The 70806-nt window shown below is 33.6% G+C and overlaps 7 protein-coding genes across 7 annotated transcripts; 4 read left to right on the top strand and 3 right to left on the bottom strand.

Moving 5' to 3' along the window:
• Positions 1–26353: 26353 nt before the first annotated feature.
• Positions 26354–34690, bottom strand: NCS54_01199000 (Carrier domain-containing protein; the record flags this gene model as incomplete). Its single annotated transcript, XM_053157243.1, has 10 exons — positions 26354–27496; positions 27554–31117; positions 31176–32972; positions 33024–33109; positions 33169–33239; positions 33319–33409; positions 33475–33817; positions 33875–34143; positions 34217–34427; positions 34499–34690. 10 exons carry the CDS (start codon positions 34688–34690, stop codon positions 26354–26356), a joined length of 7767 nt encoding a protein of 2588 aa, XP_053013218.1.
• A 2595-nt stretch (positions 34691–37285) lies between these two features.
• Positions 37286–37559, bottom strand: NCS54_01198900 (Hypothetical protein; the record flags this gene model as incomplete). The annotated part of the gene is made up of 2 exons (XM_053157242.1): positions 37286–37414; positions 37458–37559. The coding sequence occupies 2 exons, from the start codon at positions 37557–37559 to the stop codon at positions 37286–37288; spliced, it is 231 nt and encodes a 76-aa protein (XP_053013217.1).
• A 114-nt stretch (positions 37560–37673) lies between these two features.
• On the bottom strand, positions 37674–38520 carry NCS54_01198800 (FSH1 domain-containing protein; the record flags this gene model as incomplete). The annotated part of the gene is made up of 3 exons (XM_053157241.1): positions 37674–38242; positions 38299–38382; positions 38502–38520. 3 exons carry the CDS (start codon positions 38518–38520, stop codon positions 37674–37676), a joined length of 672 nt encoding a protein of 223 aa, XP_053013216.1.
• A 1120-nt stretch (positions 38521–39640) lies between these two features.
• Positions 39641–41023, top strand: NCS54_01198700 (Hypothetical protein; the record flags this gene model as incomplete). The annotated part of the gene is made up of 4 exons (XM_053157240.1): positions 39641–39889; positions 39943–40050; positions 40110–40495; positions 40561–41023. 4 exons carry the CDS (start codon positions 39641–39643, stop codon positions 41021–41023), a joined length of 1206 nt encoding a protein of 401 aa, XP_053013215.1.
• Positions 41024–41812: 789 nt separating this feature from the next.
• NCS54_01198600 (Hypothetical protein) lies at positions 41813–43289 on the top strand (the record flags this gene model as incomplete). Its single annotated transcript, XM_053157239.1, has 2 exons — positions 41813–41964; positions 42014–43289. The coding sequence occupies 2 exons, from the start codon at positions 41813–41815 to the stop codon at positions 43287–43289; spliced, it is 1428 nt and encodes a 475-aa protein (XP_053013214.1).
• Positions 43290–61385: 18096 nt separating this feature from the next.
• Positions 61386–62184, top strand: NCS54_01198500 (Hypothetical protein; the record flags this gene model as incomplete). Its single annotated transcript, XM_053157238.1, has 2 exons — positions 61386–61525; positions 61581–62184. 2 exons carry the CDS (start codon positions 61386–61388, stop codon positions 62182–62184), a joined length of 744 nt encoding a protein of 247 aa, XP_053013213.1.
• Positions 62185–64224: 2040 nt separating this feature from the next.
• Positions 64225–68737, top strand: NCS54_01198400 (Hypothetical protein; the record flags this gene model as incomplete). Its single annotated transcript, XM_053157237.1, has 2 exons — positions 64225–67584; positions 67742–68737. The coding sequence occupies 2 exons, from the start codon at positions 64225–64227 to the stop codon at positions 68735–68737; spliced, it is 4356 nt and encodes a 1451-aa protein (XP_053013212.1).
• Positions 68738–70806: the final 2069 nt, after the last annotated feature.

Raw genomic sequence — 70806 nt, 5'->3', positions numbered from 1 at the left:
AGGGCCTAAAATATATAAAATAAATAAGGTAATATATAAAACTTAATAATTTTATTTTTCTTATAATATCTCTTAAATTTAATTAAATAATAATTTTTATAGCTATTAAGAATTAAAAAATAATAATAATTATTTAATTACTTAGTTATATATTAATTAAAATACTTTAGTTACTTAAGACTAGTTTTAATATTAGTCTAGCTATTTTAGGTTATTATAATAGCTTAATTGCCTAGGAGGTTATTATCTTAATATTAATTAATAAGGTAATATTAGCTTATATTAATAATAAATAATAAGATTACTTAGTTATTTATATTAATTACTTAAATAATTATAATCTATTTTTAGTTTCTAAGCTATATTAATTTTAGCTTTTTATATTTATCTATGCCTATAATAATTATTTTACTTTAAATTATACCTATTATAAAGCTAATCTTATTAATATTATAAAAATTATCTAATTAAATATTATATTTTATAATTATATTTATAAAAAAAATATATCTTAAGATCTAAGTATTACTTAATAAAATTTAAAGCCTAATATATATTAATTAGTAATATATTATAGTTAATAAGTAATTAATTAGTTATTTCCTTTATATTATAAAGCTAAGGGGGAAATCCTTATAAATCTAGGTTAAAAATAAAATAAATAAAGATTTATTCCTTTAGATCTAATAATTTATATAAATTAGGGATAAAATTATATTAAGATTAAATACTATTCTAGCGGCGATATAAGGCCTAATAGTTAACTTAGTATAGCCTTATAATTAATTAGAGCTTTAAACTTAGGTTATTTTAAAGGGCCTAATGTATAAAAAGTAATCTAGCCTTATAATTACTAGAAAATATATTAGATAGTTAGGAATTAATTAATTAAATAAAGAAAATAGAGGTTAAGGGATTTTTAGTATACTCACTTGTCTAGTATACTCGCTATATATATATATTATTTATAATATATATTATTAGATAAGAGTTATAAAAAAGGATTAATAAAAAATAGCCTTTGCTATAAGATATAAGTAATTTTAATATATAGTTATATTATTTAGATATATTAATACTCTTATTATATTTTAAATATATATTTATTAATTACTTATTAATATATTAAATATATATTATATATCTTATATAGATAATATCTTAGTTTATTTATAAATAAGAGAAGAATATACTAAGTATCTTAAAGAGGTCTTATAATAACTTACTAAAATATAGCTATATAGTAAGCTATCTAAGTATAATTTTTATTAATAAAGTATTAAGTTCCTTAGGTATATTATTACCTAAGAAAAAATAAAAATAAATTCTATTTAAATTAAATTAATATCTAAGTAAAAGGCCATAATTAGGTTTAAAGATATATTAATCTTCTTAGGCTTTTATAACTTTTATAAAAAAATTTATTATATATTACTTAATAATTATAAGCCTAATTATATTTTTATTAAAAAAAAATAAAAATAAAAAAAAAATTAATAAATTTACTTAAATAATTAATATAAAATAAGCGTTTTAATAGCTTAAATAAGTTATTTATTTTATAATAATTTTTTATTATTAAGATTTATTACTTTTAATTAAGGTAAAAATAAATACCTTAATAAAAGCTATCTTTAATATCTTAACCTAATTAATTAATACCTAATAATAAGTAATTATTTATTCATTATAAAAACTATAAGACTAAGATTTATAATAAGCTTTAAGATAATAAGAGCTATTAATCATTATTCAGAGCTTAAAATATTAATTTTATTACTTATAAGGGCTCTTAGAAAGGTTTTTAATCTTAATAGACTATTAGGTACTTATAGGTATTATTAAGGTATTAGCTAAGGATTTATAAGGTATACTTATTTATTAAGTCTATTAAATATTTATTTTTAACTTTAATATTAAATATAAGCTAAAAATAAAAAATCCTATAAATAATCTTTTAATAAGACTTAATTATATAAAAAGAGAGATCTCTTATAAAGATATCTTACTTATATTAACTAAGAAGCTAGAACTTATATATAAGTTATTAAAACCTACTTAGTAATATATTACTATACTTAAGGGTAAAATAAGTATTTTAGCTATATATATCTATATAGTATAAGCTATAATAAGAGGTCTTTTTCCCTTTTATAAATATAAGTAAAAAAGTAATACTTATTATATAATATTTATTATTATAATTTAATATTAATAAGTAAAAATAAAGAAAGTAAATACTTTATAAATTACTAAGTAAATAAAAGACTCTTAGTAAGCTTTTAGGGATTTAATTATAGCTAGGGTTATTATTTTAAAGTAATATATCTTATACCTAATTATAAAAAAGCTTATAAAAAGTAAAATAATATTATTTTTTTAGCCCTTTAAGAAATTTAAGGTATTAATTAAGGAACTAAAGAGCTAAGACTAATAATACTAAGAGTTTAAGGTAAAGACTTAGAGAATTACTAATAAATATAGGAGATATATAATAAACTCCTAAGATTTATTATACTATAAAGAAAGACTAATTATCTTAGATTAAAGCACTATAAGGATAGAGATCTTTTATTAATATTATAATAATCTAAGAGTAAGCTATATAGGATTATAAAAGATACTTAATCTTATCTCGAGGAAGTTTTATTAATAAGGTATTATACAAAATATCTAAGAGTATATTAAGAGTTATCTAATCTACCAAGGTATTAAAGTCCCTAGGTATAAGCCTTATAAGAAATTCTAATCTTTATTATTATTCTTATACTTATTTTAAGAAATTAGCCTTAATTTTATTATTAAGTTATTACTAAATACTTAAAGTAATAATAATAATTATAATATAATATTTATTATTATTTATAAGATAACTAAGTTTATATTATTTATTTTAATTAAGAAGAAACTTAGGGCTATAAACCTTATAGCTCTCTTATATAAGTATATTAAAAGCTATTTTAATATACTAAAAGGGATTATTAATAACTAAAATAAGCTAATTACTAATAAGTTCTAAGTAAACCTTATAAAGAAATAAGTAATCTATTACTAATTATTAATTATATATTACCCTTAGATAAATAATTAGATAAAATATATATAATAAATACTTAAAAAGTATCTAAGAGTATATATAAGAGAATTACCTAAAAGGTAAATAAATAACTCCTAGATATTACTTTTATTTATAATAATAATAAGTATTTAATTATTAAGGTCTCCTTAATAGAGGTATTATTTAGTTATTACTTATAATATATAAAATATATCTTAATAAAAATAGAAATAAATATATAAGATATTATTAAATACTTAATAATACTTAGTTATATATAGGCCTAAGTATATAAATACTAAAAAAGAGCTTTAAAGTTATAAATAAAATATTATAACTTTAGGTATAAACTATAAACTTATTATTAGGGATAAATTATTAGAGTATTAATATAAAACTAAAGGTTTAAATACCTTAAATTAGCTTTATAATTTATAAGAGCTAAGATTCTTAATAAGTATAAGAAATAAGTCTATGCCTTAGAGTTATTAAAGAAATACTAATATATATATAATATATTTTATATATTACTTATTAAATTATAAAGTAATTATAAAAAGATTAATAAAACTATATAAAATTAATTAAAGCTTAAAAATAAGTCTAATAAGTAAGAGATAAAGGAAATAATTTTATATAAAGAGGTAAAAAATAAAACCTTTTACCTTATTAAATAAAAAAAGTAATTAATAAAATATAATATATAAAAACCTAAAAAATACTTATAAAATATATAAGTAATAATAAAAAAATATCTTAAGATTATAAAAAAAGATTATAAAAAGTAATATAAGATATAACTAAACTTATAGTAAAAGTATAATAAAAAGGAATTTTATTAATCTAAGTATAAAAAATAAGAACTTAAATATAGAAATATAAATAAAGTTAGATTATATTAGGTTATAAACTAGAGCTAAAAATTACTTATTAAAGTATTATAATATAAGCATAGAATAATTAATATAAGGGCTAGGCCTAAAAGAATAAAACTATAAAAAGTAAAAAACTAAGGGAAATAATAACTAAGACTTTAGCGATAAAATAAAGAAGCCTTATTATAACTTAAGGGTTATTATAGGTAGAATAATAGCTATTAGTAGGCTTAATAGCCTTAATAGCCTTAGGCTTCTAGGCCTTATAATACTTATTCTAAGTAGTATTTAATAAGTTATTAGGCTTTTTTTTTTTTTATTATTAGTATTTTTATTTTTATTTTTATTAAAAGGATAAATATATTTATAGCTATTAGGGGTTAATAAAGGATTAATAAGGCCTTAGAGATAAAAGTACTAGCTAATAAAAAAAATAAAATAAATTAAACCTAGGTTATTATTAAAAAAGGCCTAATTAATATAATTATAAAAGGCATTAAGAATATTAATAATTTTATAAGTATTACCCTTAACCTTAATATTAATTCTTAGTATATTCTTATAGTTCTTAAGGTAATTAACTACCTTAAGTAATAATTAAGTAAGAGTATTATTATAAATATAAAAAGAAATAATAATAATAATAAAATTAATTATCTTAAGTGTTACGGCTTGGTTCCCCGTAACAGCGCTATAAGCCTCTATAGGCAGCTGAAGCACCACTATGATTGCTACAATAGCGATTATAGCCCAATCTTTTGCCCTGTGGCGTGACGGCTAAGGTGCACCGTTACATTAAGTAAAGTTATTTTAGCTTTAGCCTATATATAAAAGATTAATTAATACCTAAATAAAATAAAAAAAAAGAGATATATATTTTAGAGGTAAAAAAGAGATAATATCTCTTAGTTAGATATAAGCTCTTATATTTAGATATAAGATATTTAAAGAGATATCTTAATACCTTATAATATAGGCTTATAAAGATAATTAATAAGCTTTTATTAGGTATATATTATATTCTTAATAGTATAATTAATATATTAGATCTAGGTATAGGGATAAGAAATAGGATTATTAAGAACCTTATTAATAAGAGAGTAAATATTATTCTAAGAATCCTAAGTAATACCTTAGAGCTTATAAGGAATCTATAAAATATAAGTAATAACTTAGAGGAAATAAATAAAAAAAAGGAAAATAACTTATAAAGCTATATTTCTTCTTATTATATGTATAGAAAAAGTAATAATTTAGTAAATTATTAGTAATATAAGGAATATAAGGATTCTTATTAATATATTCTAAGTAATATATATAGGGAATTTTATTAATATTTATTTTTTAAAAGTATATATTAGGATTATACTTATACTTAGAGAGCATAGAGGCATAGGTAAAAAAGAGAGATATTATTAAAAGCTTTATAATAATGAGATAAAAGAATAAAGTATTAAGAAGGGGAAAATTAAAGAATCTTATATAATATATAAGAAATAAGATAAAAGATAATTATAGAGGCTATAGTAATAATATTATAATAAGTAAAAAAATTATTATTATAAAAAAAAAATAATAAAAAACAATTATTATAAAAAAGAAAAATTCTAATTATACTAATAATAATTATATTTAAGTTATTAATATTAAATAATTAATAGCGCAAAGTAATTATTAACCTAATAATAACTAACTAATTATAAAAGAAAATAATATAATTTATAATAAAGACTATAAATATTATAATAAAAAATATAAAAAAAGTAATAAATAATTAATAAGGTATTATAAAGGAATATTAAAGCCTAAGATTACTAAAGAATAACTAAATTTAAATATTTATTAATATTAAATATAAAAGAAATATAATTAACTAAATAAGCTTATAAGACTAAGCTCCCTAGAGAGGGGGTAATTATAAGAGCATTTAAGTTATACTAGCTATTACTAATAGTTTAAGAAATCCTTAGATAGTTATATAGGCCTTATGCTATATAAAACTCTTTTCGCTAAAGCATTATAAAAGCTTTAATAAGTTAAAGTTAAATTAATAAATTAAACCTATCTTATGTCTCTAATATTACCCTAATTATACTAATTAGGCCTATACCTTTATAATTATACTTATAGCTATATAGCTAGATCCTAGCTAGCTATAATAAGACTTTTTTTATTATTTTATTTAGTAATATAAAAGGTCTTTATAATTATTATAAGTATAATAACTTATACTTTATACTAATTATAATTTATTAAGTGCTTAAACAATGCAATATTTATATTAATAAAATATTTCTCTTTTTATAGCTTTGCTTTAAAAACCTCTAATAAAAAAAGCTTTTTTCTAAGAAAGCTAATCCTTTTCTTAATATTATTACTAAATAAAACAAAGCTATATAAATAAAAAATATAATAGCTAAAGATTATAAGTTTAATTTATAATAAACTACTATATCTTATACTTATATTAATACTCTTAAGGCCTTTATTTAGTATTAGAACTTATAGCGTATCACAAGTATTTTTAATATCTTTATAAAGCTTATAGACCTCCTTATTAAGGTTATCTTAATTATATTAAAGGGAATATTAATAGGTATTAGCTAAGTTATTTTAATTATTTAATTAAAGGTCTTTATAAAAAGCTATTACAATTTTCTAAATATATTATTTTTTAATAAATTACTTATTAATTAACTAATTAGCTAATTATACTTATTATTTATTAATTAATTATAACATATATAATAAGCAACCATCACAGTTAAGCAAGTATCGCACCATACTGTATAGTAATAAATAGCTAATTTCTATTTTTCTAAAACGCGCTATAAAATATATAAAAATCTAAAAAAAATATTTATTATTATCTAATTAGTAAGGAAACTATATTATATTTTCTATAGAATTTTAATAAAATACCTTTATATATATATTACTAATTATATAGTATAAATAGGTTTTTTAAAACTAGCTTATTAAGGAGGTTTTAAAAAATATAAGAAAATTTTTAATAATAGCTAATTATATTATTTACTAAACCTTTAAATTATAGCTATTTTAAGACTAAATTAGATTTTTAAGAATTTTTTAAAATATACTTTATAAGTTAAAATCTAAGTGCGACGCTCGCTTATTATATATATTAATTATTATTAATTATAATTAAATTTCCTCTTATAAGAATAATAAAAGTAATTTTAATCTCTTTAAGGAATTAAAAATTAAAATAGTAATTAAAAGGTTAAATTAAAGAGGAAAGTTATTATATAAAGGGATTTTATTTTAATCTCTTTAATTAATTAAGATATAAGCTATTTATTATAAATAAAGCTAGCTTTAGCTTATTATTAAAGCTATTAATAAGTATATAAATAAATCATATTAATTTAAGCTTATTAAGACCTTTAGCTTAAGGTATAGGTATAAAGGTATAGGCCTAGTTGGCACGATCAGGGTGATATTAGAGATATAAGGTAGGTTCAATCTATTAATTCGACTTCAACTTGCCGAAGCTTCAGCGAGCCTTCGGCGGGAAAGATCTTACGTGGCCTAGGACCTATGTGACTATCCGAGGATTTCCTAATCCGCCGGCGATATCTGGCTTTAACCTAGATACTCTTATAATTGCCCCCTCTCTAAGAAGCTTAGTCCTATAAGCTCATCTAGCTAATTAATTCCTTCCTTTATTTAATACTAAAAAACATCTAAATTTAGCTACTTTTTAATAATCTTAGGCTTTAATACTCCTTTATAAGGTCTTACTAATTATTTATTATTTCTTTTGTGTTTTTTATTATAATATTTATAGTCTTTATTATCGATTATGTTATTTATCTTTATAATTAGTTAGTTATTATTGGGTTAGTAATCGCTTTACGCTGCTAGCTGTCTAATATTAGTAGCTTAAATATAGCTATTACTACTATAACTAGAGTTCTTCTTATCTATAATAATCTTCCCTCTTTTATTTTCTTTTCCCTTTATATTATAATTCTTATACCTATTATAATAATATTACCGCTACTTCTATAATTATTTCTAGATTTCTTTTCCCTTATATTATATATAATTCTTTAGTCTTTCTTTTCTTAATTATCTCCTAGTTATCTTATTATTATATAGCTTTTAGTAATATCTCTCCTTTCTACCTATGCCTCTGCGCTCTCTAAGTTTAAATATAATCCTAATACTTATTTCTAGAAGATAGATATTAGCGAGGTTCCCTATATATACTACTTAGAGTATATTAATAAGGATTCTTAGATCCCTTATATTACTAATAGCTCGCTAAATTATTATCTTCTTTATGCCTATAATAAAAAGAAATATAGCTCTATAAGTTATTTTTTCTTCTTTTTTTTTCTTTCTTTAAGCTATTATTTATACTTTATAGATTCCCTATAAGCTCTAAGGTATTACCTAGGATTCCTAGAATAATATTTATGCCCTTATTAATAAGGTTCTTAATAATCCTACTTCTTATACCTATACTTAGATCTAATATATTAATTATACTATTAAGGATATAATATATACTTAATAAAAGCTCGCCGATTATCTTTGCGAGCCTACTCTATAGGGTATTAAGATGCCTCTCTAGATATCTCGCATCTAGATATAGGAGCTTATATCTAACTAAGAGATATTATCTCTTTTTTGCCTTTAAAATATATATCTCCTCTCCTTTGTTTCGCCTAGGTATTGGCTAACCTTTTATATATAGGCTAGAGCTAAGATAACTCTGCTTAAGATAATTAACTATATTATCGCCGCCGCTCCCTTTTATATCTATAATAAAATTCTTACCTAGCTACTACTTAAGGCAATTAATTACCTTAAGGATTATAAGAATATACTAAGATCTAATATTAAGGTTAAGGGTAATACTTATAAGATTATTAGTATTCTTAGTGCCTTATATAACTATACTAATTAGGCCTTCTCTAATAATAACCCTAGTCTTATCTATCTTATCTCTTTTATTAGCTAGCGCCCCTATCTCTAAGGCCCTATTAATCCTTTATTAACCCCTAGTAGTTATAAGTATACTTATCCCTCTAGTAATAATAATAATAATAATAATATTAATAATAATAGTTTGCTAAATATTACTTAAAATAAGCGCTATAAGGCTAAGAAGACTAAGGTAGCTAAGCTAGCTAGGACTAGTAGCTATTATTTTACTTATAATAACCCTTAAGTTATAATAAAACTTCTCTATCTAATCGCCGAGGTTTTAGCTATTATCCCTTTTTATTTTTTATTATCTTATCTATCTAGGCTTTAGCCTATATATTAATCTTTTATATCCCTCTTATAATACTTTAGCGAGGGGTTTTTGGTTTTCTTATTTAGTAGCCCGGCATAGCCTAATTTTACTTAAGTTTTATATTTAAGTTTTTATTTTTTTATACCTAGAATAATAAAGTATTTATTATTAAGCTTTTAGTATAAGCTTAGCTATATTTTATCTTACTTCTTATAATCTCTTCTTATAGTCTTAAGGTATTTCTTTATTATTACTTATATATTTTATAAGTATTCCTTAGGTTCTTATATATTATATTCTATTAGCTAACCCTTTTATTTAATAAGGTAAAAGGTTTTATCTTTTACTTCTTTATATAAGACTATTTCTTTTACCTCTTACTTATTAGGCTTATCTTCGAGCTCTAATTAATCTTATATAGTATTACTAATTCTTTTATAATTGCTTTATAGCTTAATAAGTAATATATAAAACATATTATATATATATTAGTATTTCTCTAGTAGCTCTAAGGCATAGGCTTATTCTCTATACTTATTAAGAACCTTAGCTTTTATAAATCATAGGGCTAGCTTAAGGTATTTAAATCTCTAGTTCTTTATTAATACTCTAATAATCTATCCCTAATAGTAGGTCTATAGCTTATGCCTAGAGTTATAATGTTTTACCTATAACTCTAAAGCTTTCTTCTAGTATTTATATACCTAGGCCTATATATAGCTAAGCATTATTAAGTATTTAGTAATGCCTTATATATTTATCTCCCTTTTTATTAGGATATATTTTATATATTATAGGTAATAACTAAATAGTACCTTTATTAGAGAGATCCTAATAGTTAAGTATTTATTATTATTATAGGCAAAGGCGGTATCTAGGAGTTATATTACCTACCTTTTAGGTAATTCTCCTATATATGCTCTTAGATACTTCTTAAGTATTTAATATATATACTTTATCTAATTATTTATCTAAGGGTAATATATAATTAATAGTTAGTAATAGATTGCCTACTCCTTTATAAGGTCTACCTAGAACTTACTAATAATTAGCTTATCTCGGTTACTAATAATCCCTTTTAGTATATTAAAATAGCTTTTAATATACTTATATAAGAGAGCTATAAGCTTAGTAGCCCTAAGTTTCTTCTTAGTTAGGATAAATAGTATAAACTTAGTTATTTTATAGATAATAATAAGGATTATATTATAGTTATTATTATTACTCTAAGTACTTAGTGGTAGCCTAGTAATAAAATTAAGGCTAATTTCTTAAAATAGGTATAATAGTAGTAATAAGGACTAGAGTTTCTTATAAGGCTTATATCTAAGAACTCTAATGCCTTAGTAGGTTAGGCAGCTCTTAATATACTCTTAGATATTTTCTATAATGCCTTATTAGTAGAATTTCCTTAAGATAAGATTAAGTATCTTTTATAATCCTATATCGCCTACTCTTAGATCATTATAATATTAATAAAGGATCTCTATTTTTATAGTACCTTAATCTAGGATAACTAGTCTTTCTTTATAATACAATAAGTCTTAGGAGTCTATTATATATCCCTTATATTTACTAGCAGCTCTTTAGGCCTTTGCCTTAAACTCTTAATATTATTAGTCTTAGCTCTATAGTTCCTTAATTAATACCTTAAATTTCTTAGAAGGCTAAGAGAGAAATGCTATTTTGCCTTTTATAAGCTCTTTTATAACTAGGCGTGGGATATATTACTCTAGAATAGTAACCCTAGCTATAGTTAGGTCCTTAGAGGCTTGCCGAGAGTCCTTTACTTACTTAGTGATCTATAGAGTATTTATTCCCTTTGTTCTTACTTGTTAATATCGGGTCATAATAGTAGATATAGTATAATAAGTATTGCTCTTTGGCTCGTGCTTATAGGAGGGGGGGGGACCCCTTATTATAGCCTATACTGCGTAGATATATATAGGTAAAACGCTAGCTTTGCCTTTAAGCATAGTAATATATCGCTAAGTAGGTTTTAGTAACTTATATATAAGCTCTAGCTTCTTAGCTAATATAAGTAAGATATCTTTATAAGAGATCTCTCTCTTTATATAGTTAGGTCTCCTTAAAAGACTATCTATAGGGTTCTTTATCCCTAGCCTATATTTAATATTAAAGTTAAAGGCAGATAGTTAGTAGACCTAGCGGGTAAGTCTACCTTATAGGTCCTTAGCTAATACCTTAATAATACCTATAAATACCTAATAATCTATTAAGATTAGAAACTTTTTAAAGAGCCCTTATAGGTAATAAGATTAGTATTCTAGGCTCTTAATAATTATTAATAGCTTTTATTATTCTATGGCTTATTATTACTCTTAGTCTTATAGTTTCTATAATTAATAAGTAATTAGTTATTATTAGGTATTAATTAGTTAGGTTAGGATACTAGAGATAGCCTTTGCTAAGGTATTTATTTTTACCTTAGTTAGGAGTAATAGGTCTTAGTAATAGAGAATTATCATAAAGTAAAAGGCCTACTTAAGCTATTAGAAGGCTTATTCCGCGTTAGTTATCTAAGTAAACTTATTGCTTTTTTTTTTATTTTTATTTCTTTTTAATAAAGATATAATTAGGCTTATAATCACTAAGTAATATATAATAAATTTCTAATAGAAGTTATAAAAGCCTAAAAAGACTTATATATCTTTAAAGCTAGTTAGGGCCTCTTACTTAGATATTAACTTAACTTAAATAAGGTCTATTTTTACTTCTTCTTAGGTAATAATATACCTAAGAAACTTAATACTTTATTAATAAAAGTTATATTTAGATAGTTTATTATATAGCTATGCTTTAGTGAGCTATTATAAGACCTCTCTAAGGTACTTAGTATATTCTTTTCTTATCTATAAGTAGACTAGGATATTATCTATATAGGATATATAATATATATCTAGTATATTAGCAAGTAATTAATAAATATATGCTTAGAATATAGCAGGGGCATTAATAAGCCCAAATAGCATAACTATATATTAGAAGTGCTTATATCTTATATAGAAGGCTATTTTCTAATAATCTTCTTTTATAACCCTTATTTAATAGTATATATTATAGATATTAATCTTAGAGATCTATTTTGCTCTAGCGAGCTAATCTAAGAGGTCTCTAATAAGGGGGAGAGGGTATTAGTTCTTAATTATAACCTTATTTAACCTATAATAGTCTATACATAAGCGTATTCCTCTATCCTTCTTAGGCATAAATAATATTAGGGCACCTACTTTGCTTACTAAGTATTTAATATATCTATTCGCTAGGTTCTCCGGGAGGTATTCCTAAAGGGTAGCATACTAGGCCTTATTTATAGGGTATAATAGCCCATAAGGTGGCTTATTTCCTTAAATAAGATTAATCCTATAGGTTACTTCTAGTAAGAGCGATATCCCTTTAGCTACTTCCTTATTAAAGAACCCTTCTAAGCCTTTAAGTTTTAATAAGAGCCCCTTAGTATCCTTAGTCTCTATATCTAATAGTTCGCTAAGTATAGCTATATTCTTTTCCTAAGGCATAAGGGTAGCTACTATATATAATATATAAGTAGCCTCTTAGTTCTTAATAATATCTTAGAGAAGGGACTCTAGGTCTACGAGAGAAATCTCTTAGTAATACTATAAGTTAATAGCATAGTTAATAATAATACCCTCTTAGCCTATAGAGTAATAGGATAGGATTATATTATGCTTCTTAGAGCTAGTATTAGAACCTATGAATACTTGCTATACCTTTTATAGCTTTTTATTATTACTAAGGAGGAAGAAGGTAAGCTAGTAGGTATTCCCTAGGTTTATTTTATTTCCTTTAAATAATTCTAGCCCTAAGGCAGCATAATTTATTATAGGCTTAAGTCTAAGCCTCCTAATAAGATCTATATTAATTAGGTTAATCTTAGATTTTATATTAAGAAATATATTAAGTTTTTTTTTAATAAGCCCTTAGAGAGCTAGTCTTTTTACCTAGGCTATCTTCCCTATAGGTACCTATCTAATAGGAGTTATAAATAAAGGATTAGGTTTTTTTTCTATTTACTCTAGTTTTCTAAGTTATCTAGCTCCTTAGCTTAGATATAGTTAACCTTTGCTAAGGGGCTGCTTTTCCTTAGAGGGGTTTAGTTTATACTACTATGCTTTTTTAGCGGGTAGTCTAGGGCTTTATGACCTAATTAATTATAACTATAATATTTAATTATTACTAGCCGCTTATTAGTCTATATATAATGCATTATTATTATAGGTATACTTAAGTAGCTCTAGGTTCCTCGGTAGTATTCTAAGCCTATTCTTAAGGGTAGCCTTAATAAAGAGCTTCCTCTATAGGTTCCCTTATATCCTCCTTAATAAGGGGAATAATATTTCTTTACTAAAGGCTTAGAAATATCTAGCTTATACTTCTACTTAGCTTTATTATTAGCTTAGGATTAGTTCTAAATATATTTTGCCTTATTAGTAATATCCCTAGCCTTCTCTAGGGGCTATTTAATTTACTTAAGCTCTTTCTTAACCCTAGGGGTAAGGTAATAGAAGTAATAATAGGCTATGCCTTTATCTTTTTCTTACTTTATTAGTAATATATTATAGAGGGTATATTATTACGTAAAATACTAAAGGGGAGTCTCTTTTTTCCCTTATATAATAATTATAAGCTAGTCTCTTACTTATTATTCTTATAGTTTTAGATTAATATATTATCTTTATATAAATATAAGGTACTCTTCCTAAGAAGGAGGGTTTATTACTAAGCTAGCGGTATATATTTTTTATTTTATCTAGAAAGTATAACTAAGCTTAGTTATAGATTATTTAATCTACTATTTAGCTATAGTGCTAGGCCTTAGTTAGTTATTTATTTTAATAGCCTTAATCTAATTATTAGTCTTAACTATATTAGTATACTTAGCTAGGAGCTTATAGTTATACTATAGTAGCTTCTTATAGTCCTTACAAAGAATAAGCGCTAATTATTTAATAAGTTATATTAGTATCTAGTTTTATTATAATAAGTAATCTAAGATTGCTTATTATTATTCTTATTTATCTCGCTAATAGTATTATTACTCTCGCCTTTATAATCTCCTTAGCCTTCCTAAGGATAAGGAGCCCGAGGAGGATATTAATAATAAGCTCGCTCTTTTTTGCTATCGCCTTAGTAAGGTTATTCTTTAGTATAGCATCGCAACCAGGGTATAGCCCCTTTGCTATTACTATTCCTCACTGAGTAGGTAAGTGATTTCTTCTAACTATATCAATAAATAGCCTCTATACTTATGCGGAGATATTAAGAGAGTCTCTAGGATAGGAGTCTCTTATTATCCCTTATTCTCTTAGATTAGCTATTTAAGGTCTTCTATGTCTATATGACCTAGGATCCTTAATCTTATAGTTAAGCTAGCAAGTGGCGTTATTATTTGTCTCTCTTATTATAACTCTATTAAGTTACTTCTATTGATATGGCGCTAAGCTGTCAGCTGCTGATTAGTAGGGGTGCTCCCGCGTAACCTATCTATCTTGATAACGCGCTGATCTTCCGTGAGGGTAGAAGTTGAAGAATTATAAAGGTATAGGCCTAGTTGGCACGATCAGGGTGATATCAGAGATGTAAGGTAGGTTCGATCTATTAATTCGACTTTAACTTGCCGAAGCTTTAGCGAGCCTTCGGCGGGAAAGATCTTACGTGGCCTAGGACCTATATGACTATCCGAGGATTTCCTAATCCGCCGGCGATATCCGGCTTTAACCCGGATACTCTTACAATAGGGTTTTTATTATTAAAATTACTAAGATATAAATTAAGATACTTTGATCCCTATTTTAAGTTATATAAAATAATATATTAATTATTAATATTTATAAGGGCCTTATATATATATGTAACGGTGCACCTTAGCCGTCACGCCACAGGGCAAAAGATTGGGCTATAATCGCTATCGTAGCAATCATAGTGGTGCTTTAGCTGCCTATATAGAGGCTTATAGCGCCGTTACGGGTAACCAAGCCGTAACAATATATATATAATATCCTAAGGTTATTTATTATTCCTTTCTTATTAAATTAAAATTATTTATATCTATTACTTATAGCTTATTTTACTATTTTATAACTTCATACTTATAAATACCTCTTTAAATATATTAAAGTAAATATTCTTATTATTTCTTTAGAAAATTATATAATTTATTAATACTAAAGACCTTAATTAATAGATAATAATAAAAAAGTCTAAGAAATTATTTACTTATATAAGTATTTCTTATTATTTCCCTATATTAAGCCCTGGGGAATTATATACTAATCCGTCTCGTAGTTTATGCCTCCCTAAGCTTATATATTAATATAGGTATTAGGGTTAGGGAACTAATAGCTATGTTTAAGATATATTTTTCTTAAAATACTTAATTAAAATAGTATAACTATTTGATAAGAGTTATTTTATATCTATGTAAGGTTTTCTAAGCCTTCTAGCTATTTTATAAAATTACTTATAGAATTTTAAAGAAATAAAAAACAGAAATAAGTTAAGTAAGAGTATTAACTTATATTAAAGTCTTAGCTTATATTTAATTTAATTAAGTATAATATAATAACTACTATAAAATAAAGATATTATATAGAAAATTACTAACTCTATATATAGCTAAATATAATTACTAAGTAAAGGATCTCTTTTATTAATTATTTTCTTTATATTCTTATTTTAAGTTTTATTTATTACCATATATCTTAGTTACTAATAATAAAGCACGGAGTAATATATTAAAATAAAATTAAGGTTAGTTTAAGTATAGATATACAATCTAATATAAATATAATAATTCCTTAGTATTTTTTTAAAAAAAAAAAACTTAAATTCAAATTATAAAACTATATATAATAAATAAGTAAAATTTAAAACTTAAAAATATTATTATTTTTATATATAATATAATATAATAATACTTTATCTAATTAATATAAAATACTTTATTAAGTTATAATCTTATAAATAATAATTATTAAAAAAGTAATATTTTATATATTATATAAGCTATAATAATTAGCCCTTTAATATATAGTAAGAGAAATATAAATACCTCGCATAGCTAATATTAAAAAAATACGTTAAAATATTATTATATTAGTTTTTTAAAAGATAATATCTATCACGGCCTAAGAAACCTCCAGGCCACGTGACCAGAAGGATCCATATTATCACACTAATCAGGAACGGATCAGAACAGATCACGCCCTGCAGGCTATAATCCCCTCTAATCCAATAAGTAAGATCATAATAGCTTAGGCCCTACAAGTTATAATCTATTATAATCCACCTCATCGCATAAAGTATATAAAATATATTTATTGCACTTTCTTATATAATAGCTACCTTAGCTATTAATACAACTTAATTATACTTAATACCTTAAGCATATTACTAGATATAATACTTCCTATTTAAGCATAGCGCGACTATTCTATCTACTAATATAAACCCAGCATGACCGGTTTATTCCTTAGGAATATACACAATTATCACATATTAATAGCTCTTATTTAATAAAATACTTATATTACCTTAAATAATATCAAATATAATAACTACCTAGGCAACTCTTATAAATAATTACTAATAAGTCCTACCTATTAACTACCCACCTACCATACTAGCCCTAGCTAACTAAGACAAAGATATAAACGACGCAAATAGCTCCGACGATAAAGAAATTAAATAGCTTTAGGCTTAGATTACCGCTATAAGCGCTAAAATAGATAGCATATGCGACCTAATTAAGAGAATAAGCAAAACATAATAAATATAAAACGCCTAATATATAAATAGCATCTAAGAAGTTAATAACATAATAACTACTATTATAAGGGGCAAAGATATAAGAGAAATCCTAAAGCTAGACCCCCTAGAGAAGTTTAATAGGACCATATATAAGCTACCTATATTCCTTACGCAGCTATATGCCTTTATAATATACTATCTAATATAGTTTAACTTAGCGTCTAATAAAGTCTAATATGCTATAAGATAACTCACTAAGCATACCATAGCCTAGTTTAAACCTATTATAAAAGAATACCTTATTACCCTATTTATTAAACTTTTACCTAGGACTACTAATCTCTACTTTAGCTTTAAGACCTTTAAGGCTATACTCTAATAAGCATTTAAAATAATTAATAAAAAGGTATAAACTAAAAAAGAGATTAAGGCACTTAGGTAAACCTACTTAGCCTTAGAATATAAGATAAAATATCTCTAACTTGCCTTAAAGCTTAATTAAGATTAAAAACCCCTAATATTATTTTTCTTTAATAAACTTAAAAAGGAAGTCTAAGTAAAACTTTATAAAAAGAATTAACCTAATAACCTAATTAACTATATTAATAAGGCAATTAAGATTAATAATTAATAGTTTTTATAAAAGAAATTATAAAACCCTAAGTTTAATAATAATAAGGCTAATAATCTATAATTTAATACTAATTAAAGTAAGAAAAAAAGTAATAATACCTCCTATAGCACTAAAGCTAGCCCTATAGTACTTAGAGCTATATAAAAAAGCAAATAAGATTACTATAGCTTAGAATACTAATATTACTATAAAATAAACCATATTAAAAAGGTTTACTATAAAAAATAGCGAGATATTAAGAAGAGATATTACTAATTAAACTAATAATAATCCCTCCTAGAAGGTAAGAAATATATAAACATAGCATAATAAGTCTAATAAGAAAATAAGGAACCCTAAATAGCAATTTAAATAACTAAACTTATTATAATATTATAAAGTAAATATAATATACTAATAAAAAAAGACTAAGATAAGCATAAATAAAAACCAGATACTAAAGTGGCCTATAGTTAAGTAAGATAAATAAAAAAGTAACTAAAGAAAACCCAAGATATATAATAATAACCACTCTTAGAACTAATAAAGTAAGAAAACCCTATACTAGACATAATAGATAGCAAAAGGGTTATTATCGCGGTAACTAAGAAACTTAAATAAAAGGAAGAAGCAGCATTAATAAGGCAAAAGCAATAAGCACCCCTAGCGATAAGTAAATAAACTAACTTCTAGGAAGCCACTATAAAAGGCTTCCCTCATAAGAAGTAGGTTATAAGATATAAAAAAAAAAAACAAGTTCTAATACCCGCCATAGTCTACTAAAGGGACTATAGATAAAATAATCCCATATAATATAACTATACTCTATGCCCCGAATACTAGGTCAAGGCATCACGAGAATATAATAAGATCTATAAATAATAAAAAGCAAACTAATATAATAGGCTACTATATAATAACTAGACCGCTAAAGTAAATAATAATAATATAAACTAAACTAAGTTTAAATAAGATGCCTAGAGGCTATAAAAAGAACTATATAAAGGATACTCTTAATAATAAAAATGCTAAAAAAGTAATAAAAAACTATAAATAAAAGAAAACTACTTATAGCTATATAATAGAAATAGCAACTAATACTAGAATAACCTATAGGAAAGGTATATCTAGATAGCATAAGAATATATAGATACTATATATAAGTAAGAAATCTATATTAAAGCCTACTATAAGGAACTAGCTAAAAACCTGCGATACTAAGAAGCACCCTTTAACCTATAAGATAATATGCAGATATACCTAATACATAGGAAATACCCTAGTATCTTATAGATATCTTATTAATACCACTAGTATAAAGAACATTAAGAGAAAAAATAAGAATAAAACTATTTCCTTATTGCCCTATTAGTATAACCTAGTAATAAACCCTATATATAATATAAAATAAAAGAATACTAGGTATTCTACTAGTATGACGCTATTGGCATTATATACGCTAAGTATAAGAAAGAACTATACAGGGCTATCTAGGAGCATAAGTAGACTATTTATAAGGTTAAAGACTAGTAGAAGCGGGTTAGCTAAGAGGAATAAGAAGAATTAAAAGACTAGTAACTAATAACCTAGTTAAAAGATAAAAAAAACCCGGGATAGGAATAAAAACGATAATACTAGGACTAGCTATATAGCTAGGATAATACGCATAATTACAAAGCATGTAATAATAATAACTACAAGCATAACTATATTAGCTATGCACTATTAGAAAACTAAGAAACCTACCTATAAGAGGGCTATAGGTAGAAGAATAGCTAATAATGCCACGAAGGGCCCTATGCACTATAAAAAGAGGTATTAACCTAAGACATTTTAAAAATACTAGTATAAGTCAAAGGAAAATAACTACGCGCTTTAGTAAATAATAGAGCTAAGTAGAATTTATTTAACCTAAGGATAGTAAACTAGCTTAAGCTACTATAGAGATATAAGGCAAAGCCCTATATAATAATTAACCTTAAAGGGAAATAATTTAACTATAATAATAGAGTTATTAATAGTGAGATTAATTATCTTAAAGTTTTTATTAAAAGAAAAAATTAAGGAATATTATTTAATATTATACCTATAAAAGGCTATAACCTAATACTTAGGTACTTATAATTATGCCACTTTAACCTATATTTTAACTAAAGGACTAGCTAAGTGCTCTCCTTTAATAAGGAAGCACCCTCTATAATAAATAATAACTTAAAGAATAATATAAAATCTTAAACTTCTATTAAAGACGCTAGAGAAGCTAGGCAAAGATAAATATAAGACACCTCTCTACCTAAAGAAACATAATATAAATACTATAATAGATAGAAATAATAAAATTAGTAAATAATTATATACATTATATAATAATTCTATAGGCTAAAAAAAGACCTTAAGTATATTAAGAAAATACTAGAAAAAAAATAACTTAAAAACATTCTATTATAATATTATATCTATAAGAAACTCTTTATAAAAAAACTTAAAATAGGTCTACTAGAATATATATACTATAACCTTAAAATTAAGTTTATTAATAAAAAGTAACCTAGCTTTAGTAAACTTTACCTACTTAATAAAGCATAGCTACTAATATTAAAGGAATATATTAAAGATATATTATAAAAAGGATATATTAAGGAAAGTAAGTTATTTATTAGATACCTTATTATATTTATCTTAAAGAAAAACAAAAAGCTCTAATTTTATATTAATTTTAAAATACTTAATGCTATTATAGTTAAAGATTATATATTATTACCCCTTATTAATAAGTTAAAGGATTAACTTTTTAATATAAAGTATTTTACTATATTTAACCTTAAAGGAGCCTATAACCTTATTTAAATTAAAAAAGAATATAAATAGAAAACTGCTTTTTATATTAAATATAAACTATTTAAGTACCTTATTATATCTTTTAGACTTATAAATATACCTATTATATTTTAATAAATAATTAATAATATACTATAAGAATATCTAGATATATTTATTATATATTACTTAGATAATATCTTTATTTTCTTTAAAATAAAAAAAAATATATAAAATATATCTATAAAATACTATAAATACTATAAGATACTAAATTACTAATAAAGCCTAAGAAAAGTAAATTCTATGCCTTAGAGGTAGAATTTCTTAGATATATTATCTCTTATAATAAGATATATATAGACCCTAAGAAGGTCTTAGTAGTTAAGGACTAAAAGGAACTAACTAATATTAAGGAAATATAAGCCTTTTTTAGTTTCATTAATTACTACTATAGATTCCTTAAATAATTTAGGAAAATCATAGTATTACTAACTAACCTTATAAAGAAAGATAAAATATTTATATTTAGGAATAAGGCATAAAAAGCCTTCTATGCAATTAAGGAACTTATCCTAAGTAAACTAATACTTAAGATATTTAATTTATCCTAACTAATAGAACTTAAAACAAATGCCTTAGACTTTATACTAAGAGCCTAGATTAGGCAATAAGATAATAAAAGACTTCTATACCCTATCGTATTTTACTCTTATAAGCTATATAAAGTAAAACTTAATTACCCTATCTATAATAAAGAATTCCTTATAATTATTAATACTTTTAAGGAATTCTAATATTACCTCCTTAGAAGCAAATATTAAATTAAGGTATATATAAATTATAAAAATATTACTTATTTTATAAAAACCTAAGAACTTAGTAAATAATAATTATAATATATTAAATACCTCTTAGAATTTAATTATATTATTATTTATATTAAAGGAACTAAGAATAGCTAAGCTAATACTATTAGCTAATAACCTAACCTAGATACTAGAAAGATTAAAGCCAAAGAGCAATTACTATACTTTACCCTAGAGGGATACCTTAAGTAGAAGTTTATTAGGCAAACATAGAAGCTAGTACCCCTATTAGAATACCTAGTACTTATTAGGAAATATAAATAACTAATTATAGATTTTATTAATTATATATTAAGATACTAATAATAAAGCAATAAAGTTTAGACTTATAAAGGAAAGATCTCTATCCCTAATAAAGTACTTTAACCTATCTTTAATTACTATTATTACTAAGTTATATACTATAATAACCTAAAAGAAATAACCTAAGCTATATAATAATACTATAATAACTATAACCTTAAAAGTAGGATAAAAGGGAAGATATACTAGTATAAGAAATATTACTAACTATTAACATAAAAACCACTAATCTATAAATAGGATAAAGTCATAGGGACGCCCCATTAAGTTAATATAGCTACCTATATAATAGAATAGGGTAATCTACTCCTAGAATAAATCTAATAATATAATAAATAACTCTTAGATAATAAAAAGACTAATAAATAATAAATCCTAGATAAACTACGCTATAAACTTATATATAAAATATATAACTACCTATTATATAGATACTAAAGAATTAATAAAACCCTAAAACAAATTAAGATAATATTTACCTTTCCTAATATAAAGAAAACAGTTATAATAATCGCTAAATAATACAACCTTTGCGCAAAAACTAAGGCATAATGCCACAAACCTTATAAGAAGCTATAACTACTCCTAGTTATATAATAACTATAGGACTCTATTACTATAGATTTTATTACTAAACTACCCCTATTAGAAAAACTAGCTATTAGAAACTTCTATAATAATATTCTTATTATTATAGATAGACTTATGAAATTTTCTTATTTTATACCCTATAGAGAATTAATAATAGCAAAAGAATTCACTTACCTTTTCTACTTTTATATTACTAAGATATATAGCATATTACTTAAAATTATTATAGACTAAGGACTACTATTTACTTTAAAATTCTAATAAAGCCTTATAGGATACTTAGAAATTAACTATAAACTCTCTATTATATACTATAAGGAGATAAATAAATAAACTAAATATATAAACTAAATACTAAAATAATACCTTTAATACTATATTAACTATAAATAAACTAATTAGGTTAAGAAGTTACTAGCTATATAGCTGGCCTATAATATAGTAATAAATAAAAATATAAAGATTATACTAGCTTATACTAATTTTAGATTTACCCTAGATGCCTACTAATAAATAAGAGATATAATTATTAACCCTAAAGCAATCCTTACTAGTAATTAGCTAAAAAACCTATATAAAGAAATAAAAATAAAACTTAAGTTTATTAAAAATAAGATAATAAACTATACTAATAAGAAAAGAATTAAGGGATTAATCTTCTTAGAGGGAAATATAATCTACTTTATAATAAAAAATATTAAAATAAAATAATAAAATAAAAAACTTAACTATAAATATATTAGACTATATAAGATTAAATAAAAAATCTTAGAAAATAATTATAAACTAAACTTATTACTAAAAATTAAGCTCTATTTAATTATTTATATTTTATTACTTAAATTAGTAAAAAACACTATCTAAGTTAAAACTAGAAATAAACCAGAAACCAAAGTTAATAGACTAAAAGAATATATTATAAAAGCTATTCTTAATATAAATAAAATCAATAGCAAAATAATATATTTTATTAAATAAAAAAACTACCTTAACTCTAAAAACATATAAGAACCCCTAAAATACCTCACTAATATATAATACTTTCTAAAAGACTTCTACTAATAATATCAAAAGGGGAAATAAACTTAAGGCTAATAGCACTCTAGTTAATAATATCTATAACACCTATAGACTACGCGGCGATTATAGCCTCTAACTCTGCCTTCTTAGTTACCTCTAGCTTATCTAAAAAACAAAGTCCCTAGACAGCTATCTTAATACCCTTAGTATATAACTAATACTTCTAGTAATAAAGCTAAATTAAATAAGCTAAAACCTTATTTACCCTCGCTTAAGCTTCTTATGCCTCCCGCTATAAATATAAAAAATCCTCTTTAATATGCTCTTCCTCGGAATCTAGATAATTAGACTCCTAATAGATATAATTTACTTAGAAAATTATTAGTAATAAAAACCCCGTAAGTAAGAATATATAAATAAGCACTAAAGATATTTATTAATATATTATATAAAAGGCTATAATAAGTATACTCTCTATAGTAATCTAACTTCTTAGGTAAGGCTATATAATATAGGCTATAGGAATAATAAAATAAGTAAGGCATAATTTTAAATCTAAAATAATTAATAATATTGCCTAGTTTAATAGTAACTAACTACTTCTTAGAAAGAGGAGAATAATTAGATATATTAGCAAAAGATTTTTATAGGTTAAAGATTAATATATATATATGAAATAACTAAGATCGTAGATATGGCCTTAGGGATAAGACTAATAGAGGAGAGATATTATATTATGGCCTAAGAAACCTCTAGGCTATATAACTAAAAGGATCCATATTATCACACTAATTAAGAATAGATTAGAATAGATTACGCCCTATAAGCTATAATCCCCTCTGATCTAGCAAATAGGATCATAATAGCTTAGGCCCTATAAGTTATAATCTATTATAATCCACCTCATTGCATAAAGTATATAAAATATACTTATTATACTTTCTTATATAATAGCTACCTTAGCTATTAATATAACTTAGTTATACTTAATACCTTAAGCATATTACTAGACGTAATACCCCCTATTTAAGCACAGCGCGATTATTCTATCTACTAATATAAACCTAGCACGACTGGTTTATCCCTTAGGAATATATACAATCGTCACAATATCTTAACCAGCTCTAAAATATTATAGCTGCCTAGCTAGAAAAGCGCTATAAACTAAAGAAAAATATCTTATATTATAATATATATACTTATAGTAATATTATTAATAATATATATAAGCTATTATTTCTTATTATATATAAACTAAATTATAATAGGTAAAGTTTATATATTATTACTAACCTTACTTACCTGCTATATTATTAATAATAGATCTAATTATTAACTTCTACCTAGAGCTATATCTCTAGATCCCTATACCGTTTGAAGTTCCACTCCCGGCTGAGTCTACTTATAAACGCGACTATGACAAGCCAAGCGAGACCAAAGCGGGCCCGGCAGCAGCACTATGTAACCCGCCAGTTTGGAACTATAACGATCGTGGGGTTCCCAAGGGATAAACTGGTCGTGCTGGTTTATATTAGCAAAGGAGAATATTATATAGTTTTAAATAAGTAGTATAAGTCATATCTAGTAATATACTTAAAGGTATTAACTATAACTAAGCTATATTAATAACTAGGGTAGCTACTATATAAGAGAGTATAATAAGCATATCTTATATACTTATAATTATATCTAGGACCCAGGGTCTTAGATATCAGTCCAGGGTAGGACTGATATTTCTAAGGTTTAGTCCTTAGACTAAGAAGAGCAAAGTTTAGTCCCTTTAGTTCCTTGCTTAGTTAAGCAATTGTAAAAGACTGAAAAATAAAGACTATAAAGTCTGAAAATAGTATAGGGTAGGTAACTAAAATAGGAGGAGAATAGGCAGAGGAATCAGTCCTTATAAAAAGCTAATTGGCTAGATAAGGTATTATAGAGTAATAAAAGTGGGGAAAATAATAGATAAGGTTATAAAGAAGAAGGCTAGCTTCTTATAGGTACTCTTGTTACTTGTATTAATTAAAGATCTAAGAAGCTATTTCTAAGAGAGGGTTTATAGCTTATATAGCTAATTGATCGGAATCTATTAGCCCGATTCGGATAAAAGTTATACCGTCGGATAGCTCTAGTTCCGGGCTTTAAAACCCTATTAGTTTTGCTAGAAACGGATAGCTTAAAGCCGGGCTATAGTTGGAAGAAGCTGAAACCCTTAAAGGTTTTAAACTAAGAGATTTAAAACCGGATAGGAAATACCCTATAGAAAGGCATGGCTTTATCGGCTTTATCGGGCTCTATAAGAGCCCTAAGTCCGAAGTCACGTGACCCTTCCTAAAAGGGTAATAGGACCTAAAAGGGGAATTATTATAACTCCTTAATATCTTGCTTATCTAAGAATATAAAGCTTAGGTAAGCAAGCTATAAGATAGCGCATAAGCTATACTATAGGGTAGTAGAGTCCTAGGCTTATATCTTATAAGCTTATTTTTCTAGAATTTTATTTATCAAAGACCTTTATAATAAGGACTTTTATAGTAATTCTGCCAGGTCTCCCCGCCCGGGCTATATTATAGCCGTGATACTATTTAGAGAGTAATAATAGCTAGGTTAAAAAAAAAGATATTAGTATAGGAGCTATTACTAATTATAAGGCTAGGTACCCTTAGAAGTAAAGTAAATTTAAATTTAAATAGCTAGTTTTAAAGTAAGAAGTAGGTAGAATTATTTTATATAAGGCTAAGTAGTAAGAATAGTTAAAGTCTAAGAATATTTAAGTAAATAAGTAAGGTATTAGTATTAAGATTATAATAGTATTTAAGACTAATTTATTTATATAAAATAAGCTTAGAATTTAAATTTTAGGTTTTTTTTATTTTAGATTTTAGTAATTTCTTTACTTATTTATATTAAAAACTATATAATTATTATTACTTCTAATAGGATTATCTTATATAAAAAAATATTATACTAAGAATGCCTTAAGTAATATAATATCCTAAGACAAAACTAAAGTAAGGTCTTTATTACCCGCATACGCGCTATCAATACCTACACGAAGCACTCGTCACTACTGAATAGATAATATAGATATAAAATATAATACTCCAAGATTAGCGAGATGCTCCATGATAAGAAACTAGTTTCGATCATTCAGTGGGGAACAGTAGTGCTTCTGGCAACCACCAGCTCTCCAATCGTCGAAATACGCACACCCCCCATGATATCAAAGACAGCCACTGGCGCAGCAAAATCGCGTAGAATCCAGTTGCGAAGCTCTACCGCCATCAAGGAATCAACACCATAGCTCGACAGCGGCTTTGAGAGTTCCACATCCTCGGGCGAGATGGACATGGCATGCGCCAGCTTGGCAACCAGAGAGTTGATGACGATCTGGGCCTTTTCTTCTGGTTCAGCAGCAGCGCGGAACAGCGCCGCTGGGTCCGCTGCCGGTCCTGCGCTGGAGATGACCTCGGTGCCCAAGATTAGGGAAAAGGCTGAGAAGAATGGCCGCTCTAGTAGGGCCGGAGGTTTCTGTCCTTTGGCGAGGAAGTCGGCTGGCGTTCGTAGGCCCACGAGCATCTGGCTTGCTACTGAACCGGTCGGATCACAGCACAATGTCAGGAGAGCCATCAACTCGTTGCCGTTGATCTGCTGCATGTCGTCGGTGGCGAGTCGCTGACGTTGAAAGGCGGCTGTCTCGGCGACAATGCCAATGTCACGCATCCAGCCAAGATCAAGGGACACAGCCTTCTGGCCATGCTCGACGCGGTAGCGTGCCAGAGAATCCTGGAATGTACAGCCCGCGGCATATTGCGAGGTTGCGGCTTGTCCTATCTGCCCGGCTAGAGACGACAGCAAGACGAAGAAGTCGAGATCCTTGGGCAAGAGACGGTGCAGGTTCCACGCCGTGTCCACCTTGGCCCTGACGGCCAGATCCCACTGAGCAAGCGTCATGTTCTCAAACAGGGCATCCTGCAGAACCAAGGCGGCGTTGATGCAACCCTTGAGAGGGGGCATTGTGCGTGCACACTCATCAAGTACGCTTGACAGTGCCAGCTCCGAGGCCACATCACACTTTGGCGCGACGACACAAACACCCTGAGATTCCAGTTCAGCAATGACGGCGGCTGCTTCTGGGGATGAGGCTCCGGATCTTGATGGCACGATGAGATAGTTGGCGCCGCGCGTCGCCATCCATTTCATAATGGCACGACCGATGCCTCCCAAACCCCCGGCGATGAGGTACGATGCGTTACTATCAAACTTCCACGGTTTTCGGTCTAGGAGGTATTTCTAAGTTGATGCAAATGTTAGTCTAGGATTTAACAAGGGATAAGAGATTGCACTCACATGGACAATATCGTCTGGGCCAGGCTCAATCACAATGCGGCCGATATTCTTGCCGTTCTGGAGTGTCCGGAAAGCCTGTTCGACCTGGCTAGCTGGAAAAGAGCGCACCGGCGCTGGCGCGGCACCGGTGTCACGCGTGAACCGCATGACCTTGTGCAGCAGCTCAGCAGGGACCTGAGGGTCCTCGATGAGGATCTCGCGTAGGTCCACGGCGGAGAAGCTCACGTTTCTCTCGAAGCAGGACATGGGAAGCCCCGAGTTAGCAATGATATCTGCCTTTCCGATCTCTATAAAGCGTCCGCGACGGGCAATGCAGCTCCACGAAGCCTGGAGAGCATCCCCAGAGAGAGAATTGAGCACAACGTCGACGCCACGCCCCTTGGTGACGCGCACGACTCCCTGTGCAAACGACGTATTGCGACTGTGAAAGATGTTGTCCTCGGGGATACCCAGAACGTCCACCAAGAAGCGCTTCTTCTCCTCGCTGCCAACTGTCGCATAGATGGACGCCCCTCGCATCTTGGCAACAGCAATGGCCATCTGGCCTGTGGCGCCTGCAGCCGAGTGGATGAGGACAGACTCTCCCTTTGCAAGTCGTGCAACGTCGACAAGCGCGTGATACGCCGTCATTCCCGGCACGATGACTGAGGCAGCGGCAGCAAAGGACATGTCGTCGCTGGGTATCTTGATCACCGATGTTGCAGGTCCACGCGGGTTTCGACGCATGCAGCCAGGGGATGCCATACAGACCCGGTCACCCAGCTGGAAATTGTCATTGCAGCCACTGCCCAGCCTGGTGACGATACCAGCGCAGTCGACCCCAAATGTCCCTTCCTCTAGACGCCCTAGAGCCTGCAGGACATCACGGAAGTTGACACCCCAGGCCTTGGCTTCGATCTCGACCTCGTCAGCTGCCAGCTCCGTGTCGTACTCCAAGTCCTCGGTGAAGCATAGCGAGTCCAGGGTTCCAACCGTCTTGATTGAGAGAGACAACGCTGGGCCTTCTGACCAGGTACCTGAGTGAGAGTGTGGAGAGAGAAGGGCATTCAGCGCATCGTTGCCACGAACGTCTTCTGCAGCCCTGCAGATCTCAAGAAGGCCGTCCTGACTAACCACATACTCGAGCTCCTCGGAAGATGGGTCAAGGAACGAGTTTAGGAGGACCTTGATAACATGCTGTGCCGAGGCAGCTGCTGTCGCATCCCTTGTCTCGATGGCAAGCGTCACGATCTTGCTTTCGGCCACCTCGAGTCGCAGTGAGCGAAAGAAGCCTTGGGCCAGGCTATAGAAGGGTGATTGCGTGTCGTCGTCAATGCTTGAACCACTCACCCAGAGCAGCTTTCTGGTGTGGCGCATGAGATGCTGTACCCAGCCTAGTTTGCTCTCAGAAATGGCGTACAGGAAGGGATTGTCCAGGCTTGCTAGACAAAGCACGACATCATCTCTTGCTGGTATGATCGCCTGGAAGTCCTGCAGGGACATGATGCTGCAGAATTGTTCTCCAGACCGGGCACTCATCAAGTTGTGAATGTGGTTGGCCAGCTCAACTTGTCGTTTTGATGCCTCTTCGACAACCAACAACACTTTGTAGCTCACATCCACATGTGCTGTTGCCTCTGCTTCCACAACAGTCGACACGATGATGCTGCAGATATGATACCCCTGCCCCTCGTAATCCTTGAGCACGAGGTCGTTGCCGGAGTATCCGCTCGCTTGCAAGCACGTGTCCCACTGACTCTCGTTCAAAAGGGGCGACATCTTGCGCCATTCTTCACGCGCGAGCCACCACCCGGGGACAAGGCCGAACGAGAAGTTGACGACGACGTCTTCCGGCGCGACCACCTCGAGGATCAGCGCCCGCCCTCCAGCTTTGAGCGCAGTCCGCACGTTCTTCATCGTTCCCACCAGATCCGCCGTGGCGTGCAAGACGCTGCCGGCAACAACTAGATCATACGAGCCGACCTCGAAGCCCTGGCTCTCGAGTGTGCGTTCCAGGTCCAGAGTCTTGAAGCTTATGCGGCCTTCAAACGCCCTCCACCGTTCCTGTGCCCGTTCGAAGAACATGGGCGAGATATCAGTGTATGTGTATTCCGCCAGCTTCAGACCTCCGCTCTCCTTCTCGAGTGATTGCAGCGCGGTCAGCACGTGCCCCGTGAAGCCGCCAGTCCCGGCGCCAACCTCGAGAATGCGCAGGCCGGGGTTCTCGTGCGAGGCGAGGTCGAGAAAGTTGCGCAGCCGCTCGTCGCAGATCTGGGCAAACATGTCTGCGTAGAAGACGTCGGCCAGATCCGAATCAAAGATGACCTCGAGCGGATCCTTGGCGCCGAGCAGGATGTTCTTCAGCTCGCGCACCACACTGGTGTGTAGTTTCCAAGGCGGGTGTATGCCCTCGATGTGCTCAAGTCGCTGCTCAAGCTGTTGGTCGCTGATGGGCGCTTCCGGGTCGTCTCTCTGGCCTGGTTCGAGCGTGCTTATGTGGTGTCTCACCCACGCCATGTGCCGCTCCAGCGAGACGGGCACCTTTTCACGCTCCGCCACGGTCATGTTTCGAAGAGTCCTATCAAGAGCGACATTCATGATGGACGTCAGTTCGGCGTGGTGAGCGACCATGGTTGCGTCATCTTTGACGATGCTACCCTTGACGCAAGCTTGTGTAAGCTGCTGTGGATCGAGGAGGCCCAACTGCGGTTTCCACTGGGCTTTGTGAAGAAGCTTTCTTTCCGTTGTGCTACGCTCTTCGGGCCTGGAAACGGCCACTGTGATCATGTGTTGGATAGTCATCAAGACTTTCCCATCATCGCCGAGCGCGTAGATGGTACCATCCTCGCCAGCCTCCTGATCCACGTTTGCAATGCCACAGCAGGCGAGCCTCTTGATCTGCGGGCTCTGCCATCCTGAGGCAGAGAACCAAGCGTCGACTATCCTGACGGGAACATTGGTGGCTGACGTCGAGGCAGAGGCTTGGGAGCTCGCCCGCAGCATGTGGAACACGTTGTCCAAGACGGCCGGGTGCACCAGGCTAGTCGAGTGGAACTGTGTCTTGGAGACGTCAATACGAGCGACGGCAGTGTTCTTTCCGTCCCAGTGGAGGTCCTCCAGCAGCTGAAACCAGTCTCCATATTGCAGGCCGTGGTCAGCGGCGTTGCGATAAAAGACGTGAGAATCAACGGGCCCTGTGCAGGCCTTGACCGCACGCTCATAGCGGGCTAGGACGTCTTGGTCGAGGAGTTTCTTCTCCTGTTGCACCCCAACTTGCAGAGAATCTTCCTCGTACTGCACTTGAATGCTCGCCGAGAAACAATGGGACCATTCCTTGTTGCGGTAGCAAAAGATTCGAATGTCGAACCACGTCGAGGACTTCTCGAATGGCTTCTGCACCGGCCGAAGCTCGACTGTCGTCTCTGTTCTGTCTTCCCACGTCTCTCCCACGACGATGGGACTCATGAAGTGTGCTTCCTTGGCAGAGTAACCTGCAACCGTTCTATTCGCAGGGACCATTTGCTGCACCGCTTCCATTGCCATGACCAGCATGCCAGCCGCTGGGTACACAACAGTGTTGCTGACCTACGCACGTGTGTTAGGGGATAATCTGCAGAGAGGCAATGGGTAAACGAGTGCTTACATTGTGGTCGGCAATCCACGGCTCCGACTCGGTGCATAGAAAGTTCCTCCACCTTGGCTCGAGAGGATTCCAGTCTGAAACCCGTTGACCCAAGGTCTCACCGACTACGGCACCACGCAATCTGTAATCGCGACTGATGCGTGACTCTGACCAGTATCTATTGGAGTGGTCAAATGGATACTCGGGACAATCGACGAGGAAATGGCCATCGACGTCAAGTTGATTCACGACGGCAATCGACACTGAATGTCCACAGGTAAACAAGTGCCCGGCAAACTCCAGTGTAGTTTCAACAGCGGGCCGACCACGATGCAGGACGCTCGCGTACCGGATCTTCTTTGCACGGGGACCTACCGAGGCCAACGAGTCTGCGACGGGACGACGCAGAGCAGTAGTCGGCCCAATCTCGACTAGATCCGTCATGTTGCCCACGAATGCAGCTTTCCACGTAGAGGACTGCTGTGACAAGGCGCGGACAGCATCGACAAAGCGAACTGGAGACACCATGTTGTCCACCCAGTACTGAGCCGTAGCCAGCACGGCACGTGGAACACTGTTGCCAGTCACAGTGGAAATCATGGAACTTGCCGAGGACGTCGTGGCGGGTTCGAGGTGTCCCATCTGCTGCTTGTAATCGTCGGCAATGGCGAGCATAACAGGCGAATGATATGCCACGCCCGTCTTGAGCTTCCGGGCAAATATACCGTCTTTGTCTGCTTGCTCCTTTACTGCGTCGATGGCACTCTCCGGGCCCGACAGGGTGCAGTTCAACGGGCTGTTGATGCAAGCAACACAGACGTCTGTGATGCCTAGCTTGCCAAGATAGGCTGGGACGTGATCCTCGGCGAGATTTATCGAGATCATGGCTCCCACTGTTGAGCTGGTGGCTCGAAGCTTGCCGGCGAGTTGGCCGCGGAAGTAGGAGACCTTGCAAGCTGACTCCAGCGACAGGGCCCCGATGGCATAAGCAGCAGCAATCTCGCCTGAGGAATGCCCAATGACTGCCTTGGGCAAGATGTTGAAGCTCTTTAGGAGGTCGACCAGAGCCAGCTGTATGGCTGTGGATAGCGGCTGGCTGTACTCGGGGTAATTGATGTTCTCGACGTTTTGCAGCTCGTCAAGCAGCTGCCATTCACACCCAAGGCCATTGTACACTTTGCCAATCTGTTGCAGGGTTTCGTCAAAGATGGGATATTGGTGGACAAGATCCCAGCCCATACCGGCGTACTGTGCTCCCTGGCCTGTAAAGACAAAAGCCAGCCCAGCCTCTCCTGAACTGCGCACTGGCTTGGCCGCGGCGATGCTGATATTGTCGTTTGGTCCATCCGTGACGATGGCTGCTGCGCGCCAGAGCATGCGGCTTCGTCGAGCAGCCAGTGTGTACGCAAACTGGTCGAGTTTGACGGCGTCTCCAGCGACTTGGTTGTTGAAGAAGGCTTGCTGCCCCTCGACCATGCGCTTGACTGCCTTTTCGTCTGCGGCAGACCATACAAGGAGTCGAGACTTGCCTTGACCATGACCGCGATGATTGATGCCGTTGAGGGGTGTATTGGATGTCTCGTTGCGGCATCCATTGGAACATCCATTGACTGGACCGTTCTCGTTCACAGAGTTGGTGTCATTCGACGAAGGTCCTGCCGCTGCCACCGTGCAATGATTGCCGGTGATGCCGCGCTCTTGCAAGTAGTGATACGCGTCATCTAGCACAACGTGGGTATTGGTGCCTCCAAACCCAAACGAATTTACAGATATCCGTCGGAGCCCGTCGCTCGGCCAGACAATTTCCTGGATTGGGATCTTCATGTTATCAGCTCGCTGTTTTCTTATCCAGGGTGGGATCGGACATACAGCAGTATGGTAGAAATCAAGATCAATGTCGGGGTTGATCTTTTCAAAGAGCGCATGGGGCGGAATGAGGCCTTTTTCAAGGGACACTGCAATGCGCCGGCTTGTTGAGCAGACGAGGCTGATTGAGGTCGCCGGGTGTTCTTACCAATAGACTTGATGACACCAGCTAGCCCGCTACTTCCCTCGAGATGGCCGATGTTACTCTTGATCGAGCCTCTTTGAAGCTTCGATTAGCAATCTAGACGCCTAGGTTGTGTGTTTATTTGTTCATATATAGTAGTGGCATGTCACTTACACGTAAAGGGGTGCCGAAGCGGATCGGGAGCTTCGGAAGACTCTTCCTATTGCTTTCATTTCGATTGGATCACCAACAGGTGTCCCAGTACCTATATCACCCGGTCATTTGTATGCAATTCGGAGGAGTGAGTAGCAAGCAGACATTATAGCGTACCGTGAGCTTCGACATATCGTGTCTTGTCAAGAGAGAGATTAGCCTTCTTGTACACATGGCGTATCAGTTCTTCCTGTGCTCTAGGGTTAGGTTGCGTCAATGAAGGTGTTTGGCCGTCCTGGTTCGAGCCAGTAGCTCGGATGACAGACCGAATCATGTCGTTGTCTCGTAGGGCAGCAGAAAGAGGTTTCAGAAGAATAGCAATGAAGCCTTCTCCTCGGGCATAGCCGTTTGCGCGATGATCAAAAGCCCAACACTTACTATCCGGAGACAAGAAGCCAAGATTCGATAGGAAGTGGGTGAAGGTCGGGGTGAGAATCAAGCTGGATCCAGTGACAAGTGCCTTGGTGCCGTGCCTGATTAGCTACCAGAAGTTACACGAAGAGAGTTGAACACGCACAGCCGATGATTCGCCAGCGCGCAAAGATTGGCATGCCATGTCCACCGCAAATAGACTGCTGGAGCAAGCAGTATCAACATGGACACTGGGCCCCCTGAGGTCAAAGTACCAGCTGACGCGGTTCGAAATGAGCGAGGGCGCAGTACCGGTGGCCGCTGTCCTCTCGACGTTTTCGGGGTCCTGTGAGAGCATCCTGGCCCAGTCGTCCGTAAAGGACGCAGAGAAGACACCGGTCCTTGAGCACTTGAGCTTCTCGGCGGGAATGCCAGCTAAAAGTAACAAACAATGGCTTGTTAAAGACTGTGGACAATACTATGCGGACATTGATTCTCGCCAGCTCACCATTTTCGAAAGCACGATAGGATGTTTCTAGTGTCCATCTCTGCATAGGATCCATAGCTTTTCCGCCGGAAAATGTCAGCTCGTCATCCTCATTTCCAATCTTAAGCCGGAGAAGGCACGCACCAGCTGCTTCCTTTGTCGAGATGGAGAAGAAGGGGGCATCAAAGGCGGCCGGGTCATCGTTGATAAAGTGTCCGCCATGGCAGCTAAACTACACTCGTTTCAAGGTTATGAGAAACAATACTCCTGATCAACCTCTTAAAACCGCATACGACAACGCACCTTGCTTCGTGTACCAGACACGAACGATTCAGCGTTGATGCGGGACTCGGGCCAGCGAGTCATCAAGTTTTGGCGGTTCTGCAGAACATGCCAGAAACTGTCAACGTCTTCAACGTCCTGGGGAAGCTTGAAAGAGAATCCCACCACGGCAATGTCATTTCCGTGGCTGAACTGATCTGTCGTTGAACCCATGGTGTCGGTAGCTTAGTAGAGGTGTTAAGAGGGGGATGTGATGGAGGAGCCTGCATGCGATGCCTGTCTGGGTTTCACTGACCTTAAATATTCAGTAAGGATCGTTCTCGTTCATCTCTCACTGACGGGACGAAAGACGTCTTAAATTCCCAGCGCTCTGTCTGGGGCACTGACCTTACCCTGTCGACACTGTTGAGCAATACCAGCATTCTAGCATCCATTCTGCTTTGGGCAACTCACTCGATCCTTCTGGTCGCACCAAGGGGAGGCTGGCGTTTCGAACTACAAACACTTGTAGCCTACTTGAGAGATATACTAGGCCCTGATTCCCAGTTTGGTTCCTGAAGTAGAGTCTGCTTTACAGCCCTGTTCACCATACGAGCCAATGCCGTGTGCTAAAACAGGCAGGTGTGAAGGGATTTCCACAGGCTTGGATTTGGATCCTCGCCGTACTTACAGGGTCCTACAGTAACATGCTAAAAGTCTGACCCCACCCCATAGTGCGTCACTTTAAATCGCCTTTTTACTACCTAAACACTCCTTCATAACAAGAAATCTAATAAGGAAAAAAAAAGAGAATTAAAAAAAGGATTAATTATATAACATATATATATAGCGAGTGCACCGGACAAGCGAGTATACTAAAAATCCCTTAACCTCTATCTTCTTTATTTAATTAATTAATTCCTAATTATCTAATATATCATCTAGTAATTATAATGCTAGATTACTTCTTATACTTTAGGCCCTTTAAAATAACCTAAGTTTAAATCTCTAACTAATTATAAGGCTATATTAAGTTAATTATTAGGCCTTATATCGCCGCTAGAATAGCATTTAATCTCAATATAATCTTATCCCTAATTTATATAAATTATTAGATCTAGAGGAATAGATTCTTATTTATGTTATTTTTAACTTAGATTTATAAGGATTTCCCTCCTAGCTTTATAATATAAAGGAAATAACTAATTAATTACTTATTAATTATAATATACTACTAATTAGCGCGTATTAGGCTTTAAACTTTATTAGGTAATACTTAGACCTTAAGATATATTTTTTTTATAAATATAACTACTAAAGAGCTAAGTATAAAGATCTAATTATTATTTATAATTAGTTTATATTTATAATAAATATAATTATAAAATATAATATTTAATTAAATAATTTTTATAATATTAATAAAATTAGCTTTATAATAAGTATAATTTAAAGTAAAATAGTTATTATAGGCATAGATAAGTATAAAAAACTAAAATTAATATAGCCTAAAAACTAAGAATAAATTATAATTATTTAAGTAATTAATATAAATAGCTAAGTAATCTTATTATTTATTATTAATATAGGCTAATATTACCTTACTAATTAGTACTAAAATAATAACCTCTTAGGTAATTAGGCTATTATAATAACCTAAAATAGCTAGACTAATAATAAGATTAATCTTAAGTAACTAAAATACTTTAATTAATATATAGCTAAGTAATTAAATAGTTATTATTATTTTTTAATCCTTAATAATTATAAAAGTTATTACTTAATTAAATTTAAGAGATATTATAAGGAGAATAAAATTATTAAGCTTTATATATTACCTTATTTATCTTATATACTTTAGCCCCTTAATATTAAGTACTTTAATATACTTAAAAATACTTATAGCTAAGAAATAAAATATCTAATTAAATACTTTATAACTTATATTTTAAAGACTAAGTTCTTTCTAGCCTTCTATATTATATTTTAGGCTATTATTATAAAAAAGAATATTAAGTTAGCCTTTAGAGGGGCTAAGCTTATTTTTCTTAACCTAAAAAATATAATCTTAAAGCTTAATATATAATTATAAACTTTAATATTACTTAAGGAAATAATTAAATTATTAACCCCTTAGGTCTTAAAGACCTTAAAGATAATACTTAAGGCTTAATCTTAATTAAAATACCTTAAGAGATAAGTTATAAGGTATAAAAATAACTCCCTAGAGTTAATTCTAGAAGCTATATAATCTTCTTTTAAGGGAATAAAGATAATTATATATAATATTATTTTACTTAAGGCAAGGATTAAAAAACTTAAATAGGTAAATAAGATACTAAGCTAGCGCTAGAGGGCAAAAAGAACCTAATTATAGAAAAGAGAGGTAATAATAATAAAGAAAGGAAAATAAGTAATTAATTAAATAGATATTAATGCGTAGGTAGTAATACAATTATTAAGAAGTAATAATTAAGGAAGGTTAGCATAACTAGGGGTTTAATATTATAGTATTTACGGTAAGCCTAATTATAATATAAGGACTTATTAGGTAGTAATTAAGATATCTAGGGAAGAATATAGTAAGTAGTTTTAATTAATTAAATAATTTATGGTATTTTTATTATAATTCTTATCTAGAAGGTTAAGATTTTTAGTATACTCGCTTGTCTAGTATACTCGCTATATATGTACGTTAGGGATTTTTAAGTTTTCCACCTTGAAACTAAAAAGTTGTAATTTTTTAAACTTTCTACTTCTTACAAAGTTACCCTAAGCCACAAGAGGTTACCCAACCACTGACAGGATCAGCTTTCGGGTACCCTAAGGCTACCTAGGTAGCAGGGGTAAATTCCCTTGACCACAAAAGTTCAGGGGTTGGAGTGTTCTGCGGACAGTTGATTCCGCGGATTGGCGAGCAAGGGTCCTTGCCTTGGCTAACTGATTACGGAGTAGGCACTGGGGATTAATGGATCGAGAGATCACTCGAGGGGGCACTTACAGGCATGTGCACAGGGAGTATCCGTACAGTCCCGCCCTTGGCAAACTCAGGTTGCACACTTGTAGTCTTGCCGGCGGTGAAGCGTAGCATTGCATACATCATGACATGTCATGTTCATTAACGTCTGATGATTGGACAGTATCTGGGATAAAAGTATGCAGTTGGCTCCTCATCCCCCGTCATATCATGATCGTTTCTCCCTGCCCAGGCCGGACATCAGTCACTGGCCCTCTCAATGGTGCGATTAATGGCTCGAAGAGCTCCTCTCAGCTCTTGGTAATCCCTTGGCCCTGGCACTTGATGCCCACGATCATGCACAAACACCTCGGCATTGTCGCAAAGCCGCGCCAGGGAGCCATGCACATGTTCCGGAAGTATCCATCCGCATTCGGCCCAGAGTCCGCTCAGGGGCGACTGGACGTGCTGGGCAGTCGTCCCAATCTCGTGCGAGTAGACGTGAGCTGTGGGGATATGGAGTGCGGTTCCGTCCTTTTCCGGATCCAAGCTTCGAATGTGGCCCTGCCGGAGCTCGTCTGGGTCCAGCGGAGGTGCTGCGCTGAAGAGAATGCCGCACTTGAAACTGGCATATGGTCGTCGGGCGTCCTCGAGAAGAAGGGTGGTGGCGACGATGCCTCCTTCGGAAAATCCCATGATGCCGTCGAATGGCCCCTGGCTTTGCACCACGCCAATGAGTCCGCCGAGCAGGTCTTGGTACTGGCTCACCTCTGTGAGCTCTCCCAGGTAGCCGTACTTGAGATGGTCGGCGACTTCGCAAGCCGTTGCATCTGCCGGAAGTGAGTACGAGAATGCATGGGTTACACCGGCCACCGTTATCGCCTACCGTCGTCCCCTGGATACCGAGACATTGGTATGTTGCCGTTGATGAACACAAAATCGTGCTCGGCGAGCTCCTTGCGTATGCTTGCTGCCAGGGTCGGGGTAGTATTAGCTATGCCGTTTCATTGTATGGTGATTAGTGTAGGTTTGATGGGAAACCATGCAAAGCAGTTTGCAATTGCTTCAAGACCGCCTTCCGCTACTCACCCGTCTGCATCTCAAACATCTTGGGTACGTCTTGGATTAGTTTGGTGGCCTTTCCTTTGCCAAGTCACGTCCAGGAATGAGGCTGACACGGTACCTGTGCACATGTCGCCCTTCCATGCAAGCAGAGGAAGCGCATCTTGGTGTGTTCGTGTCGTGGGCCCGATTCCGTGGTGTTGGTTGTGTCTTCTTGGAACCCCTGAAGATTCCTTGTAGAACGGAAAGCAACAACTCCTTATATGCATCAGAGAGGCGCAAACGGTCCTAGATTGCAACCCAAAAAAGGGCGATGTTACGCTTCCTTAGCAAAAATGAAAAGAAAATGGCCTGGAACAGGTGCGCAGGTTTCGAAACCCTGCACAACGGGTGGCGGGAAGGCCGTTGTCTTTATCACTCAATGCAAAGAAAATGTGGCACCACCACGCTGGCATGTTCACATTCCGAGAAAAATAAACTCTTCAAGGGTCGGTCCTGGCCCCAACTCTTGAAGTTCCTTTGGCTACGCCCCCTGCATGGTTCAACTGTTCCTTGCAACGGCGCTGCATGAACGACCGAAGGAGCCCGTCTCGCAATGCGGGTACAGGGAACTGGTTGGAACGTTCGGAGGAGCATCTGGACCTGCCGATCAGGGGCAAACTGGATATGTCCACCATTACGAAGTAGTGGCGAGATCACGATAATGTTTCCACAAACAGAACGGGAGCGTCCCAAAGGCCGTTTGACCCTGTAGCTTGAGGCTCAGGCGAACCTACCAGCCTTCCCCGGCCATAGCCAGGCCGCCGCGTGCAGATCACAATACTTCTTTTAGCGTACTGTAACAGTAAATCGCATCGCTATGCTCTTGAAACTGAGAGGCCTTCTTCACGAGTCGACCAGGTCTGCGTACCCTGGCCAACGTCCAGTTCCAACACTAGATCTTTTGGGGCCTGCCGACTCGGGTGCCTTTGAGGATTTGAGAGTTTGAGAGGCGATTCTCTCTCTCTATAAGTACATTTGCGGCCCGTATTCGGCCACCCGTTGTCATGCTCCCATCCTGAGCCTTGTCTTGGGAAGCTGGCCCCCACTCATATTATTCCGCCATTCTTTTCTGTCTCCAATCTTCCAACGAGAGGTCCGACCTCCTCCCGCAACCTCCCGCCAATATGGCTGCCGTCGACTTCACCAAGATGTCTCCAGAAATGCTGGAGGCTGTCCTGGACGGCCCGGCCATGCCTCCACCAGAAGGCGAAGTCAGCAACTTCACCGATCCTCCAAACCAGAATGGAATGGCTGTGGCAGTCATGACTGTGTGCATTGCTATTGTGGTGCTTTGTCTAGCAACCCGAGCCTATGCTAGGCTCGTGCTGTTGAAAAGGGTACAAGCTCAGGAATATCTGATTCTGGCTGCATTTGTGAGAAGCATTTTGACACTTTCCCTTCCTTAATCACTGATCACAGGTTCCAGGGGTGTTTTGTCGGTTGGTCTTATTGCACCATGAGTTTGGTACCCAGCCCCGGCTTCTATGTTCACACTTGGAATGTCAAGCTTCGACAAACTGTCATGATGGGTTATGTAAGTCTGACTTGTGAAGAGTCTACTAGAGGAACAAAGAACTAACAACTACTCGCCAGCTTGTTCACCTTGCTGGTGTCTTCTATTCAGTTTGCCTTCCTCTTCTCAAGATATCCATCATGGTGGAATGGTTAGGGATATTCTCTTCTCCAGGTACTAGGAACTGGTTCTTCTGGGTTTCTTGGATCATGATCGGCGTTCAGGTTGGGTTTGCAATTGCCGCCGTCATCGCCCTGAACTTGGCCTGCATTCCAACCAAGAAGAAGTGGGAGTTCTGGCTTCCGGGCAAGTGCATCAACGCCCACGATATCGAGACGGTCTCTGCCGCTTTTCAACTGATATCCGACTGCATCGTTCTACTTCTTCCACAGAAGGTCATCTGGGATCTTCGTCTGAGCTGGAAGAAGAAGCTGGGTGTGTCGATCATCTTCTCACTCGGTATCCTGTAAGTAGTATTCACGGACCTTCTAGCTCAACAGGCGACCCTATGCTAACCAACATGAACCGCAGTGCTTGCGTCTCTGCTGCCTTCCGTCTCGCCGGCACGGTCCAATATGCCGAGGCCGTCGACTCCATTTACAATATCGGCCCCGTGTGCTTCTGGGCGTACGCTGAAATGACCTGTGGGTTCATCGTTGTCTGCGTGCCATGCGTACCCAAGATTCTCATGGAGAGTGGTGTCTGGCGCAAGATGAAGATGGGTTTTGGCCTGAGTGTTACGGCCACCTCCAAGAGCCAAACCGGTGCAACCACAGGGAGGTCCCAGAACATTCGCTCCGTCAACAATTCATACACCGAGATCGACGAAACCGAGTTGAAGGACTTTCGATCCGAGTCGACGGAGCACCTCCGTCACGCTCCGGCCAAGGTAGAGCAGGGCATCAAACGTACTACTCAGGTGACTGTCACGCAGAGCTCGGATATTGCAAACGTCAACGAGACGAGATATGGGCACCAAAGGCAGTGGAGGTAGAGGTTTTACCGGTGCTGAGACGGCACCTCACGGCCAGCTGGGATATTGTCTCCCGTACATGGTCTGGAGTATTGGCTTATGATCCGTGACTTAATTCCATTCCTGTTGTAAAGAATAGATGTACTCTTGATCAGATCCTCGTGGGCATCATATTGATCCTGATCTCTGAACTTGGCGGAAGCTAGAATTGAATCACTCCATTGCTCGTCCTTTCCGCAAAGTCGTGATGTCTACATGCAGGGCGAAGAAGAGGGCCTGGGGGAACTGGATCTCGTGGGGCATGTGCCAGGGACTTACTGCTACGCCGGGGAGTCGGCCTCGGTGTGTGCCTGAGGAAGATCCGGGCGATGAGGAGGCCGCAGTGTTTCTTGACAATGCCCGTCAGGGGCAGGCCCCGGCCCCTGCCTCGCCGAACCTGGGTTCGTTTGGTGCCAGGGATAATGCGACAGAACCCGGCCAACCTGGGACGCATAAATGCTTCAACGTTGTGTGCAGATTATGTACGAGGTACACATCTTCCGGGACATGACCCGAGTGGAGAGGACTCACTCACCGCTTCACCCCATCTGCTGGACGCTCCCAAACGGCATAGATCACCGCAGTGCCCTGAGGTTGTCCAGTTTGACCCCGCAGCACTGTTAATGATTGTACTTTAATCAGCAGTCCCCCGCGATTCAAAAGAAACCTGCCCAAGATGCCCAGATTCGACAGTTCACCTCTTCAGCAACACTTCGCTGCCGTTTTAGACACTCATCTTACACATCCTTCCTCGCCTTCCTCACAGCTACCATGCCCAACGTTGAGGAATTCCAGCTTCATCCTCTGGGTTGGGAGAATGACCCAGAGGAGGAGCGCTTCAAGATCTCCACGCTCGACTACTTGTCGGCGATGACCTACAATAACTATACTCTATTCTTCAAGCTGGATGACGCGGAGAAGAAGTCAGTACTGGCACATGCCTTTCCCAATGGAGTCACTGACCCTTGACAGTAAAGTTGAAGCCGTACTGAAGGAAGGGCTGGAAAGAACACTCAGCCAGACAAGACATCTTGTTGGGGTCATTGAAAAGGACGAAGAGGGAGGCCACTCTTTTGTCAAACGAAAGGACAGCACAGTTAAGTTTGTTGTGCAGCATCTCGATTCACGCGAGGATGGCTTTCGGTCCTTCGCTGAGATCGAAAAGGCTCACTTCGTGTCGCCCTTGCTTGGCGATATCAACGTCTTGAGCAATGCCCCAATGACCTACGGCGAAAAGCCAGAAGCCGATCCAGACAATAGTCCCGCTGTCGCCTCATACAAAGCCAACTTCATCCCAGGCGGTCTCATCTTCAATATGCACTCGCACCACTATAGCAACGACGCCCTCGGCTATGGCAACTTTGTCCGTCAGCTGGCCGAGAATTGTTATGCCATCACCAACAAGACAGATTTCCCTTCCTTTGACCCCAAGTGCCTCGACCGCAGCCTCTTCGTTTCTCCGCCTATCCCGGAGGAGTCGCAAGTCAACGCACCCCCGCGGGCAGATCGTCACCCAGAACATAAGGACTCACAGGCGCTCATCTTTCACTTACCCAAGAGTAAGTCTGCTGAGCTGAAGAAGGCAGCCTCGCCCGTCGACGGCTCCTGGATCTCCACGTATGATGCCTTCTCCGCTCTCATGTGGCGCGTCTTCTCTAGAATTCGTGCCCCTGTCTACAATCCGGACCCGGACTCCAAGCCGCTCTGGGCCGAGGGTGTCAACATAACAAAGCGTGTCAGCGATCCTCCAATGCCTGCCCGCATGCAAGGCAACCTCTTCTTCGCTCCCATGTCTACCATGTCCACCATACCGCAGTTGACGTCAGCCGAGATCATCTCAGAAGCGCCGCTCTCCAAGCTTGCAAGCTATTCGCGCCAGATGACCGACAGCGTCACCAGCGACATGCTGGCAGGGGTGATGCAGATGCTTGCCCCTATCCGAAACAAGCCAGATCTGTCGGTTCGCGTCAATTCCTTCCCGCCCATGACTTTGGTCGTCACCGACTGGCGGGATGCTGATGTTTGCAACGTCGACTTTGGCTTCGCCAAGCCAACCGCCTTCCGCCACTTGTTTGGCAAGGCATTGTCAGAGAACATTGTCATGGTCTACGCGCCACGAAATGGACCAGCTGGTGACGATGAAGGAATAGAGGTGCAGTTTGCATTTGAGAAAGAACTTACAGAGCAGCTTATAAATGATGCAGAGTGGAGCAAGTACTTTGAATTCAGAGGTATTGATTCGGAGTGATCTAAGTAGAAAGTAGTAATATTTAGATCTACTATTTGGCGCCAACCTCCCCCCGCCTTTTTTTTTATATATACCTAGGAAAAATAAGCCTAATATATATAATACGTAAGTAGGCTAGATAAGTAAGTAGGCTAAAAATTAGGTTAAGAGTAAATTAAATAATAATTTATTCCTTAAGATTAAATAATTAATATAATTAGGGGATCTAATTATATCGCGATTAAATACTATTCTACTAGCAATATAGCCTATACTTAGAGATACTATAAGGGTTTATAGCGTATTAGATGCTTAGTTTTAAGTTATTATAAAGAGATTAAAAAGTAAAAGAGTTTTTACCTTGGTATTAAGGTCTAATATATTTAATAATTAAAATTAATTAATTAAATAAAAAGTTAAATATAAGAGGGAAAAATATAATATATACTTGCCTATAATAGATGCTTATTATATATGTTATTATATTTATAATTAAGCTAAATTTATATAAAATAAAATAATAAAATAAAGAATTTAAAAAAGTAAAAAGAATAATAATATAAGCTTTAAGTTACTAAATATTAATGTATTTTAACTAAATATATTTATTAAAAATAAATCTAAAAATCCCTTAATAAAAGTCTTTTATAATAAGATTATTATTATTTTTATTAATACTTACTTATAAGTTAATTTAATCTAGTCTTGTATAAAAGAAATAACCTTTAATAAATTAGTTTTATTAAGAAAAATACTTAGAGATTTCTTAAAAGTAATATATTAATATAATAATAAAGATTATTTAATAATAAAAAAGGTAAGGCTATATTATATTTATTAATATCTTTCTTAATATAGTAAAAGCTAAATTTAAAATAAAGCTCTAAGATATATTAAAATAACTAAATTAAGCTTATTTTATTATTAATACTATTAAAAATACTAAGTTATTATAAGATTTCTTTATAAAGATCTTTAATATATCTAGAGTTAAAAGAAAAGTAATTAATTTTAAGTTATTTACTTACTTTTATCTTTAATTATATTAGATATTATATTAACTCTATTAGGTATTAATAAGAATTAATAAGTAAATAAAGTAACTTAATAATATATATAATAAGCAAGTATTATAGTTATATAAGTATTATAAAGTCCCTTAACCTATATCTTTATTATTTAATTAATCATTTCTTAACTACCTAATATATTATAAGCTTTTATTAAGTCTAAGATATTTCTTACCCTTTAGGCTATATAAAATAACCCTAAGTTAAGTATCTAATAAGCTATAACTATCTATAAGGTTTATTATTATACCTTATATTATTAATAGCATAGTATTTAATCTTAATATAATATTATCTAGAAATTATATTAGCTATTTAATCTAAAAGAATAGATTTTTATTTACTTTATTTTTAACCTAGATCCGCGAGGATTCCCCTCTTAGCTTTATAATATTAAAGAAATAACTAATTAATTACTTATTAATTATAATACATTATTAATTAATCTATATTAGGCTTTAAACTTTATTAAGAAATACTTAGAGCTTAAGATATATTTTTCTATAAATATAATTACTAAAGACCTAGATATAAAAATTTAGTTATTATCTATAATTAATTTAACCTTATAATAAATATAATTATAAAGTATAATATCTAATTAAATAATATTTATAATTTTAATAAGATTAGCTTTTTTATAGATATAATTATAAATAAAATACTTATTGTAAGCTTAAAAAGATATTTAAAGCTAAAATTAATATAACTTAGAAATTAAATATAAATTATAAGTATTTAAGTAATTAATATAAAAGGCTAGGTAATCTAGTTATTTATTATTAATATAAGCTAATATTATTTTATTAATTAATATTAAAAAAGTATCCTCTTAGGTAATTAAGTAATTATAATAACTTAAAATAACTAAATTAATAATAAGATTAATCTTAAGTAGCTTAAATACTTTTATTAATATATAATTAATTAATTAATTAATTTTTATTATTTTATAATTCTTAATAGTTATAAAAATTATTAATTTATTATATTTAAAAAATATTATAAAAAATTATTTAGCTTTATATATTATTATATTTATTTTAATTTTTTAATATTAAATATTTTAAGATATTAAAATAAGCTTATAATTATAATATAAAATATTTAATTAAATATTTTATAATTTATATTTTAACAATTAATTTTTTTTTAGCTTTTTGTATTATATATTAAATTATTATAAAAAGATATATTAACAGGGCTTTTAAAAAAGCTAATTTTATTTCTTATTACTTAGAAATTATAGTCTTAAAGCTTAATATATAGTTATAGATCTTAATACTTATTAAGATAAGACCTAAGCTCTTAAGCTCTTAGGTCTTAATAACCCTAAGGATTATACTTAAGACTAGATCTTAATTTAAATACTATAAAAAATAAATTAAAAGGTATAAAAGTAATTTCTTAGAGTTAATCTTTAAAACCCTAAGGTCTCTTATTACGGCCTAATAAAGCACTCATTACGTGACTAATAGAGGGCCTACTATTACCTACTAATTAAGGCGCGATTACCCTTAGGGACTAATTAATTATAGTAATTACTTTATGATTACCTATAATTACTTATATAATTACTTTAATTAAGCTCTTAAGAATTATAATTAAGGTAAACCCCCTAAGTATATAGAACCTACTTATTATACTCTCTTATATAGTAGCTACCTTAGCTATTAATATAACTTAGTTATATTTAATACCTTTAAGTATATTACTAGATATAATACCCCCCTTATTTAAGTATAGCGTGACTAATCTATCTGCTAATATAAACCTAGTATAATTAGTTTATCCCTTAGGAATATATATAATTATTATATATTAATAGCTCTTATTTAGAGGATTACTTATATTACCTTAAATATTATTAAATATAATAGCTACTTAGGTAACTCCTATAAATAACTACTAGTAGGTTCTACTTATTAATCTCCTACTTATTATATCTATTTAGGCTACTTTAACTAATAAAGATATAAAAGATAAAAATAATAATAATAAAGATATTAAGTAACTCTATATATAGATTACTACTATAAGCGCTAAAATAGATAAAATATATAATTTTATTAAGAGAATAGATAAAACCTAGTATATCTAAAATATAATTTACTTAGATACTATTTAAAATATTAATAATATAGTAGTTATTACTATAAATAAAGGGATATAAGAGAAATCCTAAAGCTAAACCCCTTAGAACCCTTTAATAAAACTACTTATAAGCTATTTATATTTCTTACTTAGCTAAAAGTATTTATAATATATTATTTAATATAATTTACCTTACCTACTAATAAGGTTTAATATGCTATAAGAAGACTTAAGAACTACGCTACTATATAGTTTAAACCTATTATAAGGAAATACCTTATAGCCCTAGCTAGCTAGTATTTGCCTTATACCTATTACTTTTACTTAGACTATAAAGCCTTTAAGGTAATATTTTAATAGGGCTTTAGAATTATTAATAAAAAGATATAAGCTAAAAGAGAAATTAAGCCATTCTAATAGACCTAATTTACCTTAGAGTATAAGATAAAATACTTCTAACTCGCCTTAAAGCTTAATTATAATTAAGAACCTCTAATATCTCTATTTTTTAATAAACTTAAGAAAGAAATATAAATAAAACTTTATAAGAAAAAATAACCTAATAACCTTATTAAATATATTAGTAAGGCAATTAAGATTAATAACTAATAGTTCTTATAGAAGATATTATAAAACTTAAAGTTTAGTAATAATAAAGCTAATAATTTATAGTTTAATATTAATTAAGGTAAAAAAAAAAGTAATAATACCTCTTATAATATTAAAGCTAGCCCTATAGTACCTAGAGCTATATAAAAAGGTAAATAAGATTATTATAGTCTTAAATATTAATATTATTATAAAATAAATTATATTAAGAAGGTTTATTATAAAAAATAATAAGATATTAAGGAGGGATATTATTAGCTAAGCTAATAATAATCCCTCCCTAAAGGTAGGAAATATATAAATATAGCTCGCTAAATCTAATAAGAAGATAATAAACTATAAACTATGGTTTAATTAATTAAACTTATTATAATATTACGAAGTAGATATAATATATTAATAAGATAAGACTAAGATAAATATAAATAAGAACTAAATAAGAGAGTAGCCTATAGTAAGGTAAGATAACCTAAGAAGTAATTAAGAGAAATTCTAGACGCATAATAATAATTACTTCTAGAACTAATAAAGTAAGATTACCCTATGCCTAATATAATAAATAATAAGAGGGTTATTACTAGAGTTACTAAGAAGCTTAAATAAAAAGAAAAAGTAATACTAATAAAATAAAAGCAATAAGTACCCCTAATATTAGCTAAGTAAATAGACTTTAAAGAAGGTATAGTAAAAGGTTTTAATTATAAAAAATAAATTATAAGATATAATAAAAATAAATAATTTATAATACCTTTATTATATATTAAAGAGATTACTAATAAGATAATTAGATATAATATAATTATATCTTATACCCTTAATATTAGATTAAAGTATTATAAGAATATAATAAAATCTATAAATAATAAATAATAAATTAATATAATAAATTCTTATATACTAATTAGATTATTAAGGTAAATAATAATAATATTAATTAAACTAAGTTTAAGTATAATACTTAGAAATTATAGAAGGAAATATATATAGAATACCCTTAGCGATAAAAGCGCGAAAAAAGCAATAAAAAACTATAAGAAGAAAAGAACTACCCCTAGCTATATAATAAGAATAATAACTAGTACTAGAATAATCTATAAGAAAGATATACCTAGACCGCATAAGAATATATAGATATAATATATAAATAGGAAATTTATATCTAAGCTTACTATAAGGAATTAGCTAAGAACCTATAGCACTAAGAAGTATTATTTAACCTATAAGATAATATAAGAATATATCCCATATATAGGGAATATCCTAGTATCTCTTAGATATCTTATTAATAGTATTAGTATAAGGAATATAGGGAAGAGAAGTAAAAATAAGACTATTTTCTTATTGCCTTATTAGCTTAGCTAAATAACTAACCCTATATATAATATAAAATAGAAAGCTACTAGGTATTTTATTAATATAATACTATTAGCATTATATATATATAATACTAAGAGGACCTATACTGCGCTATTTAAAAACGCAAATAAACTATTTATAAAGTTAAAGATTAGTAGAAGCAAGTTAGCTAGGAAGAAGTGCTAAAAAAATAAAAACTTATAACCTAGTTAGAAGATAAAAAAAACCCAGGGTAGAAATAAGAATAATAATACTAAGATTAGCGATATAGCTAAGATAATATATATAACTATAAAGTATATAATAATAGCAAATATAAGTATAATTATATTAGCTATATTAGGATAATATTAAAAAACTAAGAAGCCTACCTATAAGAGGGCTATAGGTAGAAAAATAACTTATAATACTACGAAAGGCCCTATATACTATAAAAAGAGGTAATAACTTAAGATATTTTAAAATATTAATATAAGTTAAGGGAAAATAGCTATATACTTTAGTAAATAGTAGAGCTAAGTAGAATCTATTTAAGCTAAGGATAATAAATAGGCTTAAGCTACTATAGAGGTATAAGGCAAAGTCCTATATAATAATTAACCTTAAAGGGAAATAATTTAATTATAATAATAAAGTTATTAATAGCGAGATTAATTACCTTAAAGTTTCTATTAAAAGAAAATACTAAGGAATCTTATTTAATATTATATCTATAAAAAGCTATAACTTAGTACTTAAGTACTTATAGTTATGCTAATTTAACCTATATTTTAATTAAAGGATTAGCTAAGTACTCTTTTTTAATAATAAGGTACCCTTTATAATAAATAATAACTTAGAAAATAATATAAGATCTTAAACTTCTATTAAAAATACTAGAAAAATTAAAAAGAGGTAAATATAAGATGCCTCTTTACTTAAAGAAATATAATATAAATATTATAATAAATAAAAATAATAAAATTAGTAAATAATTATATATATTATATAATAATTCTATAGGCTAGAAGAAGATCTTAAGTATATTAAAAGGATATTAAAAAAAAAATAACTTAAGAATATTTTACTATAATATTATATTTATAAAAAGCTCTTTATAGAAAAACCTAAAATAGGCTTATTAGAATATATATATTATAATCTTAAAATTAAGTTTATTAATAAAAAGTAACCTAGCTTTAATAAACTTTACTTACTTAATAAAGTATAATTATTAATATTAAAGAAATATATTAAAGATATATTATAAAAAAGATATATTAGGAAAAGTAAATTATTTATTAAATACCTTATTATATTTATCCTAAAGAAAAATAAAAAGCTCTAATTTTATATTAATTTTAAAATACTTAATATTATTATAATTAAGAATTATATATTATTACCTCTTATTAATAAATTAAAAGATAAATTTTTTAATATAAAGTATTTTATTATATTTAACCTTAAGGGAGCTTATAACTTAATTTAAATTAAAGAAAGATATAAATAAAAAACTGCTTTTTATACTAAATATAGACTATTTAAGTACCTTATTATACCTTTTAGACTTATAAATATACATATTATATTCTAATAAATAATTAATAATATATTATAAAAATACCTAGATATATTTATTATATATTACTTAAATAATATTCTTATCTTCTCTAAAATAAAATATATATATATATATATATATAAAATATATCTATAAGGTATTATAGATATTATAAGATACTAAGTTATTAATAAAACCTAAGAAAAGTAAGTTTTATGCCTTAGAAATAGAATTCCTTAGATATATTATTACTTATAATAAAATATATATAATATACTTAATAAGTAAGTAAAACAAATAAGTAAGTAAAATAAAAATCCTAACCTTCCTATTAGAGATTATAATAAAAATACTATAAACTATTTAATTAATTAAAACTACTTATTATATTCTTCCCTAGATATCTTAATTACTACCTAATAAGTCCTTATATTATACCTAGGCTTACTATATATATTATAGCGCTAAATACCTAGTCTAATTAACCTCCCTTAACTACTACTCCTTAATAATTTAGCTATTACCTATATATTTATATTTATTTAATTAATTACTTACCTTCCTTCCTCTACTATTATTACTCCTTTTTTCTATAATCTAGTCCTTTTTGCCCTCTAGCGCCAGCTTAATATCTTATTTACCTATTAAAGGTCTTAGACCTCTGCCCTTATAAGAGCTATCTTATATATAATTGCCTTTATTCCCTTTATAAGAGACTTTAATGCTTTAAGAATTAACTCTAAAGAGCTACTTTAGTGCCTTTTAATCTAGCTTTTAAGGTATTTAGACTAAGATTAGGCCTTAAGTATAATCTTTAGGATCTTTAAAGCCTAAGGGGTTAATAATTTAGCTACCTCCTTAATTAGTATTAGCGTCTATAGCTAAATATTAAGCTTTAAGACTATAATTTCTAGGTTAAGAGGAATAAGGCTAGCTCCTTTAAATATCCCCCTAATATTTCTTTCTATTATAGTGGCCTTATATGCGGCATAGAAGGCCAAAAAGAACTTAGTCTTTAAAATATAAGTAATAAAATATTTAATTAAATACTCTATTTCTTAACTATAAGCCTTCTTAAGTAGCCTAAAGTACTTAATATTAAGGGGCTAGAGTAGATAAAAGAAATAAGGTAATATATAAAGCTAGATAATTTTCTTTTCCTTATAATATCTCTTAAATTTAATAGAGTAATAACTTTTATAGCTATTAAGGATTAAAAGATAATAATAACTATTTAATTATTTAGCTATATATTAGTTAAAGTACTTTAGTTACTTTAGACTAGCCTTATTATTAGTCTAGCTATTTTAGGTTATTATAATAGCCTAATCGCCCGGGAGGTTACTATCTTAATACTAATTAGCGAGGTAATATTAGCCTATGCTAATAATAAATAGCTAGATCGCCTAGCCTTTTATATTAATTACTTAGATAATTATAATCTATTCCTAGTTTTTAAGCTATATTAATTTTAGCTTTAAATGCCTTTCTAAACCTATAATAACTATTCTACTTATAATTATACCTATAAGAAAACTAGTCTTATTAAAGTTATAGAGATTATTTAATTAGATATTATACTTCGCGATTATATTTACTATAAGCTAAAACTAATCACAGATAATTATTAGGTCTTTATATTTAGCTCTTTAATAATTATATTTATAAAAGAAATACATCTTAAGCTCTTAGTATTACTTAATAAAGTTATAAGCCTAATGCGTGCTAATAGGTAGCGCGTCGCGGTCGGTAAGTAATTAATTAGCTATATCTTTTATACTACGAAGCTAGGGGGGAAATCCTCGTAAATCTAGGTTAAGAATAAAGTAAATAAGTATCTATTCCTCTAGATTAGATAGCCGATATGATTTCTAGATAATATTACATCGAGATTAAATACCTTACTGCTAACGCTAAAGCATTATTAGATTAACTATATAGATTATTGCAGTGCGTTAGAGCTTTAATTTTAGGTTATTTTAAAGGGCCTAAAGGGCAAGAAGCATTCTAGCCTTATAATTAGATTATAATATACTAGGTGATTAAGAATTAATTAATTAAATAGATAAGGTATAGGTTAAGGGATTTTTGTTTTACTTGCTTGTCTATTTCACTTACTTATTAAGTATGTTAGACCCTAAGAAGGTCTTAGTAATTAAGGACTAAAAGGAACTAATTAATATTAAGGCAATATAAGCCTTCTTTAGTTTTACTAATAACTACTATAGATTCCTTAAAGAATTTAGAAAAATCATAGTAGTATTAATTAATCTTATAAAAAAAGATAAGATATTTATATTTAAGAATAAGGCATAAGAAGCCTTTTATATAATTAAAAAACTTATCCTAAGCGAATTAATAATTAAGATATTTAATCTATCTTAATTAATAAAACTTAAAATAGATACCTTAGACTTCGCATTAGGCGCTTAGATTAAATAATAAGATAATAAAAGACTCTTATAATTAATTATATTTTACTCTTATAAGCTATATAAAGTAAAACTTAATTACTTTATCTATAATAAAGAATTCCTTATAATTATTAATACTTTTAAGGAATTCTAATATTATTTCCTTAGAAGTAAATATTAAATTAAGGTATATATAAATTATAAGAATATTACTTATTTTATAAAAATATAAGAACTTAGTAAATAATAATATACTAAATATTTCTTAAAATTTTATTATATTATTATTTATATTAAAGGAATAAAAAACAGCTAAGCTAATACTATTAGCTAATAACCTAACCTAGATACTAGAAAGATTAAAGCTAAAGAATAATTATTATATTTTACCTTAGAGGGATACCTTAAATAAAAGTTTATTAAGAGAGTATAAAAATTAGTACCTTTATTAAAATACCTTATACTTATTAGGAAATATAAATAATTAATTATAGATTTTATTAATTATATATTAAGATATTAATAATAAAATAATAAAGTTTAAATATATAAAAAAAAAATAGTTATCCCTAATAAAGCACTCTAATTAATTTTTAATTATTATTATTACTAAGTTATATATTATAATAACCTAGAAGAAATAACTCAAGCTATATAATAATATTATAATAATTATAACCTTAAAGATAAGATAGAAAGAAAGATATATTAATATATAAAATACTATAAGAAAACCTAGCTAATAATATAAAAGCTACTAATCTATAAATAAGATAGAGTTATAAGGATACCTTAATAAATTAATATAGCTACTTATATAATAAAATAAGGTAATTTACTCTTAGAATAAATCTAATAATATAATAAATAACTCCTAGATAATAAGAAAACTAATAAATAATAAGTCCTAGATAAGTTATATTATAAACTTATATGCGAAATATATAATTACCTGCTATATAGATACTAAGGAATTAATAAAACCCTAAAATAAATTAAGATAATATTTACTTTCCTTAATATAAAAAAGACTATTTTAATAATTATTAAATAATATAACCTCTATATAAAAACTAAGGCATAACGCTATAAACCTTATAAAAAACTATAATTACTCCTAATTATATAATAACTATAAGACTCTATTACTATAGATTTTATTATTAAACTACCCTTATTAAAAGAATTAGCTACTAGAAACTTTTATAATAATATTTTTATTATTATAGATAGATTTATAAAATTCTCTTATTTTATACCCTATAGAAAATTAATAATAATAAAAAAATTTATCTACTTTTTTTACTTTTATATCGCTAAGATATATAATATATTACTTAAAATTATTATAAATTAAGGACTATTATTTACCTTAAAATTCTAATAGAGCCTTATAGGATACCTAAGAATTAACTATAAGCTTGCTATTATATATTATAAGGAGATAAATAGATAGATAAAATATATAAACTAAATACTAAAATAATAGCTTTAATATTATATTAATTATAAATAAACTAACTAAGTTATAAAGCTACTAGCTATATAGCTAGCTTATAATATAATTATAAATACAAGTATAAAGATTATATTAGGTTATATTTATTTCGGATTTATATTAGATATATATTACTAAATATAAGATACTATTATTAATCCTAAAGTAATTCTTATTAGTAACCTATTAAAGAACCTATATAAAGAAATATAAATAAAACTTAAATTTATTAGAAATAAAATAATAAGATATATTAATAAGAAAAGAATTAAAGGACTAATCTTCTTAGAGGGAAATATAATCTATCTTATAATAAAAATATTAAGATAAAATAATAAAATAAAAAACTTAATTATAAGTATATTAGACCTTATAAAATTAAGTAAAAACTCTTAAAATATAATTATAAACTAGACTTATTATCTAAGGTTAAGCTTTACTTAATCTTTTATATTTTATTACTTAAATTAATAAAAAATACTATTTATTAAAACTAGTAATAAACTAGAAATAGAAATTAATAAACTAGAGAAATATATTATAGAAATTATCCTTAATATAAATAAAATTAATAATAAAATAATATATTTTATTAAATAAACAGGCTACCTAGACTTAGAAAATATATAAAAACCCCTAGAATACCTTACTAATATATAATGCCTTCTAAAAGACTTTTACTAATAATATTAGAAAAAAGAGCAAAGATAGTATTCTAATTAATAGTATCTACGGTGCCGACGAGCTATATAGCTACTATAGCCTCTAATTCTACCTTCTTAGCTTTATTTAACATATCTAATAAGTTTAGACCCTAACGCACTATTACTATACCGCGCTCATAAATCTACTTCTTTTAGCGACGCAAACGCATTAGGTAAGAAAGCCACTCGCTTACCTGCTATCATAGGGTAATTAACTCCTCCTTGGCCCTTTCCTCCTTAAGCTTAAAATAGCGCTTCTTAGCTCTAAGGTGTAATGCTATTAGACGGGTTAATAGGGAGAAGGAATACTAAGTAAAACTATGCTAACTAGCGGAAATTAATACTCCCGAGCTATTATAAGCACGACCTTGATAGATATACTCTAAATAATAAGATAGACCCTTAAGTATCTTATATTATAGATATTTCTAGGCATAATTTAAATAAGATATAACTTTAAAGCCTATTTTTTTAATTAGTTTAAATAAATAATAATAGTGCATAGTAGATTAAGATTTTATTTTTAGTACATTATTAGTATTACTAGAATATTTAAGAAAGAAAGTTTTAATAAACTAAAACAAGTTAGCCAATTAACTTTAAAGGCCTTAAGGATAAGACCTAATAAAGGGGAGATATTATATTACGGCCTAATAAAGTACTTATTATATAACTAATAGAGGGCCTTTTATTACCTACTAATTAGGGCATAAATACCCTTAGGGACTAATTAATTATAGTAATTACTTTATAATTACTTATAATTACTTTATAATTACTTATAATTACTTTGTAATTACTTATAATTACTTTATAATTACTTATAATTACTTTGTAATTACTTATAATTACTTATATAATTACTCTAATTAAGCTCTTAAGAATAGTAATTAAGGTAAAGCCCTAAAGTATATAAAACCTACTTATTACACTCTTTTATATAATAGCTACCTTAGCTATTAATATAACTTAGTTATACTTAATACCTTTAAGTATATTACTAGATATAATACCCCCCTTATTTAAGTATAGCGCGACTAATCTATCTGCTAATATAAACCTAGCACGACTAGTTTATCCCTTAGGAATATATATAATTATTATATCTCTTAAGAAAAATATAAAGGGAATTATATATTAAGTTATTTTATTAATTATTAAAAATAAAAACCTTTAAGAAATAAATAAAATACTTAATTAATATTAAAAAAATTAAAAAAACTTAATTATAAAAAAAAAGGCTATAATAATAAAAAATAAATATTTAAATAAATATTAATATATAAATAATAACTAATTATTAAGAAATAATAATTAAAGAAACTTAATATTATTAAATATTAAATATTATAATATTTATAATAAGCCTAATTATAATATAAAAATATATTAAATAATAATTAAAATATTTAAAGAAAAATATAATAATATATATATATAGCAAGTATACTAGATAAATAAGTATATTAAAAATCTTAACCTTCTAGATAAAAATTATAATAAAAATATTATAAATTATTTAATTAATTAAAACTACTTATTATATTTTTTCTTAGATATCTTAATTATTACTTAATAAGTCCTTATATTATAATTAGGCTTACTATAGATATTATAATACTAAACCCCTAATCGCGCTAACCTTCCTTAACTACTACTTCTCGACAATTTTGCTACTACTTATATATTAATATCTATTTAATTAATTACTTATTTTTCTTCTTTTATTATTATTATCTCTTTTTTCTATAATTAGGTTCTTTTTACCCTCTAGCGCTAACTTAATATTTTATTTATCTATTTAAGTTTTTTAACCCTTACCTTAAGTAAGGTAATCTTATATATAATTATTTTTATTCCCTTAAAAAAAGACTATATAGCTTTTAAAATTAATTCTAAGGAGTTATTTCTATATCTTATAATTTATTTCTTAAGGTATTTTAATTAAGATTAAGCCTTAAGTATTATCTTTAGGGTCTTTAAGACCTAAGAGGTTAATAATTTAATTATCTCCTTAGGTAGTATTAAAGTCTATAATTATATATTAAGCTTTAAGACTATACTTTCTAAGTTAAGAGAAATAAGCCTAGCCCCTTTAAAGGCTAACTTAATATTCTTTTTTATTATAGTAGCCTAAAATACGGTATAGAAGGCTAGAAAGAACCTAGTCTTTAAAATATAAGTTATAAAGTATTTAATTAAATGCTTTATTTCTTAGCTATAAGTATTTTTAAGTATATTAAAATACCTAATATTAAGGGGCTAAAATATATAAAATAAATAAGATAATATATAAAGCTTAATAATTTTATTTTCCTTATAATATCTTTTAAGTTTAATTAAGTAATAACTTTTATAGCTATTAAAAATTAAAAAATAATAATAATTATTTAATTATTTAGCTATATATTAGTTAAAGTACTTTAGCTACTTAAGATTAATCTTATTATTTATCTAGCTATTTTAGGTTATTATAATAGCTTAATTACCTAGGAGGTTATTATCTTAGTACTAGTTAGTAAGGTAATATTAGCTTATATTAATAATAAATAGCGAGATTACTTAGCTATTTATATTAATTACCTAAATAACTATAATTTATTCCTAGTTTTTAAGCTATATTAATTTTAGCTTTTTATATTTATTTATACTTATAATAATTATTTCACTTTAAATTATACCTATTATAAAGCTAGTCTTATTAATATTATAAAAATTATTTAATTAGATATTATACTTCGCGATTATATTTACTATAAGTATAAACTAGCTATAAATAATAATTAGATCTTTATACTTAGCTCTTTAGTAATTATATTTATAAAAAAAATATATCTTAAGGTCTAGGTATTACCTAATAAAGTTTAAAGCCTAATATATATTAATTAGTAGTATATTATAATTAATAAGTAATTAATTAGCTATTTCCTTTATACTATAAATCTAGGGGGGAAATCCTCGCGAATTTAAGTTAAAAATAAAATAAATAAGGATTTATTTCTTTAGATCTAATAGTTTATATAAATTAGGGATAAGATTATACTGAGATTAAATGCTATTTTAATAATAATATAAGGCCTAATAATTAACTTAGTATAGCCTTATAGTTAGTTAGAGATTTAAACTTAGGTTATTTTAAAGGGCTTAAAGTATAAGAAGTAATCTAGCCTTATAATTACTAGATAATATATTAGATGATTAGAAATTAATTAATTAAATAAAGAAGATAGAGGTTAAGGGACTTTTAGTATACTTGCTTATCTAGTATACTTACTATATATATATATTAAATAGTTTTAATTAATTAAATAATTTATAGTATATTTATTATATTTCTAGTCTTAGAGGTTAAGATTTCTATTATATATATATATTTATTATATAAGCTATGTATCTATATTATAGTTTTATTAAATATCTTAAGTAGATTTAATTTTAATATTTCTTTTATATCTTTTTTTTATAGCTATAATAACTATATTATTAATACTCTAAATATTACTTATATAGTATTAGTTCTAAGTCTACCTAGTAGTTATAAATTAATTAATAATACTTTAGAGATTATTTATATTACTAATTATTATAATAGTTTAGGCCTTAAGCTATTTAACTTTTTTATTATTACTAAACTTAAAGCTATTACTTTTATTTTTATTATTATCTAAGTTAGCCTAGGCTAGTATAATTAGCATAAAGGGATAATTAATAAGTAAAGCTTCTTAATAATTATTTATAAAAATTACCTAGGTAGTTATTATATTTAATATTATTTATAATAATATATATAATATACTAAGTAAGGGCTATTAATATATAATATTTATATAATTCTTAAGAGATATATTAGTTATATTAGGTTTATATTAATAAAAAGATTAATTATATTATTCTTAAATAAAGGGGTTATTATATCTAGTAATATACTTAAAGGTATTAAATATAACTAAGTTAAATTAATAGCTAAAGTAATTAATATATAAGATAGTATAATAAATATATTTTATATATTAAAATAGATTCCTTAGACTAATTATAAGCTTAAAATAATATTATTCTTAGATTATATTAGTTCTAAATTAATATTATTTTAATATAGTATTAGTTTAGCACCTAATAGGTGCGCTAGGTCTAGGAATTTATAAAGACTATATAACATAACCGCAAGGGTTATAATAAGTCTATTTAAATATATTAATATTATATTATAAAAAATAACCTACCTTAGCTATTTAAGCTAATAAATATATATTTAGGCTTAGTATTAATACCTCTTTTTAGCATAGTATTATTATTAATAAAATACTAAAAAAGATTAAGTTATGCTATATAAGATTAGTAAAAGCTTAATAGCATCTATTAGTAATAATAGCCTAGGTTTGTTATTAATAGTAATAATAGTTAGGCTTTATAAAGAGATAATAATTTCTATATAAAGAATCCTAAGTTAAGACCCTAATAGATAATATTACTAATAAAATCTAAAGAGCTATATCTCTAATTTAAGGTATAATATATATATAATAGCTCTTAGAGTTTCTTATTAATAATTATCTTATTTCTACTCCTTAAAAAATAATATTAGGATATATTATAATATACTTAGGTAAGTCTTATAAGTCGGTTTTAATAGCACTAAGGCAGCTATATTTATAATAGAGATAAGTTTCTCCTTAATAAGCCTTTTTTTATATACTCTAAGTTAGGGTTACTCTTAGGGCCTTATATAAGCATAAGGTCTTAATATAACTTTTTATCTTATAGCTAAGTTAATACTTCTTATAAATATAAAAAGTAATAGGTATAATAAATAATTACCTTTTTATATACTTATTTTAATTATAATTATAAGGATTAGTATACTTAAGAATCTTTTATAGATTTATATATATTAATATTAAGAAATTAAAAAAAAAAATTACTCTTTACTTATATATTTAAGTTAATAGTAGGGCATAGCATCTATTACTATATATTAATATAAATATAGTAATAATAAAAACTAAAAATAGTTAAAATTAATTACTAAGATCTAATTAGTTATAATATTTAAGTTAGAAAATAAGCTTAACAACATATAAGATAAATATAACTATAATAATAGATATAGGCTTATTAATATATAAATAATATAAGTTTAAAGACCCTATTATATACTTAAATTCTATTATAAATAGTTTTATTATAGGTTTAGGGTCTAGTTTAAGTTAGCAAATATATAATAGTATCTAATAGCAGCTTAAATAGGAGTATTAAGACTATATAACTAAGATAGGCCGATCTACTAGTAGCAAGGATATAGATATTATGTAAGGAGCTATGCTCCTCTCAGATATATGCAACTTAGACCTTTTTATATTACCGATAATTATTCGCTTTATCATAAAGAACAAGGCGGGATCCACAAGGGCTTAGCGAGATCAAGGTAAGAACTAGAGCTATGCATGTATTTTTAACTTCCGAGCCGTTTGGGCATGGCCTACCGGGCGTAATAGACTTTGTGTGTGTGTGTGTATACAGTAGTGTTTCACTCTGTAGCGCTATTATCTCCTGCTCGATTCATTGGAGAGTCGCAGTTCGATAGTAGGGGTGTAGAGCATGACATAGGCCACCAACACAATAAGCCGCTGACATGTTGCGAGAGTAAAGAGAAGGTGAATAACTCACCAATAGATACTCGAATCGCCTGGAGGCAGTTGTCAATGTCGATATAATTTCTGAGGGTTGGGCAAAGATGATAGTGGGAAGCCTCCGACGTCAGCGGTTGTACAGACAGCGTTACTATGGTTTCCGGAACATCGTTGCTAGGTATGGTATGACACCGAATTTGAAAACACTAGATAGCCATTTTGATAGGAAGGGCGACACGCAGAGCCGGCGAGCAATCCGAACGATCACTCAGTGTTGGGTTGCGACCAAATTGTCTTGCGTGGCATGGTCGGGCAGAAGGTCCATTCATCAAGGGTAGGCCCTCGTCGGAAGGCGACTATATGCAATGGGAAACGAGGCGAGGTGATTAATGGCGTCGACGAGCACGATTATTCCAGATTTTCATTGTCACTAGATGAGTCTCGAACACCAGACAATTGATAGCTAATAGGGCGTTCCTATTAGGTTTAAACGACGGAGGGTGTTATCGATTGCCCGGTTCCGCGATAAATGTTCTCCGCAGCGAGTAAGTTTCGCTTCCACCTGAAAAGGGCCTCTGTGTGGCAGCCCTTCGGTTTGGCACTGCCTCCATGTGACAACGTTTCCAAGTTCTAGCGCTTCCTGTGACAGCGCTTGCATGTGGGATCTGTCGTCTCGCTCGAGCAGCGGCATCTTCCAGTAGCGACAACGACATTATGTAACCAGAGGCGTCGCACAGCACTTTCCTCCATCTTTAAATATGGCAGATGCCAAACTACTATACCCTTGTTCTTTTGATACCTTGCTAATTTGCGGTGTCCATGAATGCGGCCGAATACCGCCGGTATACCAAAATGGGTTTTCAAAAGTATTCACCCCTTATTCTTTTTCTTATATACTATGCTTTGGCCTTTAAGAGAGGGGCAGAGCCTACTTGGTCGTCTCCCAAGATGACTAGCATGGCCGAACAGCTTGAGAAATTCGAAACGGAAGTATCGCCAGCCCCGACGAAACCACCCACAGTTCTTGAACCGCAATTGCTTAGGCGAGACTACTCCCTGCCCTCGGACTATTGCGGTTGGAATGCCGATGCCAAATGCGAGTGCCGTCCATCGACGTTATTACCTTAGTAGAAGATTCACTAACAAGGAGATAGCCGATTATTTGTCATGTGAAGAAATAGGAGCGTCATGTATCAACTATGGCAGCATACGTGGCTGTTGTAAAGGACCTGTATCAGATTGTGCCTCTACGACGTTCTTCTCTACTTGCATTCCGTTGTCTTCTCTTGATAAGGACAATACTGCCGATTGTGACTCAACAGGAACCATATGCTGGTTTGTACACGCCTATTTCCTGAGTATCTACACGCCGCATGCTGACTTAATTCACTAAGCGACACTGAGTTTCCAAAATGTGTCACTATCCTCATGTCTTCAAGGGCAAATCGAGATACTACATACTCTATCTTCAACTGCTACTCAATGGATTTGAAAGAGACATACTTTTTGCAAGATTACCCGCCTTATGTGTCCACAACTGACACGGAAACTTCAACCACGACTACTACTATTCCACCACCACCACCACCACCTTCACCTCCGAAGTCAACTCCCGTCGGCGCGATTGTCGGTGGTGTTGTCGGCGGCCTCGCAGTAATTGCTCTTCTCGTCATAGGCATCTTCTTCTACCGCCGGAAAAAACACACCGATGGGCCCGAGGTTGAACAAACCAATCTCCCAACTGCGCAGCCACCAAACCAGCCAGGCCTTGCCTCACAACCGGTATACAACGCTCAGACTAGTCACACTGCTTGGTCCCCAACTAGCCCCGATCCCAACTTGCCAATGTATAACCCTGCTGGTGGACAATATCAGATTACGCCCTCCACTTCTCCCCGTTCTGAGGGATTCAGAAGCATACCTGGAGGCCAGGAACCAAAAGAGGTGCCGGCTACCAGTCCGGTGGGGATGGGTGACAACCGGGCTGAGCTAACCTGAGCATGGAGCTTTAGGATGTGGTATGAAGTTGGGACATAGGTCAGAATGAAAGAAAAGAGCATTAACTGATTTCTGCTGAAATTGGCCCTTGCAGAAGTAGTTCGAAGTAACTAAGTAGTACCAATGATTATGGAATCATCCACTGAGGCTGCTGGTGGACACCATCGTGAACCTAGCCCGGCTGTGCAGCCACCTCCTGCACATTCTTCTACCAATGAGGGACTTCACTAACTACACATTATTCTCAGCAAACGGCAAGAGATTCTTCAATGCTGTAAGGGCACGCATGTTTTCAAGTTATTGGAGTCTAGTGTGATTGTGTGAACAAGGTGGCCTCAGACGTTATGCCTCAAGCCTGCGAGTGACACTGCCTAGTGCACACAAGCATTTCATCGAAGCTGCGTTTACAGCCACAGCTCCCTCTGTGTTGTACGCCCGACTTCGTTGCGTGCGTGGACCCTGACCAGCATGCAGCCCTGCCACTGAAGACCGGCATGGGTACCATGTGATATGTCTATCTACAGATGATGCATGTGAGGGTCAATGATTTAGAGTGGTGCATCTAGTGTTGCCGAGGTTGGTGGAACCTTTAGAGAGCTATCACTTGCATCTCATATCTGGCATGCTATTCTGAGCTTCCGTTTACGGTTTCGTGTGTGGCCACAGGCTAGTAATAAGCCACAGCGTCTGCTCCGTCATTCTTCGGCGGTCTTCTTTGCTGATACATTCGAAAGCGTGGAGGTATGTTCTATCTGAGAATTAAGCGATTTAGTATATACTTGTTCTGAGGTAATCATGCAAGAGCAGCCCACGTCGATATTACGAATGAACACTTGCGAGGCGCAACGCCGTCTTGGCGAAATAGCCTTTCCCCCATATAACGCGGCAGGGTGGGTGCCGTACTAATGGTCACTTTTGGATAATTTAGAAATGAACGAATCAAATGCAAAACACAACACTGTGTTTTTCGGGGCAATGCAATCAAGCTAGACAACCAACCAACCAACCAACCCACCACAACAAATCGTTGATGCCATGGCAAAGGCCGGCCCCAAGCCGCCACCACCGCCCGGTGTCAGGCATTACATCGCTGAAGTTTAAGGAGGATTCGGAGTCTATTGCAGGAAGCTCCTAAAGTAGAGTTGAGATATTCTTCTTGGGATACTGTGTAAAGGTGACCTGAGATATATAGCTTAAGAGCTTCTAAAGAGCAAGCCCCGCTTGAAGACGGCAACATGTAACTTTCCCAACATGAACAAACTTTGAGTGACACCATATGCTCCGTAATTGGCGACCTAAATGCTAATTTTCTTGCAGCTAGCAGAAAGACAGGAAGCGTAAAGCAAGGAAGTGTCTTGCGCCAAATAGGCATTCAGCTAATCACCAGTATACATAGATTAAACGCCGACTAGAATCAAGCAGAATAAGTAGCAGTAAGATCTGACTTTCTGCTTTTACGTTAGCTGAATTATAATCTGCGGCTTAAGGGGCCTGGATCTTGTTAAGTAGTAAGAAAGAGGCGTTATTGTGAGACGTTTACGGCTAAGCGATCTGGTCGTTCAGCCTAACCGGGAGGCCAGTGGTAGTTTGGGCCAAACTACCATTTCGGGGTCAGGGGCACGGACGAATGGGCATGCAGGGATACACGCGGGGGTGGGTCCCAGACGCGGGCAGGGGGGCCAAACTACCAGTCCCAAACTACCATTTCATGCTGCAGCCAATCAGGATAAAGGGAAGGGCAACTTCAGGGTTAAGGAAAAAGCAAGCAAAGGAGGGAAATACAACAGAACGCGTCTCCCAAGGCCAGCCTTCTCGCGACCGACCGGGTGAACGAGGGATATCCTTTTCATATGGACATGAGTCTATAAAATGAGCGCAACTAAGGACGACCGAGCAGTTTCCCAGCAAGCGGCAATCATTCGAGGGAGAGACTATCAAGAAAAGAAAGAAAGAAGGGAAACAAGGACTGCACGTACAGTATCCTAAGAGGAGGAACCAGAGGGAGGTAGGGAAGGGCTCGACATAGTCCAGATCGCAGCCATGGCCCGAGGGCGTCCCACAGACTCGCCCGGCGGCAACGAACCGGAGCGGCAAGAAGATACAGGAGAGTCCGCCAGCTGTGTTCATGCAGAAGCCACCAAACCGGGAGAAGGGTGGCTTATATATAATGGCGAATACCGGTCGTTGATCTGCGCCTTTCACGGCTATGCGGTCTGCAGCCTCGAGGGTCACTTGAGGGACCGTCACCCAGACATCGACCATCGGGCCCGCAGCGATATCATCCACCGCCATAAGGGTCTACAGCTGCAAGGGCCGGCATTGGAGCAGCTCGTCCAGCACGGTGCGTCAAACCCGACCCGGGCCGTCAAGGGTCTCGTCGTTCACCGGGGCTTCGCTTGCACCTGGCCGGGTTGCAGGCACCTCACGCCGAGCTGGAAGTGCCTGCGGGTTCACCTCAACGGCGAGCACAACATAAAGGGAGCCAAGGCGCAGGCGGGCCTCTGGACCGGCGTCTATCTGCAAACCTTCTTTACAGGTCCAAAGAGGGCGATTTACTACTTCTGCGTAAGAATCTCGACCAGCGGTAACGATGATGCTGTCTCGGCAGCAGGAGATCCTCCGACGCCGGTCGGCAGGGGGAGAAGAGCGACGATGGCAGACAGGCAGCAGACGCACCCGGAAGATCAGACGATGATCGCCGACATCACCCAAGGGTGGTCACTGCAGCAGGAGGAGCAGGAGAAGATGCAGAAGGTCATGGAGGAGGGGATCCTGAGGCACGAGACGACGAACTGGCTGAAGAGGACCGGCTGGTCAGCCCACTTCGCCGGGAGGAATCTGGTGGATATCCAAGCCTGCAGCAGGATGCCCGGCTGTGACGACGACGAGCTGCGACGGATGGCCACGGCTCTAGATCGTCTATTCTTCGACCGCTGCATCGGCGGGTTAAAGAGCATGCCCCTGATGACCCGCCTGCTCCTGGCCAGCCCCCACCCTCACGATGCCCACAGCCGACCGTTTGGGCCGCTGCAGGAGAAGACCAGCATGGATCGCTACCTGGTATATGTGAAGCGGTTCTTATGCTATTGCCTCAACGTGCTGTCGCTGGAGGAGGATGCGCTGTTTGCCGAACACGGCTTTCGCTTCACGCCTGCACAGAGGGCCAGCCTCGAGCTGCTCTGGGCGCATCTGCAGGACGAGGAACAGTCGGGCGAGGGGCTGCAGGAAGAGATATTGCAGATTCTGGCGGACTTCTGGATGCAGCGGCTCGACGGGGACCCTTTTGCGAGCCCGCTGTGGCACTTCGTCGGGGTGCTGGGAATCGACGGCGAGACGGGGCAGCTCCGACCTGCCCACCTATTCACCTACGTGCTTGCGGGACTCGTCTTCACGGGGCGGGCGCTGCTGGGAGAGTGGGCTATACCCACCCGGGAGCGGGCCGGGATGACGGACCTCGCGCAACGGTTCGCCCAGGTTCGAGACGCCTGGCTTTGCAAGGCGACATACTCTCCCATGGGCTATACGCTCAGCTTGCTGTTATACGGAAGGAAGATCGCGCAGGAGACTGGTAGCCGGCTGATGGTGTCCTGGAGCAAGGACGGCGAGATGATGTACTTCATGGGCAAGCCGATCCTGATGGAGAAGATTCGTCACATGGTGGCTAGGATGACGAAAGACGCCGAGGACCTGCTGTGGGGTCAGTTGATGTTCAAGGAGGGCGACGACGAGCGTTTCATCCTTCCTCTGGCCGGCATTGAGGATGACCTCACCCATACAAGACGAGGCCGGTCCTTCATCCATACCAACGACCTCGCTGGCAAGGAGGTCGAGATGCTCGAGGACCTCGTCATGGGCTCGCGGAAGACAGAGTTCCTAGATCGAGCGGGCGAGTGGAAGTGGGCGGGCATCAGGAAGTACCTGAAGCTGGTGAAGAAGTTCGAGGAGTTTCTGCTGCTCCTCTCCCACATCACCGGCGGCCAGCCCAGCCGAGGGGAAGAGATCACGGGCCTGCGCCTGGTCAACGGCATCAACAGGGACCGCAACGTCTTTGTCATCGACGGCGATGTTGTGCTCGTCACCCAGTACCACAAGTCTCTGGCCCACTTCGACTCGCCGAAGGTGATCCCCCGCTTCCTGCCGGAGAGGATCGGGCAGCTGCTCGTGATGTACATGGTCTACATCCGACCGCTGACGGATCGCTGGGAGGCGGACAGATGGGAGCTATATGGCAAGATGGCACCGCCGAGCGACTTCATCTGGCATAACGAGACGGGGCCATGGGAGAGCAGTCGTATGTCTGGGGCCATGGGGAAGTGGACCTCCCACTATATCGGCCGCAGGATCACGCTCCAAGACTGGCGCCACATCGCCATCGCCATCAGCAAGAAGCACGCTCGCGACCGGGGGGCCGCTCGGGCAGACTTTGAGGACGGCGACGACGATGACGAGTCGGAGCAGTACGAGGCGCCGGACGATCTGGCTGCCTGTCACACCGGCCAGACAGCCGCCAACTACGGTGTCACGATCGATGTGCTGAAGCGCTTGACGGCCGAGTCTCTGGACATATTCGGGCAGGTGAGCCGTCGTTGGCACAAGTTCCTCGGCTGCGACGCGCAGCAGCAATCGGCCTTGGAGCCGCCGCCGTCAACTTCGTCCTCGAAGCGCAAGGGTGCGGCCGAGTCTGGCGGCGAGGAGAAGAAGTGCCACCCTCCCCGGAAGCGGGCCAAGATCGCCTCGCTCGAGAAGCTAAGGGCAGGTATGACAGCAGCAGTGGGGGACAAGAAGAAGGACGACATGATCCTGCGGGCACTCCGGGCTGTCCTGCGTGATGACGCTGCCCAGTTTCGGTCACCCCAGCAAGAAGAGGCCGTCAGGTTGGCCGCGGCGAAGCAGAGCCCGCTGGTTGCCGTGCTGCCAACGGGCGGCGGGAAGAGCTTGGTCTTCATGGTCCCGGCTATGCTGGCAGGTGCAGGCGTGACCATCGTGGTGGCTCCGTTCGCCGAGTTGAAGAGGCAGCTAGTCACACGCTGCGTCGATGCCGGCCTAGACTGCAAGTCCTGGCCCGAGGCGCGTGAATCTTGGCCCAGGGTTACGCTGGTCTCGGCCGAGGCGGCTGTCACCGATGACTTCCTGCAGTGGGCCGCTGATCTGAGTGTCAGGGGAAGGCTGGACCGAGTGGTCATTGACGAGTGCCATCTGTCATTCACTGCCGCCGAAACCTACCGCGCGAAGCTCCGGTGCCTCGTTCTCCTGCGGAGCTTGGGGTGTCCCTTCGTATTCCTCACTGGGACCCTGCCGCCGCTCCGTCAACGCGACTTCGAAGAAGCCATGCAGCTCCAGGCTCCGCTCTACATACGGGCTTCGAGCCATCGGCTGAACGTGCGGTACTCCGTCCTTCGCGTCCGTAACGGACGGGGGCGTCATGGAGGTGAAGAGGCTGGTGGACGCCCGGCTCCCACGTCTAGCACCGGGGGAGAAGGGGGTCATATACTGCACCAGCCACGCGAAGTGTAGAGCGCTTGCCCGGCAGCTTGGTTGCCATTACTATCACGCTCAGCGCGATGATAGCGATGCGCAGTTCCTTGCCCAGCGCGAGCAGGGCTTCCAGGCATGGGTCAACGGCGAAACACCCTACATCGTGGCTACCGCGGCTCTAGGCACGGGCCTTGATGTTGCAGGCATCGTCCATGTCATCCATCTCGAGGCCCCATTCAGCATCATCGACTACGCCCAGGAGGCGGGGCGGGGCGGGCGAGCTGGGGAGCCCGTCACCGCAGAGATAGTCGTCGAGGAGAAGGACTGGCCGGTTGAGGACCATATCCGCGACAGCTACCTAGACTTGAGCACGCGCGAGGTACGCAGTCTGATCCGGACACAAGGTTGCCGTCGCCGCCTCCTTGGCCAATGCTTGGACGGTGACCTACGGGACTGTGGAGATCTCGATGCCGTCCGATGCGATAATTGCCGCCGCGATGAGCTGTTGTGGAAGAGTGAGCTATCCTCGCAGGGTATCATAGCATCACATGCCCGCGGCAGGCGCGATGCCCTCGCTCTAGAACGTTTCGAGGCCGCCTTGGAGGAGATAGAGGAGCTTGGCAAGATGGGCTGCCGCATCTGCTGGATGTTCGATGGCGTCAAGGAGGCCGGGCACCAGTGGGGTACCTGTGGTGCCACAGCAGAGAAGGATCTGTCCTTCTCCAGCTGCATGATCTTTCAGGGTCTGGTCAACTACAAGAAGGATCCACAGGCACGTTTCTTGAGCTGCTTCTACTGTCACGTATCGCAGGAGCTCTGTCGGGACGGTTACGAGACCAAAGGAGCATCATGTCGGTGGAAGCATGCTGTAGTCCCTATGGCGTTGGCCGCCGTGACGGAGGCAGATATATGGTCGCAAGTCCAGGAGGCTGCCGGTCGAGACTTCAAAGGTCGGGATGACTATGCTGACTGGCTGGGCCGTAAGCATAGCAAGTTGGTATGCGGGCGAGAGATGACCAATGCTATGGCCGTCTTTGATCTAGTGCTCAAGTGGAGACAAACTCAAGAGCTTAGTTAATTACTATGTTTTACGCATAGTGTAATACGTTTGACTAGTTATATATAATGATATATAATGTGATGTGATAGGCAATAATAGGAAGGGAAAATAAAAATAAAAAAACAAAGGAGTATATGAGAGAGAGAGAGAGAGAGAGAAGGGGGGGCTCCCACAGTAGGTATACTACCCACATAATACTTAACGGTAACTATACATACGAATAGGACTTGGTGATAATAGCTGGCTTTAACTATATAATTAGAATGCTTATAGGAGATGGTATAAATAATATAAGAGGAGGTAAAAATAAAAGAAGTAGAAGAAAGACGAAAAAGAGAAAGATATAGTAGTCCAGGGTAGGCAAAAATAATATCATTCTAATCAGCAAAAAAAGCTCTTTGAGGCTGGCTAGACGCTTCCGAGACTCGAACCCGGGTCTGTCCCTTAGTCAGAGGGATCGCTCTGACCACTAAGCTGAAGCGCCTTTTCGCTCTCAAAGTTACTAAGGTCGAGATGGGGCTGGCACATGAGGGTATCACGAAGACGACGGCAAGGTGACCAGGTCAACGCGGCACAGCAGGCAGCCATAATGGCAACTACCGAGGGGAGAATAAGATAAAGGGAGGGTAATATAAAAAGAGGTTAGTTATTATTAGTAAAATAGTATTAGATATTTAAATAAAAGAAAGGAAAAAAAAGATAAAAAGTCTTAATAATAAAAAAGAAATCTTCTTAGGATAACCCTAGGATAATAGAAGATATATATATATATAACCCTAACCTTAAGGTAAGAAAAAAAAGGGGAAGTATATAGGCCTAGCCGGAGAATAAAAGAAAAGAAAAATAAGGAAGAGTATATAACCCTAACCCTAGGGTTAAAAATGAGAGAAATTAAGGAAAAGTATATAACCCTAACCCTTAGTTTTGCTTTAAGCTAGGAAGTAATTAGAAAAGTTGGCTTTAAGGGGTTAGTTAAGAAAAAAAAAAAAAAAAACCCCCAACTTAGGCCTAACCCTAGGGTAGCCCCTAGGAAGTATTGGCTGAAAGAGACTAGAGGGGGTATTTAGCCCTAACCCTAACCCTAACCCTAAAGCAAAACGTTAAATTTTCATTTAATCGGGGAAGGTAAGAGCCTAGCGGGTGTTTCAGAGGGTTAGACCAAAGAGAGACAAGGACTGCTTAGCCGTTACCCCAAGCTTGGCCCTAGCCTTAACCCTAAGTCTAACCCTAACCCTAACCCTACCCCAATGTCGGGCTAGGGTTAGGGGGAAAAGGAGAGTTAGGGTTAGAACGGGTAAGGAGGTTAGTGTTGTAAAGGCCCTGACGTCTAGCACAAGTAGGAAAAGAAACAAAGAGAGGGTGTGAGAAGGTACGAGGTAAAGGAGTTAAAGAAGCAAGACTAACCGCTGCTGTCCGGGGGGGAAGAGTTGGAAAGTAAAAACTAACCGCTGCTGTCTAGGAGAGGAGAGTTGGGAAGGTGAAGGTAACCGCTACTGTCCAGGAGAGAAGAGTTAGAGAGGTAAAGCTAAGTGCTAGTAAGTTCTAGTTAAGTAGGTAAGGAGAGAAAAGGACAGAGGGTGTGAGGCGAGGGTTAGGAAGGTAAAAGTAACCGCCAGTGGGCAGGGAGAGAAGTAAGGTAAGATCTGGGGTAAGAGAGGAGTTAAGGAGTGAAGACAAAATAAGGAGTGAAGACAAAAGTGCTGTGGGAGAGGGAAGGAAGGGGCTAACCACTGACGTAAGGGTTGGTGTAAGGCAGGCGGAGGCGAACCGCTAGTGTAAGTGGTTAGTTAAGTAAGTAAGAAAGAAAGACAAGAGCAAGCGCTACTGGGGTCAGGGGCTAAACAGTGCGGGAGGTAAGCGCTGACGGGGCTAAACGCTGACGGGGTTAAACGCTGAGCAGGGCTGGAGGTAAACGCTGACGGGGTCAAGCGCTGGCGGCGTCGCTAGGGTTAGGGTTAGGGTTAGGGTTAGGGTTAGGGTTAGGGTTAGGGTTAGGGTTAGGGTTAGGGTTAGGGTTAGGGTTAGGGTTAGGGTTAGGGTTAGGGTTAGGGTTAGGGTTAGGGTTAGGGTTAGGGTTAGGGTTAGGG

The sequence above is a fragment of the Fusarium falciforme genome, chromosome 10 (assembly GCF_026873545.1).
Source record: "Fusarium falciforme chromosome 10, complete sequence".
Classification (NCBI taxonomy): domain Eukaryota; kingdom Fungi; phylum Ascomycota; class Sordariomycetes; order Hypocreales; family Nectriaceae; genus Fusarium; species Fusarium falciforme.
This window is presented reverse-complemented; position numbering and strand designations above follow the sequence as displayed.